Source organism: Hemibagrus wyckioides, linkage group LG07, assembly GCF_019097595.1.
Source record: "Hemibagrus wyckioides isolate EC202008001 linkage group LG07, SWU_Hwy_1.0, whole genome shotgun sequence".
Taxonomy (NCBI): Eukaryota; Metazoa; Chordata; class Actinopteri; order Siluriformes; family Bagridae; genus Hemibagrus; species Hemibagrus wyckioides.
This window is the reverse complement of record NC_080716.1, coordinates 10,229,665-10,301,753: the sequence shown is the minus strand read 5'-3', so window position 1 is coordinate 10,301,753 and position 72,089 is coordinate 10,229,665. Positions and strand designations below refer to the sequence as shown.

Genomic DNA, 72,089 nt, shown 5'->3' with positions numbered 1-72,089 from the left:
AGATGGCATGTGTAATGTGTTCAGCCTTGTATATGGTGGTGATTTTCCGAGCAGTGTGTTTGTATACAGGGTACGATCAGAGTGCTGGGTAACAGCGTGATTGAATGCACATGAAAGTCTGTAGAGGTGTCTGACTGTCAGTAACATAATGAAAGTATTAAAGTTAAGTTATTTTGTGTATTTGTCTATGAAACCAAATCACAACCCATGTTAAGACTTGGTCGGATATTAATCACCACCTTCAGCAAATAATTTATAATAAGACCTCCATTCTATAACTATGCAATGGGGTTCCTGTGTGTGACTGTGAGGATTTGTGTTCATTCAGTCACAAAGGTGTTTGGTGGAGTTGAGGTTAAGGCGCTGTGTAGGACACTCGAGTTCTTCCACTCCAACCTTCACAAACCATGTCTTCATGGAGCTGGCTTTGTGCACCGGAGCATTATCATACTGGAACACATTTTGGCTTCTTAGATCCAGTGAAGGAAAACTGTAACACTTCAGCATACAGAGACATTCTGTACAACTGAACAGTTTGAGCAAGGTAAACATATAGTTGTGATGTTCAAACCTTTAACCATACAGTTTATGTTGTTCTCTATAGTCTTCTTATAGTCCTGGATGTTGTTGTACGCTTGTACAGCAGTTCTGCTCAGTAGCGCACTGTACATGATGGGAATCAATACGTTTCTCATCCTCTGCTAGCTGTGGGAGAACTAGCAGAGACTGACATCCCTGGTTGTTGTCATAGTAACATGAGTTATATTATTCTTTGTGTGTTTGCGACTTATGAATGAATCACATCACGGGATCTATCACAGTGATGGGTCAAATGAATAACATTTATAACAAACGCAAGCATCGGTGTTGATCTGTGATGCTGATGCTCGGGTTAGTGTTGTAAATGGCTCATAAATATTTATCCAAAAGTGATTGGCCGGAAGGAGTTGCATTAATTTTATCTAATGATATATGTGAAAGTACTAACGATTGTTTGGTAATTCATAGGTTTAGATCTGTGCACTCTTTATAACATTATTGTTTCTATAGCAACAACTCATTCATGGGAACTGATGCTCAGATTCTGTACTGAATATTGTTGTTGATCTTTCTGTGTGTGAGGGGTTGCCACAGCGGCCCAACTGGTCCACACAACATTTTATCCGGGCTTGAGACCGGCGCTGCATCCAGGGGCTGGGGTTTGGGCACTGTCTGGGAATCGAAGCCAGGCCTTCTGCATGGTAGTCAAGAGACCTACCACTGAGCCGCCAGTATATATCAATATACCGATTTTTAAAAATGTGGAAAAATAGTGTTGCCATGCTGATTTTTTCTGGATGTAGATGATTAAATATTTATGGAAGGAGTCTCATAATAGTCAGTAATTTCAACCACAGGAGAGGACTTTGTCTTTCTGGTTTTTTTTTTTTTCTGTAAGAGAAAGTCATGGCGAGGAAACAACTGTTTATTGCTGCTATAATGAGAGACACATTTAACAGTAAATGCTTAAAAGTACATCTTTCTTTACGGAAACAAAGAACTGCTGAAAGGAATAAAACTTCAGGACATGACGTTATTGGAAAATAATATACTTTGGGATGGTCATGGTATTAAAACCACCCTTATGTTGATTATTATTAATGGCAGCACTCCAGGTTTGTTTCCTTACCCAACATATGAAATACCATTATACAAACATGCTGCACTTTTCATACAGATTATGGAATAGACATGACATATTTTATCTAATTTAATTAAAGTATAATAATATATAGTTAATATCACAAATCCATTAGATGTGAGAATGAGGTGATATGACACTCACACTCACACACACGTCTGTTCCAGTGCCTGTGTTCCAGAGCCAGTTGTTTTCTCTGTCCATTATGGCTACCTTGCTCTCTTTTAGAGTGCCCCTTGTCCTTTAGTTGTGGGAAATAATTACACCTTAAAATGTTGTATGTAGTAAAGTCTGCTACTCAAACTAGAGGACTACATGTTGTACACTAGAAGGCCAGAAGCTTATTGACACCTGACCTTCACACCCATAAATGCTTGTTGAACACATTTGAGTTCAGATTTAGTCTCCTTTACTGTTCTAATCAGCTCCACTATTCTGGGAATGTTTTTCCACTAGATATTGGAGTGTGATTGTGGAGATTTGTGTTCATTCAGCTACAAGAGCATTAGTGAGATCAGACACTGTTGCTAGGTGAGGAGGTTTGAGGTTCAAGTCAAGGTGTTCAGTGGGGGTTGAGGTGCAGGACACTCCAGTTCTTCCACTCCAATCTTTACAAACCATGTGTTAATTGGAGCTCTCTTTGTGCACAGAAGCACTATCATACTGGAACCGAATTTGGCTTCTTAGTTCAAGCAAAGGGAAACTGTATCACTGTGTGCCTTTGAGGAAGACCCACATATAGGTGTGATGGTGAAGTGTCCACAAACCTTTGACCATGTAGTGTATGTATGTCTGAGACAAATCAGAATCTGTTAATGTGTGATGAGACGTTAGTTTGAAATCTTTGCCATTGCCTCAGGCTGTGCGTTTCTCTCTTCTGAGGCATACTGTAGTGCATACCAAGTCAAATCGTCCTCCCACACTTGACTTTATTCAGTGGATTAGAAAGTGTGTTGCCCACAGAGTACAGTACAGTCTTTAATTAATTAAAGTCCAGTGGTAATTGTACTCATTTGTAACGCTTCACCTTGCTGACCCTCGCAGATCAAGGACATGAAGTTTGGAATAAAATCTTGAACTGACAGATTCCAGATGCTCTACAAGGAAACTCTGGTTGCCATAGAAACGTCACAGCCTCTAAACAAACTTGCTGCATTCAGGGTCCTTCATTCACACTTCAAGGTCATTATGAAAGCATGAGAACACTCCTACCTATATTTCTTTCTCTCCCTCTTTCTGTCTATCTGCCTCTCTTTCATTCTCTCCTCTTTTATATGGACTGGCATTTTTCTCTGTTCCTTCACAACTCTTTGTACTTCCGTTCCGTCTATATGGTGCTCAGCAGCATGGGGTGTGAAAATCTTACCCCCCGAAAAAAAATATTTCTATCATCCTAAAATGTATTTAGAGATCATTATATATGTTGCAAATATATTACATTGCATTCTGCCCAGATTTGAGTAAAAGAAATTCCATTTTCTTTTTAATCACCTTGTTGATTAATAAACACTTAAGGGATAGTGTTAGCTACCCAACTATTTTAAAGTTTGAGAATTACTGGATAATTAATCAGTATACACCAGGTATATATCAGCAAGAAAACATACTGCACTTATAAGTTGACTCCTGGTGATTTTATGGTGTTGGGGTTAGGATTCGTGAGCTCCTTTCCTGCATAAACATCACAATAACTTTGAGGAACTTTGGCGCTTCAGCCTTTAAGTGGTGGTTTCAATGAATAAACTGCTCTTGTACTGCTTCTCATATGTCCATAAAGCAAGTATCAGCTACTTGAATTGATCCTCAGAGGAGGCTGAAGAACACTTAGCTCGACAAGGCTCTTTTCTAACACACGGACCTTTAAAAAATAAAAGCCAAATCAAGTTGCAGTCTGCCCCAGTAATCCCTTACATTAGATGATGAGAGAAACGAGTCCAGGAACAATAAAGCGCACGACAGAAAGATACCAGTCTCTTAGCAACATCATCTTCACGTCATATTGTTTGGGGAGAAAAAAAGTAAGTGGGTTCTAGACGTTTAATAGTCATGTACATTACATAGGTCCATTAGTGGTGTGTTTAGATTAAATCAATACGGCCACATGCATGGGAACGAGGCCATTAGCAGACTTGCTGTTCATTTGCCCCGGTGCAATTTTCTAGTTCGCTAAGCTTTATCTTACTCAGCGTGCAAGATCTCTCTGGGTGCTATTCACAACGGTATTTGTGGTAATTTGCGAGGGTTGAAAAAGAAAGATTTGTATTGTTCACTGAAGTGCTTTTATTCCCCCCTTATTGAGATTTTACTTTGCTCTGTATTATGTGGAACCAATGACTGATGCTTTTCTTTATTAAAGTCCCATCTGCCAGAGCAAAAAAAAAAAAACCTGCCCTGTATCCATGGTTACAGCCAAGCCGGAATATGACCATGTTAAACAGACCCTTCTGTATCCACTAGGTCACTGACAAAGTTGCCATTTAAGGTGTAAAAGTGCTCTGTTGTTTGAGGTGCTGCTCAATTTCCTTTGGAGTCACATAACTGGTATAATTTATGAATGCAGCTACATTTATTATCATACAATGTAAATTCAAAAATGTGTTTTTATTATACAGCATTCTTCTAATCTGGCCATGGGGGTCACAGTCCAGTGATTTCTGTACCGGTCCCAAGCCCAGATAAATAGAGAAGGTTGCATCAGAAAAGGCATCCGGCGAATCATGCGAATCGTTCTTATGGATGTAATAAATGAGGATATAAAGCTGGTGGGTGCAAGTGTTGAGGATGCAGAAGATAGGGATAGGTGGAGAGAGATGATTCGCTGTGGCGACCCCTGAATTGAAAAGCTGAAAGAAGAAGAAGATACAGCATTCTACTCAGATTTGAGTAGATCAGTCTACATCCAGAATATACCTTTAAATTGGCGAGCAAATAAACATATTAGGATGGCGATTTTAGGTGTGTTGAGGTGAGGACTCATGAGCTCCTTTCATGTATAAACCTCACACAACGGCACAAACATCTCTGAAGAAATTTTAGCCACGGTTTCTTTCAATAAACTGCTTTTGTGTTGCTACCTGCATGTCAGTTACTTGATCTGAGCCTCAGAGGAGTCTGAAGAACACCGGACCCGACGAGGCCATATGAAGCTGCGATCTGTCACTGTAATGTGATGTGAGAAGTGAGTGCAGGAACAATAAAGCGCATGAAAAAAACAATAATACCAGTCTCTTAGCAACATGTCATCTTCACATTATATTCACGTCACTTTAAACGTATTGAACATCACATACTCACTCGCGGACGTTTTGAAAGAAGTGAATCATTTCGAGTGCATATCAGTAATGCAGAACATAATGAGTAAGGAATAGAATAATACAGGATGTGTGCTGTTATAAGAAAATAATCAATGATGGTGTCAATGAAGCTGAATATTTTCTAATAGCACCAATTTTTTATACGTTTTTCTCATGTTTTATCTCACAGCAGTTTGCCCTTCACTTACAGTTTTTACTCTAAACTGTTTATAGTTACATAGAGTGTCTGTTTATTATTAGCCTGTGCAAGTTTACACAGAATGAGTACATTAATACAAAACATGTGATATGCATTATAGCCAGAAATTCTGCCAGAGATGCTGTTATGGAAATTAAATCATCACCTTCTGACCAATCAGATTTGAGAATTCAACAGCGCTGAGGCTTATTCTGCTCATCGGATATAATTTTGTTCATTAGATAGTGTACAGTCACTTCATGTGTTTGAAGCCAAGGATGAACAACTGGTGAGCCAGTGACAGGAGCCTGGATGTCTCAGGTCTCTGATCTGTGTGGAGAGTAAAGGCTAGCCCATCTGGTTCGATCCCACAGAAGCACTCTGTAGCACAAATTGCTGAAAAGGTTAATGTTGGCTTTGACGGAAAGGAGTCAGAACACACAGTGCATCACAGATTGCTGCTGACGGGTCAGAATGCCCATGCTGACCTCTGTCCATCACAGAAAGCACCTAGAATAGGAATGTGAGCATCAGAACTGGACCATGGAGGCAATGGAAGAAGGTGGTCTGGTCTGATGAATCATGTGAATGTCCATGTGTGTGTCGCTTATTTGGGGAAGAGAAGGTACCAAAGGTGCACTATGGGAAGAAGGCAAGCTGTCTTCGGCAGTGTGAGGCTCTGGACAATGTTCTGCTGGGAAATCTTTGGCCCTGGCATTCATGTGGACTTTTATTGCTACATACACTACCAGTCAAAAGTGTGGACAACAGTCAGTTGTTATTTTAAGACACGAAGGTCAGGTGTTCTGGAATAGTTCTTGCAAGAACAGTATTGTCAAGTGCATTTGCAAAACCCATCAAGCACCATGAAGAAACTGGCTCACATGAAGACCATCCCAGTAAAGCAAGACCAAAACTTACCTCTGCTGCAGAGGAGAAGTTCATTTAGAGTTACCAGCCTCAGAAATCACCAATTAACAGCACCTCAGATTAGAGCCGTTATGAAGGCTTTACAGAGCATCAGTAGCAGACATATCTCAATATCAACTGTTCAAAGGACATTATTGTGTATTTCGGCCGCCTTCAGCATTGTTTTACAATGTAGAAAGAAATAAACATCAGGATAGACCATGGAATTAGAAGATGTGTCCAAACTTTTGACTGGTAGTGTATACCACCTACAAGTACACACCTTCAGCAGTATTCCCTAATGGTAGTGTCCTCTTTCAGCAGGATAAGCCTTCCACTGTAAACACTGCTCAGGGAACATTTGAAGAACATGACAAAGCATTCAAGGTGTTGACTAGGCATCCAACATCACCATCTTGATGCGATCGAGCATCTGTGGGATGTACTGGACAAAAAGTCGGATTAACATCACAGCTTAAGAGAAATTAAAGGATCTGCTACTAATATATTAGTGCCAGATAATACAGCACACCTTCAAAGGTTTTGTGGAGTCCATGCCTTGATGGGTCAGAGCTGATTGGGCGGCACAAGAGGGACTGACACAATATTGGGCAGCTGGATTTAATCTTACAGCCGATCAGTTTATATCCCTCCTGCATATGCTATAATAATGAACTTTTGCCTTCATGTGATTGAAAACCTTATTGCTTTCAAACACTTCATTTCACAGTCTGATAAATTTTGGGTATCTTTCTAATATCCTGTATTAAAAAATAGACATCATGAAACTAACAGTTCTGAATAGTAAATATCGTTTGGAAAAAATAAGAAGTGACCCTTCATGAACCACTGCACTATCCTTTCCATAACATCTTTTTTAAGTACAAAAACAATCCTACTTGTAATTACTACCTTAATAGCTATATATATAGGTTGGGAAATGGTATTTATCACATTTTCATTAACACATCCCGACAGACTGATATTTCCTAATTGGCATCTGGTTGTAGGAAGTAGCTGTTACACCACTGCGGAAGTGACATGTAGTGTCCTTTGAAACAATGAAACCATGCCTGACACATGTGGCCTTTATCCACCACAAGTCCTGTGGTAACCAGTGACATTTTTGACACTAGCTTGCCAGAGTCACATCATAACATAATCAACAAAGCTGTCAGAAGTGGCAGAGGCATGTCAGTGTTAACATTTCGGATGGTTAATTCTCCGGACAGTTTGATGGACTGGTCTAAGCTGGGAATTAGCAGGACCTTTTAAACAAAAATCTATGCAGCAGTAACAGTAGTACTGTGGCTTAAATAAGTAGACTGTGGGCTTTTGTTCTGGAACATAGAAGCACTTAATTAATGAAAACATGAACGAATAATGAGGTGATATTACCTCAGCAAAAGACAGCAGTGATTCATCATCATTTGTAAGTGTAGGCCTGCTGTTTCTTCCTTTGACTTCCATAATCCTATTTAGCACTGTATTAGAGGTTACACTGTAATTATTGAGTCATCTGCCTTCATTTAATTGACTGTAAATTTTATTATTTTGTATTTGACCCTTTTTCATATAGAGCTATAATAAATAAGGCTACCATTTAAATTCACTCACCAACATTTGAAAAAAAATTAAATAAACGCATAAAAACATTTGAAGCATAATTGATGCTGTTTTGGCTTTTGTATGTTTATGCATGAACATTTCAGAAAACCCAAAATTGTCCCCTAAGAGAATATCTACTGAATACAGAGATTTCAAACACGATTTCTCAGAATGAGACATTATCAAGGTTATAGCTGGAGGAAAGGCTACATTTGTACTCGGTGTAAGAACAAAAAGCCAGTGGATGAACTGACTCTATGATGCTTGCTTATGGAGCTTATTTAGTACTTAATTTACTGAAGCAATAAAAATGCCGAGGTCTGCAGGTAGCAGCTGGATGCATCTGCTTGTACCTACTGGCACCAGAGATAAGCTGTGGTTTAGTGGCAGCTACTTCAACATGTGCCAAGTTTAATGGCAGACCAGGGGGAGAGGCTATTTCTCAAAAGATTTACCATTTTCACCATTTCACTACTGTGCCATGAAGCAACCCTATATCCTACTAAGGTAGATGTGCTTAGTATTAAAAATACAAAATAAAGAGTTACGACTTGGTCCCAAAGAAAATCAACCTAATGGATGCCATTGCTGGAGTGGAGTAGCTGCCACTTTCTGTGCAATTACTAATTCAGATTTTAGGGCATGTATCAGGAAATGCTCTGCAGATATCATTTCATAGAATGCTGCAAGGTTAGTTGACTGATTCACAAAATTGACTGGTTCACAAAATCCCTTGGGCAGAAATCCTGGTCTGAAACATAAGGTCACTCCAGAGTTATCTAGCCACCAAGGCATGCAAGGCAATTATTGCCAGAGCAGGCAATTATCCTGTTGTTTTTAGAGATGCACACTTCAGATTGACATCTTGCACAGGCTTGTAAATAAGAGGACTTAAGGGACTTTAACAGAAGGGTGGATATCCCACATGGGGCTTGTAGAGAATCACAGCAGAGCTTACACCTAAGGTCATACAAGATCCATATACTAGGGCTTCTGGCATTCAGTAAAAACTCTTCATTCACTGAACACAGCAGATCTGCTTAAGAGGGATCTTAAAGGGTGTTCTGAAAGTCATTGAATGCTGTAGTTGAAAAAGGTCTTGCCAGCTATCTTGGGGCCACCAGGAACTAGAAAATAGTTAGTGAAGCCAGTCATAGGTCTTTGCATTCTCTGCCAGCAGGCTGTCTGGCTCTGCCAGGGAGAAGCACAACTGTCAATATGTTTACTTACACTGCCAAAAAGGTCCACCTGTGCCTGGCCAATTTTTCAATCCTGGGCTTCCCCTCTGTGAGGACAACCATGAATGGGTCCACCTGAGGAGAGACGACCTTGTGATTCTTTCATGGCTGATAACTCAGCACTGTCTGAAAGAATGAGCACATGCTAACCTCATAGAATGAGTGAGACCAATCTGAGGACCAGACAGACCTCCTTCTCTGGATTCTCTGAATTCCAGCTTCTCATGTTCCCTGATCTTACATTTACATTTACAAACATGTATGGCAGACGCTTTTATTCACAGTGACGTTCAAGAGTGCTTTGAAGTCTCTATTAATGAACACATTAACAGTTCAATAGGTCACAGACTTAGGATACCATCAATCTGAAAACTGTGGGGTTTTTTTTAAATCAACCTACAACATACAACAATACATAAAACAAACATGGAAAATAACAGCTAATTAAAGTGTTTCAGAAAGAGGTAGGTCTTCATCCAACATTTAAAGATGGTCAGTGACTCAGCTGTACAGACATCTACTGTAGGGGAAGTTCTAGAGAAGAGTCTAGATGTATATCTACCTCGACCCTGAGAGATGGTGGGACCAGTCAAGCAGTTCTCTCAGTGCTAGTAGATGCCCCTGTGGCATCACAGTGCTCCTATAAATAAATTAGAAAGCTTTGTTTCAGAAGCTGAATCAAATACTCTGAGATAGATAGAGAGAGAAACTGACCAGCACGAAGAATAAAAGTGCAGATTACCAAGTGAAAACCTATACAGTGTGAGTTTATAGAGAATGTAGAAAATGGTGCAGAGAGGGACAAAGCGATGCTAATGATGTTAGACGTGTGAATGCAAACTCATTCACACTCGAGGCAATCAAGTGTAGCCAGTCTACCTGCAAGTTTTGTTTAGAAATTGGGAGGAAACTAAAGAGAACTCAGGAACTCAGGATTCAACCATGTACCTTGGAGCACACACCATCCACTTTATTACACTTCACTGTGTTCTGTGCGGTGTAAACTCTAGTTCCTGTTTCTGAAATACTCATATTTGCTACCAACATCTATACCACAGATGATCAAATTCGCAAAAAAAAAATGACACCTTTTCTTAATTCTGATGTTTGATGTGAACGGTAATTGAAGCTCTTGACATGCATCTGCATGATTTTTTGAATTGAACTGCTGATTGGCTAATTAGAGAAGTGCATGAATGTGCTGGTGTATATTCACTGATCTGTTTAATGATTCTGTGAAATAAAATAAAAAAATCCAGGCAATATCAGTGGCATTTATAGTGAAGATAACATTCTGATGCTTTTACAGTATATATAGTTTGTAAGGAGGTATGATTTGGGATGTTACACTTGTACATCCAAACCTAAACAGAAAAAGGACATTTCTAGCATTTTAAAGGGGTTCTTCTTGAAGCCTGTTTACTCGCTCACTTTCATTAACCACTGTATTCTGATCAGGTTCACAGTGAATCCCAGGAACCCTGGGCATGAGATGTGAATACACCCTGGATGGGATACCAGTCCATCACAAAACTCTGAGCAAATATACAGCTCTGGGAAAAAAAAATAAGAGACCACTGCAAAATAATCAGTTTCTTATGTTTTTTTTCTTACAGGTTCATGTATTAGTGAGATGAAGAGTTTTGTTTCATTTTTTGTGAACTGCTGATAATATTTCTCCTAAATTCAAAATATAACTATTGTTATTTAGAGTGTATATTTAAAGGAAATGACAACACATCAAAATAACCCGAGATCATGCAGTATCTGCAGAGCTTTAATAACTCAAATCAAACAAAATGCAAATCATTTGTAAACAAATTGTGTTAATGCTTTGGCTAAATAAATCAGTATTTGGTGGAATAACCCCGATCTGCATGCGTTTTGGCTCCATGCTCTCCACCAGTTTTTCACATTGCTGTTGGGGAACTTTATACCACTCTTTTTGCAAAAAAAAGCAAACAGCTCGGCTTTACTTGATGGTTTGTGACCATCCATCTTCCTCTTGATGATATTCCAGAGGTTTTCAATAGGGTTCAAATATGGAGATTGGGCAGTGGTCTCTTTTTTTTTTTTTCCAGAGCTGTATATTCTCCTATCCATTTGCAGGCATGATTTTGGGAGGTGGGAAGAAGAAACCTACTTATGCACAGCAACTCACAACAACACAGCAACAAACAGAACCTGATCGCAAGATCAAACCAGAGGCAACAATGGAATCTATTCCTGTGGGAGAGAAAAAAAAACTGTTTTATCTGTTTCTCTGTTATGTGAAAAGGACAAACCTATAGATTTAAATGGAAACGTACACTCTCAAAAATAGGGGGTATGTTTCTTAATTAGTGAACTAATACCCTCAAGCTATTTAAAGGGGTTTATTTAATTGGTCCTTGCCAAGATGCATCATATTTATTCATTTTATACATGCTACAGGCATTTAAGATGTGCTGTAGAGGGTAGCACCCTTATGAAAGGTACAGTACTTTTTATTTTGTATGAGTGTAACAGGTTCAGATAAATGTGTCTGGGCATCAAACAGGAAACACTGGGAAGACTCTCTTCAGCATCACGTGTCCCGTTTTTCATTGAGATTTTTTTTTTACGTTTACAACAAATAATAATAATAAAAAAAACCTCATGCTGCAAACACTTCCTGTCCATCACCTCCAAAACTTCGGTGTGTGTCTCTGCGGGCGGTTCGGTCAGTGCGCTGCGCTCTGATGTCATCAGGCGGCCACAGCTGGAGCGCGCGCCTCTATAGCGCCAGTGCGTGTGAAAAACGCATTTCTGTGCGGGAACAAACACTCATCATACTCAGCTTTTGTCGTGTCGGAGACTATCAGCTTTGTTTTTGCACTTATTTAAACGACAATACGGTAAGCTTTTCTCATTGAGGCTTGCACTCTTGCTCTTTACCTAGCCCTGGGCACTAATATCACACAGATTCCTGATTTTTACATAATCCAGCTATCATTTTCTAATATATTTTTGTTTGCTATAATTTCTATTAAGGAAAAATTGCTCCTGTGTGATTATAGACAGTTTAGTGTCGCCGTAGTGTCTCTAGAGGAGATGGATATCAGCGTGATGCAGATTTTTAAAGAGGATCAGTGTCCATCTGCGGGTGTTGAGGAGTGTTTGGTCAACTTGGACACGCTTTCCGAAGCGCCTCTGAACTCCTCAGGGAATGAGAGCTGGCCAAGTGAGGTCGAGACCCTCTCCCCTATTGTGCCTGTCATCACTGCGGTCTACTCCGTGGTGTTCGTCGTTGGTCTGGTGGGAAACTGCCTGGTGATGTATGTCATTATAAGGTAAGTAAAAACATCCTTATGACATCTGATGTCATTCAACTTGTAGCTTTTGGGATGTGATTATGGATGAAGGTGTTTATGTTTTGGTTTTTTTTTTTGTTTGTATGAACTGTAACTGGAATATAGAAGATTGTTTGACTTGTTTGGAATTTTGTTCTTGGAAATATTTGTTGGAGTAAAAGTCTGACCAAAGAACCAAGAACATTATTTGCAAATAGGTGGTCTGGCACCCCCAAGTGGATGTCGAAACTCATTGAGAGATTTAAGAAGAAAAGATAAATCCTCCCTAAAACAGTGAAATAAAAAAAATAAAAAAAATACCAAACTGTCTTTTGCTTTTGAGGTTACACCATGGAGGATGCGTGTTTGGTACATTTATTAATTTGGTATGTATTGTTTACCTGGGAAAGTGGTGTATCTTTAATTAGCTTTTACACTAATGATTTGTTCCTTCAATAACTGCTTCTTCAGTAACCACTATGAAGGATCCAGAGTGTATCCTGGGACCATAGGTATGAAGCAAGAATACACCCTGAATGGGATGCTTGTCTATCACAGGACACACACACACTACAGACAATTTAAGAGATGCCAGACAGCCTATAATGTATGACTTTGTATGGAGGGAAGAAACTGGAGAAACCCTTGGAACACCTAGAGAACATGCAATCTCTACCTATGCAGGGCAGATGATGGAATCACCCCCAAATGATGGAAACATGCCCAACCATGGAGGAGCTAACCACTAAGCCACCTTGGCACAATTATGTACCTTAAATTAATATCTAATGGTTTAAAAGGAAAATATACACACTAACATACTACGTGCACAACATGTCCCCTTGACCCTAGCAACAAGAAAACATGCAGTTTACCATTCAGAGTGTGTTACCACAGACTAAAATGTTGGCCTCCTATCCATTTTACAAGATAAAAACATAGACCTAAGGAAATGACAGATTCATGAGGTAGTATGATCTCAATAGGGCAAAAAAAAATATTCCCTTTAATAACATGCCAGCATTTGGGGTTTTTTTCCCTCTACATAAAATGCCATAGATTTTACATTATGAGAAATATGCAATAAATTGAAACTCAAGTGTAAATGCAAGTGAACACGTGAATCCTGTGGAAAGAAATGACGTGGAAAATGAATCGTGAGAAAATAACACGAACATGAACAAACAATGTAAAATCGCACAAAAATAAATGAATCACTTGTAAAAATCACTTAAGAGAATGAAAAATAACATATCATATACAAGGCATAGAATTATGTAATATCACATGTGAAATGAAATTAGTCATGTGAATAAATAACATAGATTAATCGTGTAATATCACATGATAAAAGAATTGTGTGTAAAATCTATTTATATTTTATTATAAATGAAACCTGGAAAATAACATGTGATCATGATGGAAAGATCACATGAGAAAAAAAGAATCATATGAAAAATAATGTAAAATAAATGAGTTGTGTGTAAAAATGTTAATTATCTGAATCTGAAAGAATGAAAAAAAAACCCAGAAATGAATTAATAAATGAAAAAGTGTGTACAAAAAATGAAAATAATCATTTGTAAAAGCACATGAAAATGAATGAATGGTGAAACATCACAAAAAAAAAGTAAAATAATGAAAATAATGTAAAATCACATGAGAGAAAAAATATTATGTATGACCCCTGATTATTGAAGTTGGTTAAATTTACAGGCAGGAGATTGTAGGGAAGAGACTTCGGAAAATTATACAGTAGCCCTAGGGAAATTTCCGATTAATGAGATATTTCTGTTTGTTTGTGGCATATCCACATTGTTGATGTTTCTTTTATTTAACAACAAAATATTCCTTTAGAAATGCTGATTAATTCTGTTTTTGTAAAGAATTTAGGGCTTGTGTGATTTCCGCTTCTGCAAACAAATCTGAATAAACTAATTAATCACACTGGAATAAATAGATTAAAATGTTTTAATTTTTTGGCTCTTTTTTAATCTTTTGGTAGATACACTAAGATGAAAACAGCCACCAATATCTACATCTTCAACCTGGCAGTAGCTGATGCCCTGGTGACCACCACCATGCCCTTTCAGAGTACAGACTATCTGCTCAACTCATGGCCCTTTGGAGAGGTGGTCTGCAAGGTCTTCATCTCCATTGACTACTACAACATGTTCACCAGCATCTTCACACTCACCATGATGAGCGTGGACCGATATGTGGCCGTGTGTCACCCGGTTAAGGCCCTGGATTTCCGCACACCTGTCAAAGCCAAAATCATCAACATCCTCATCTGGGTTTTGTCCTCGGCTGCTGGCATCCCGGCTATGGTCCTTGGAAGTACTCAGACCAACAATGGTACTTACATCCTCATGTTCTCTACTAAGGCCAATTGATCCATGTCATCTCTTTTAGTTTTATAAACTTATTAATTAAATACTTGCATTTACTTGAAGTTATTTAATACAGTGAATATCAGTAGTTTACACTGAGCAGGTTTTTCTGCAATACATAAAAAATAAAACATTAAGATAAATCATGTCATCAATTCTTCCACCCACATTGTATTAAAATATTTTGAAAAACAGATTGCATTTTTCTGCACACCCTTTTATCATTGGGGATGTGGCTGTGTTCAAAATGAAACAATTTTTCACAACCTTATTTTCAAAGGTTTCATTGCTTTTATTTTCGTTTCCTTTTATATTCGTTGTATATCTTATCTCCATATAAATTATTAGCAATTTATGTATCCAGTTTTTACACACACACACACACACACACACACACATGCAGGTTTGGAATTTTCTTGTTGTTTGCCAAATAATCAACAGACTAAATGTAACAGTAATTAAAGTAACCTACTAATGGTACATTTAGGACAAAACCTAATTTTCTGCCACATTAATTAATGAAAATCATTGAATTCTACTCTTAACAAGTAACAGCTATCAGTCAATGAGTGCAAACGAAACATACACTAACCATGTCATGCACTGAAGGTAGTCATCTACATGATTCAATCGATGCACGTGATTGTCTAGTGTGATTTTGAGTGATAATGAGAAGAAAATTACCCAAACAGCTTGCTCACCCCTTGATGATGCAGGGTTGTCCAATCTAATGAGCCAAGGGCCGGCCCTTTGTGGATAAGATTGGACATCCCTGGATTAATGGCCCGTCTAACACTTGGGCTGTGTTCACAAAAAAGCTTCTTTGTGCAAAGTTTTTAGCTCTGATGTGACCCATATTTAATGAGATTGCACCCATCCTGTCAAACTCCCCTCATGTGCACACTGAGTACTAACTTTGAGATATCAGGTGACTCACCCATTACTTTATAGTGTCACTGTCATCCATTGCTGATGAAGATGACAAGAGAATTCTGATCTGATTGTCCTCATTCATGTGACATGGCCACATATTGTATATGTATTGGATTTAGAACCGCATATTAAGTCTTGTTTGAAAAACAAATCTAAATTTTATATCCGCACAGTGTCACATTAAGGTAGAAAATCTGATTTGTGTCAGCCTGGTAATATGAAGTACTTTTAGACTGTTGCATCACAAGGGAGCTTCATACAGTGAGGGAAAAAATTATTTGATCCCCTGGTGATTTTGTACGTTTGCCCACTGACAAAGAAATGATCAATCTGTAATTTTAATGGTAGAATCCAGAAAAACGCATTTCAGAAAAGTTTGATTTGCATTTTAATGAATGAAATAAGTATTTGATCCCCTATCACTCAGAAAGATTTCTGGCTCCCAGGTGTCTTTTATACAGGTAATGAGTTGAGATTACAGTAGGAGCACTCTCGGGGAGTGCTCATAATCTCAGCTTGTTAACTGTATGAAAGACACCTGTCCACAGAAGGAAGCAATCAATCAGATTCCAAACTTTCCATCATGGCCAAGACCAAAGAACTGTCCATGGATGTCAGGGACAAGATTGTTAACCTACACAAGTCTGGAATGTGCTACAAGGCCATCGCCAAGCAGCTTGGTGAGAAGGTGACAACAGTTGGTGCGATTATTCCCAAACGGAAGAAACACAAAAGGACTGTCAAATCTTCCTCGGTCTGGGGCTCCATGCAAGATCTCACCTCATGGAGTTTCAGTGATCATGATAACGGCGAGGAATCAGCCCAGAATTACACTGGAGGATTTTGTCAATGATCTTAAGGCAGCTGGGACCAAAGTCACCAAGAAAACAATTGGTAACACACTACGCCATGAAAGACTGAAATCCAGTAGCACCCGCAAGGTCCCCCTGCTAAAGAAAGCACATGTACAGGCTCATCTGAAGTTTGCCAGTGAACATCTGAATGATTCAGAGGAGAACTGGGTGAAAGTGTTGTGGTCAAATGAGACCAAAATCCAGCTCTTTAGCATCAACTCAACTCGCCGTGTTTGGAGGAGGAATGCTGCCTATGACCCCAAGTACACCATCCCCAGGTGACAGGACAACTGCACTGCATCAAAAGGACGATGGACGGGACCATGTACCATTAAATCTTGGATGAGAAACTCCTTCCCTCAGCCAGGGCATTGAAAATGGGTCGTGGATGGATATTCCAGCCTGACAATGACCCAAAACACATGGCCAAGCCAACAAGGAGTGGTTCAAAAAGAAGCACATTAAGGTCCTGTAGTGGCCTAGCCAGTCTCCAGACCTTAATCCCATAGAAAATCTGTGGAGGGAGCTGAAGGGTCAGCCACAAAACCTTAATGACTTGGAGAGGATCTGCACAGAGGAGTGGACCCAAATTTCTTGAGATATGAGATGTGTGCAAACCTGGTGGCCAACTACAAGAAATGTCTGACGTCTGTGATTGCCAACAAGGGTTTGCCACCAAGTACTAAGTCATGTTTTGCAAAGGGGTCACATACTTATTTCACTCAATAAAATGCAAATTAATGTATAACATTTTTGAAATGTGTTTTTCTGGATTTTTTTGTTGTTATTCTGTCTCTCACTGTTCAGATAAACCTACCATTAAAATTACAGATTGATCATTTCTTTGTCAGTGGGCAAACATACAAAATCAGCAGGGGATCAAATAATTTTTTTCCTCACTGTAAATGGGTCGTTTTGACCTAAACAGAATATAAAGGCTAAGAGTAATAAAGAAGAGCTAAGCACATCTGACCATTTGATTGAAGAACATTATATTTTTTTACATTATGTTCTTAGATCGTTCCATCTTCCAAACATGATTACAGGGATGTTCTTTTGCAGTAATAGTTTAGTTCTCAAAGATAAGACTTTATGTTCCTTCATTTTTCTTAGGTACTACGGAGTGTGCTCTGCAGTTCCCTGATCCCTATGCCTACTGGGACACACTGATGAAGATCTGTGTATTTGTCTTTGCTTTCGTGGCACCTCTGCTCATCATTAGCGTGTGCTACACACTGATGGTGTTGCGATTGAAGAGCGTTCGTCTGCTATCAGGCTCACGTGAGAAAGACCGTAATCTGCGGCGTATCACGCGTCTTGTTCTAGTGGTGGTGGCTGTGTTTGTCGTGTGCTGGACGCCCATTCACATCTTCATCCTGGTCAAGGCCCTGGTTCCTGACGTGCCTGAGACCACAGCCGTCATGGGAGCATACTTCTTCTGCGTGGCGCTCGGCTACACTAACAGCAGCCTCAACCCCATCCTCTATGCCTTCCTAGATGAGAACTTCAAGCGCTGCTTCCGTGATTTCTGCTGCTTGACTCGAAGCAAGGCAGACGGCGTAGGTGTGACACGAGTCAGGAGCACTCTCCGTGAGCACACGTGCCAGGCAGACGCCAGAGGTGAGGCAGGCCGTGGCAGATCAGTATGACTAGCTGTGGAGCTCTCCTCCTTCCAAGGCATGGAAATATCCAATGACCTTGGATTGACACAGATCACCACCACCTTCTGAGGAGGAGAGAGATGAAGACGTGTCTTAAAGAGCCACATCCTTCGGGAGCACATAAAAGGAACTGTTCCATAGTGCAGTGTCTAAAATCAGCATTTCATTCTACTGATAGTTAGCCATATTCATATTCCTAGAGTCACGCCTGTAGGATTATTAATATATACTAACGGCTTATCTCGATAGTCTTATTACACAGAATGGCTGAAGGTTTCAGAAGAGCTTAAGAGTTTCTGGGAGGATACTGGTGCTGTAGGGATAAAACAGTCACCAGCTTCAGCCAATTTGCCTGCAAAGTGACTTTTATGTGACCATGCACATATCCTGAAGATGTTTTAATTCATGGACTTTGCTGAAACATTAGTTCCTACCCAACACCCACAGCCCTTTATATGCCATATGTCCAATATCCGAATGCTCCTGAGCCAGAGACCAAAGACAGTATCCGATATGAGAGTCATAGGTGATGCTCCATATCTGAGCGTTACACAGCTGAATTCTCTATTTAAGTGCATTATGAAAGAAAATGGAGTTTAATGCAAAGGGAGTTGGATGCAATGGGATTTACTTCATATGCAGGAACGAGAATAAGAACTTTGTGGATGTGTGATCGGGGATGACTTTTATGAAGACTGTGAATGAATCATTTGATACAAACATGGTAGAATTTCACCAGTGAAACATGATCATAACTTTTCATCAGCATCTCACCTGTGTTTGCAGAAAAATAACCCTAACATATTAGACTGCTGATTGCTGCTTTTCACTGCATTTTGTAAATGATCGTGTATATATATATATATATATATATATATATAAAAAAAAAGCTTCTTGCTTCATAGGGATTTTTGCTTAAAAAATCTAATTTGATATTTAGTGATGGCTGGAAATATTTGATATCAAAAGAGGTATCTAGAAACCTCTCGCTGCAAATCTTAGATGTAATCTTTGGACAGAGGGCTCTACAAAATCTAAAAAAACTTGAATCTGTAGTTACGTCATGTATGTTCAATACCATTTGGTGTCTTACTTGAAAGAGTAAGATAATATTTACATATTTCACGGTGAATATTGTTGTCGGTAAAGTTCATCTAAACATATGAAATAATCGTGGTATTTTTTATATTGTCTAAAGCAGCACACTGTAAGTCATTTTTCATATATTGCCATCTTTCTGTGTTCGGTCATCTCTGTCTAATGATCATGCAGTATGGTATATTAATGTAAGTGCTGACTGTAAATGGGTTTGCCTTTAGATAATGATTAGTGACAACATCTGTGACCCTGCAAAATAACCTGCTCTTATGTACTCGTACAATTACAGCATAGTGCATTTTATTTCCCAAAAACACTGTCAGGAGAAATGAAATCGGATTATATTTTTTAAAATAATCTTGTCTTGTCATATATATTTTTTTTTTTGGAGCAGTAGCTTTTTCATTGTACTTATTGTAATGTGATTGTACAGTATGAGATATTGCTATATTATGTATGTATGTAATAAATGCTGCTTTGTTTATTGCTTTGACTTTGTTATTTAAAAAAAAAAGTAAATACAGTAGTCAACTATTCGATCATATGGAGCCATGTCTGAGGGCAGCACAGTGGTGCAAGGGTCTCCTCAGAGGCTCCAGGGTCCTCAGTTTGATCCTGAGCTCCCCATATGTGTGTGGTTTTCTTTTAGTTTCTCTGCCAAATTAAAACGATGTATTATACAGTCACTTTAAATTACACTTAGGTACATTTACATCTCAGGCATTTGGCAGACACCTTTATCCAGAGCAACTTACATTTTATCTCATTTTATACAGCTGAGCAATTGAGGGTTAAGGGCCCAGCAGTGGCAGCTTGGTGGATCTGGGATTTGAACTCACAAGCTTCTAATCAGTAGTCCAACACCTTAACCACTAAGTTACCACATCCACCCACTTAGGTGTAATTATGTGAATGTGTGTGTGTGTGGATGGGGGGTTGCATGCATATAGTACCCTGTGATGGATTGCCTTCACGTAGTGTTTTCCCAGCATTCCCAGTTTGGCTCACCTCAACCCTAACCAGTATAAATTGGTTCCTGAAGATGAAGGAATGAATCTATTCCAGTAGCTGCACTTTTATGTGCCTTGCATGTAACTTAATACTAAATTGAACTAATTATTAAAGTGTACTAAAATTAAAGTGTACTAAAAACACAATATCATTTCTGTTTTTTTTTTAATTATTACGTTTTGTCTAGAGCGGTGCTTCCCAAACTGTGGGCCGCGACCCCCTGGTGGGCCGTAGCGGTATTGCAGGGGGGCCGTAGCTAGTGTAAATCAAAATATTAAAATAATTAAAATATTTTAGAATAGAATATAAAAAGCTTCTGTTACACACTTTGATTCAATATAATTGTAAATAGTATGCAGACCGTATGTAGTGTTAAGGATTTAAATATATTTGTAAAGAATGTTTACATCATCTTATTTTCAGGATATAAAAATATTACATTTTATGGTAGTTCTCATAATTCACATAAAATTCTTATAAACTGGTTAATAAATGTTGATAATTTTGTGCAAAGAGACAATCTGCTTTATTAAATATATCTAATATACAAATATATGTATAAATATATCTTAATACTATTAATCAATATACTGTATTTTTTAAAAAAAAGAGGTTGGGGGGGGGTCGTGGAGCTTTTGCTGTGTATTTGGGGGGCCTTACCCCTCTAAAGTTTGGGAAGCTCTGATCTAGAACAACTCATTTTGTCACTAATATAGAAATGTTAAACTACCACTGCCCTTTTAGGGCACCTGGTAACTAATTGTCTGCATTTACAATTATATGTATTTATATTTATAAGTGTATAAAATATTTATATCTGCATTTATAAATTTACATGGTCTAGCACAAGAGTATAGCTAAAGAATCCCGGAACAATATCAATAAATTAATGCTATTAGATTTGAAACACTCATATAAAAGAAGTGTGTTTAACCCTTTTGACTAGGACACTGGTGTTCCATTCTGCTGGTGGAATAGAAATCTGACATTTTTAAGCAGTATAAACAATTTAATTATTTTGTGGCTGAAAGTCTGATATAAAATGAGTCAGGACTCTGTTGGCTTTTAGTGTGAGATGTTTTTTCCTCTGTTGGATACCCTTACACAGAATATTAGTGGTTGAAGATAACACCTTCAAATTGTAAATGCTTATGAACAAGCACTCGGGGCATCTCAGAGCGCAGAAATGGGTTTGATATCATCATATACTTTAAAGATATAAACATTTGTGTCCCTGGTAGGCCAGATAAATCAAAACAAAAGAGTTACTGATAAAGAGATAGGAATTAAAGCCCTGAGTGTCTATATACATTTGAGCCATTAACCACCACTGTAGAGTGTGACTTGACAAAGAAATTCAATTCTGAATATGAACAAACCCAAACAGTCGCAAATTCCATTTTTTGGCCTTCTTGTAAAGATAAATAAATAAATAAGAAGAAATATTAGAGATAAATAATTTTAATATAGCACCTAATCATGTTCCCAATTGAATGTATTATTTTAACTTATTACAATTGAGTTGCCTCATTTATCAGTTATGAAATCTAAATAATGTGTACATATATATGCTTTGAAGAAAGAAGTGTTACATCTGAACATATTTCTCTCTGACACAGCGTGAAACTGAATTGAATTCTTATTATTTTCACTGCCATGCAATGCTATTCCCTTTAAACTCCAGTATCAGAGCTTAGAACAGCTTGCAATTCACATAAACCAGCAGTGCAGGTGCTCTTTTCTTAATAATGATGTTTTGAAGTAGAAGGCTTGCTTTACATGGTAACATGAGTAGAAGAAATGTGTTGCTTTGAACGTGAATTCATTAAGTGTGATTGAGATAATCAGCAGTGGAGCTGCATTCCTAAAGGTCATCTCTAATGATGTGCAGTGCACACTATAGTGCAGAGTATGAATAGCTGTGGACAGTATATATACAATGGGACTCAAACGTTTTGTTCGTCAGATCTTGAAGCCTTTTCAAACATGATTATTTTTTTCTAAATATACTGTAGGTCAAATGTGATAAAGGTGCTAACAATAATTCCTCACATACGAACATACATGTATGATGAATTTGTCACATGTACCTCTGTACCTGAACTCCCCTGATCTTTAGCCAGTTCACACATCACATGATTTATCCCAGTTCTTATGCTCCGTTCACCTGTATCCAATCACACACAAAAATTATGATTCTGCTATTCATAAATATATAAACAATCCAATTCTTAACCTCCTCCTTCACCCTCCTATCTGACCGCTGCTTACTTTCCTGCCTTCTTTGACTAGAATATATCATTTCTATCTTCCTACCTCAGTTCCTACTTTTCACAGTCACTCTTGCTTTTCTCTTTCTTTAGCACATTCTGCTCATTTTACAGGAGATCCTGCATATTATCTGGTCTACCTGTTCTTTCAGTGAAGTCATGTCCTCACATGGGTTTTCAAACCACTGTCATGCATTTTTGTAATGGATACCAGCAAGATTGAGCAGCTGTACATCCCTCTAGATGCAGCCCCGTCATACCATCTAATAATGTTTGGGTAGTCCTAGACAACCAACTATCCTTCTTGCCTCACAAATGCTAACCTGACATGTTTGTCCTTTACATCACCAGGAGGGTCAGGCCTTCGGTAGAGATTATTGTCACACAACAGCCTTTGTGGGCCACCTAATCCCTACTACTAACCCATAATATACTTACAAGTCATGTTTTTATCCTTCTGAATTTCTTCCCTACCCCTCACCTTTGCTGCATTCTCTCACACTGCCTTTCTTCAGCTGTCAGATTTGCCTACAAAGCCAAAAATAGACAATCACCTACATCTTAAAGCACTTATTAGACTCTGGACAGTGCTGTGCTCTGTCTGAGAATTTAACATGACTCAACTGGATATACAAGGAAGATACAAGGAAGACATGCTTCAAAACTCTTCTCTGTCCTAGCACCCAGGTGGTGGAATGAGCATATTTTGGCTCACTGATGGTCTTCACAATAAAACTAAAGATCTAGCTCTTCCTTAAGCAGTTATATTCACACTGCTATTATTATTATTTTTTTTCGTTTTAATATTTTATGCCTTGTGTATTTTCTTTCAGGTTTGTTCTCACCTACTTGAATATCTTAATGGTATTCTTTAGCCCCTGATCTAGTGAACTAGCACGAGGATATGTTTTTATTGAGCCTTCAAAGCACTTCTTTAATTCACTCTGCATAACAGCCTCTGTTAAATGCTGTAAATGTAAATCCTAAGACCATCAGTGCATCAGTGTCTGGAATTTCACTGAGGATCCAGTGACTAAACAGGGAACACTGAGTATGAGGTAGAGACCTAATAGAATGCCAGTCCATCAATGGGCACCATGCACGAATACACATTCACACTCATTTACACCTAGGGGCAATTTAGAATAGCAAGTCCACCCAGTGATGTGTGGGAGAAAACTGGAGAATCCAGAGGAAACCTATGTAGGCATGAGGAGAACATACACATCCAAGCTCAAATCCGAACCAGGAACACAGAGCTTTTGATGCTACATGCTGCCAATCTCTTCTAACAGACAGAAAATACAATGTGTTAAACTGAACAGAAAGTCTTCAGCATCGTCATGGTAACTTACTTTACATCTGAAGCATCAATTTAGCTCAGTACAACAAACAACAAGCATGAATCATTGTGTTTTCCATAACCACTCCCATTCCAGCACAAGTATTCTTCAGTCTTCGTACATGATTTATATTTATAACAGAATCAGAAGAGTTTTATTCATGTGATTGGATGTCAGCCAGTGAATCCATATCTGCTAAAAAGCAACAGAGAAAAAAAATGCATTTATGATATAACCAATCTGGTCACATTCACAAACCTTGCTGCAAAGCACCATTTTCCCAGGGTAATGATGATGCAGGAGGCAAGCGCAGCTCAAATTGAGCTTTAGTCATCCTTCTTTTGAGTGTCTGTATGCACAGTCATTTTTAAACCAGTGTTCAGACTTCATGTTTCAGCCCTAAAGCTGACATTGCCATGGCATGCTATGATGACTAGAAGCAGCAGTTCATGGTCACTTGGAACAGTTAGAAGGCATTGATTCATCAACATGGCCATAAAGAATACATTTGTTTTGATTGTTTGATTGTCTCTCCCAGCACTTTTCACACCCTCTATTATCTCTTTAAGATCTTCTAGGATTTCTCGGCTGGTCCCACCATCTCTCAGGGTACAAAGAAAGCATGCGTAAAGGCTTTTCTGGCTCCTACAGTAGGTGGTGGAATGAACTGCCTAAGAAACAGCTGGCAGTCTCTGGAAGTCTTTAAATGACAACTAAATACTTCAAAAGTATTAATAGACTGATAGTACTATAAATCTGTGACCTAGTGCACCAATATTTGGCACTTCTACAAATTGCTCATGATCAGTGAATCTGGCAAATAATACAAATGGCAGTTAGTACGTTAACCATGATTTCACATGAGTAGGGAATACAGGTCTCCATTATGGCAAGTTATGTCATTGTTATGTCCTATGTTATGTCAAGGACATCCTTCACTTCATTAGTTATGTAACTTTCATATCTATTGCCTTACATTTGAGTCTGCCATGACAGTTTCCTTCTAAACTAGTGCTGATTTTATCCTAGCCCAAATATCTCTTCGATGATTTATAATGGACAGTGAGTTCTTAAAGACAAAAGGTGTGCATCTGCCTACTTCCAGAGCTTGCTTATCCACCTCAACTTCACTTGCTATTTTGTGCCCCATTGCTGGTTGATTAATTAAAAAAAAAACACTAATGTTGGTCTGCACTAGTACGTGTGATCTTAGGAGTTTCTGAAAAAATGTGCAGAACTAGCTTCATAGCTTTCATTGTGAGTGTGTTAATGCAAGACATTTTAAGTGAGTATAGACACACTCTGGCACTATAGATGATATAATGCAGCCTTCATATAATTTGTGAGCATGGTGGGTAGTACAAATGGAAAAACATTTAACTGGTACATAACTCTGGTGTTTCTTAGCTCCCTGTCTCTAATGGCTGACAGCCATATTAAGAAAATGGAAATCTTGTAGTTTGACAGTTCTCATCAATTATATCAGTAGCATCTATTCAGCAGCATATTATCATCTCTGTGACATCTTAAAGATCCAGAAAATCCAGTATTTGTGAAAAAAATATGATGGACTACTATATTGCCCTTAAAATCAAGCCCAAGAGCTGTTTCACTAACTTACACTTCAGAATCCAGAACCATTCAGATCCAGAAACAGAATTAGACATAAAAAACATAAACCCTGTTCTTAAATTCAAATTCAAATTCAATTCATCACATACGAAATCATACAACATGTAGTGAAATGCTTTTTACGACTGTCCTACATTTGAAGAAAGAAAAGAGTAAAAATTAAAGTATGTGGACATAAAAAGTAAAGGGATATAGTTAAAAATATAGAGAGAAAAATAGGGAAAATTAAATGTAGAAATTAAAGACAAAATAATTGTGAAAAACCAATAGTTATCGGATATGCATATGCAAATATATGTGTATATATATAGATATATATGTATATAAATATAAATAGTAAATATAATATAAAAATTAAAATAAAAAATGTAAATATAAAGTGTAAATATATAAAATATAATATAATATAGTATAGTATGATATACAGTATATATATATATATATATATATATATATATATATATATATATATATATATATATGTAAATAAATATTATATATGTGTAAACTATAATATATAGAAAGATACAATATATACATATATGTAGATGTAAATGGACAAATTTAAATGGTATGACAATAAATAAATACAGTATGTACAGTACAGTGTGCAAATGTAAGATAAATATATACACTTAAACACTTAAATCATTAGATTACCTGTCTCTTACCCTTATCCTCGGTGAATTGTTTCTTACATACAATTTGTTACTGTTAAATTACTCGACTGGGTATCAACCATGAAATCTCTTAGTTATCCCACAAAAATCCAGCAGAATGGGAACTTAATATCTGAAGTTCTTTTATCTGAAGTTCTCCATCTGAAAACATGCAACCCTGAGCAGCCTTTAAAAATCTGAATATGTATTCGATTGGATTAGAATAGATGTTGTTCAAGTAATTCAAGTTCACTTTAAACTACACTACCACTCAAAAGTTTGGACACATCTTCTAATTCCATGGTCTTTCCTGATGTTTATTTCTTTCTACATTGTAAAACAATGCTGAAGGCGGCCGAAATACACAATAATGTCCTTTGAACAGTTGATATTGAGATATGTCTGCTACTGATGCTCTGTAAAGCCTTCATAACGGCTCTAATCTGAGGTGCTGTTAATTGGTGATTTCTGAGGCTGGTAACTCTAAATGAACTTCTCCTCTGCAGCAGAGGTCAGTTTTGGTCTTGCTTTACTGGGATGGTCTTCATGTGAGCCAGTTTCATCATGGTGCTTGATGGGTTTTGCAAATGCACTTGACAATACTGTTCTTGCAAGAACTATTCCAGAACCTGACCTTCGTGTCTTAAAATAACAACTGACTGTTTTTTGTTGTCATTACATATGGATTACTTAAGTCCATGTGTGTTATTTCATAGTTTTGAAATCTCCAGTATTGTTCTAGAATGTACAAAATAAATCCCTAAACAAAAAACACTGAATTAAAAGGTGTGTCCAAACTTTTGACTGGTAGTGTATTACTAATGCACTTTTTAACTATTTAAAATAGACTGCTATGATGATTGATGATGCTGATGATCAACAACAACAAAAATAAATATATAAAAAATAATAAATAACTAAATAAATAATAATAATAATAATAATTATTATTATTATTATTATTATTATTATTATTATTAATAATAATAATAATAATAATAATAATAATAATACTAATACTAATAATAATAATAATAATAATAACTGTTGGTGAGAGTTAGAAAAAAAAAAAACCTCTACCAAGAAGGTGATTTGGTCTATACTTTTTATTCATCTTTATCGAGGTGCCGTGGATTTAAAGCCTCGGACACACACACACACACACACACACACACAGAAATGGATGTACCAGCTTGGGATAGGCATTGCGTATGACCTTATGGATTCGATTCTTTTGAACTATTTGATTCGGCTAGAGCGATCAGCAGAGCTTGCTGTTGATTCATTTAGATGCTTCTGACTCACTCAGAAGAGTCATTCAAGGGAATCATTTTCCGCACGAATCTCCCAGCTTCCAGCTTTGGCCTAAAGCAGGATCAGGTTGTCGGTAACATTAAACAAAAATGAACCGGCTTTTCGGTAGAAGCAGGAACCAGGCGCCTCCCAACCTTTCGGACTGTATCGGAAATGTGAGCCGTTTCTTAAATTGCTGTGTGTCTTGTCGTCTATAGCGGTGTTGTGATGCATCGTGAAAACCCCGGCACTGACGCTTCACTCATGATGGCCGCCGTTTCAGATCGATGCGCGAGCCGAGGTGATGGAGAAGAAGATAGCGAGGATCGACGCGGAGCTCATCAAGTACAAGGACCAGATGAAAAAGATGAGGGATGGCCCAGCCAAGGTACATAAACACCATGGAGTATAAGCTCCCATCAAGAGTGTTAATGCATGCTCATGCACTGGATGCACGCCTTTGGCCTGTACAGCACGTCGGGAATTAATGCTTTTATTAACTGTGTTACAGAATGCAGTGAAACAGAAGGCTATGAGAGTGCTCAAGCAGAAAAGGCTGTGAGTGTTAGAAGTGTCATAATGAAGCATACTGCTTTCATAGTTCTCTAGATCTCTGTTAATGCTCTTTTTGTTTACTGTCACAGTGAGTAGATGTAAGATTTCTGGTACAGGGGAGACTAGTTGACCATAACTAGGTCATAAAAACAAAACACATTTTTATAATCAATTTCTCAAAAAAACAAACAAACAAAAAACTATTTTATAATATATGCAAATGTTAAAGAAAATATACATATTGACCTATTTTTGAGAATATATTTCAAGACAAATAATTAGGTTATGATAGGGAATATTGTGCATATCATGCATGTCAACAGAATTGATCAGTAAAAAGCGTATTGACATAAACGTAACCAAATATATCTTATAGATATAAATTTTAGAAGTTATGTTTTGTTAAAAAATATGAATATTTCCATACGTTCTTTCATATATTTTTGTATGATTTGGTGTGTGTATAAAACAAAATGACATAATAAACTGTTGTATTATTAATGTCTAAAAAATAATATAAATAGCCATTAATTAACTAATGAGGATCGCTGCTTTCTTGCATGGCTGGAGTCCAACACAGCGTGCTGATTTCCACAGCAAATTGCTTTAACACAGCAAATGACATTCATTGCTTGATTACATCGATAAACTGCTAAACCTCACAGTGAGCTATTGAGTTTGGTGTATTGGAGCATGTGTAAATCATCTGTACTGGACTGCGGCTGAGCAAGACACACAGCTGGACACCTGTTGAGTCTATGGTTTATCTGATACGAGTATCCTTCTGTACCTTGTTATGTTAAAGATATGAAAGCCAAAGGGATCAGCTTGCCCAACAGTCCTTTAACATGGAACAGGCCAACTACACCATTCAGTCCTTAAAGGACACTAAAACAACAGTAAGTTCTTTCCAGAGTTTCCTTTGATACATCTAACTCTCCTCTCCAGTCCCTAAGTCTAGTATGATCGATTATCTTGAATAAATCTATTTATCATAGATGTGAAGCAAATCTAATCTCAGTGTGATAAAGATGTAGCTTTTTTACGAAAACAGCATGTGTGATGAGCTTTGTAAATTGTTCTGTTGTAGGTTGAAGCTATGAAGATTGGAGCAAAAGATATGAAAAAAGCCTATAAGCAAGTGAAGATGGATCAGATTGAAGTAAAACACAATTTATACTATTCTGTTACACGTAAATAAAAATCAATGATAGCTTTCACATTATTTCTCAGGTATTTATCTTGTAGTAAGTGCTATGGATTATAGAATGTCACCAAATGTTACATCATAATTATGACTCTGTGTGTGCCCCTTCCAAGTCTATTGGAAAATGAATTCTGCTCATCATAACACTTATCCTTGGCTATTAGGACTTACAGGACCAGCTTGAGGACATGATGGAGGAAGCCAGTGAGGTGCAGGAGGCTTTGAGTCGCAACTATGGTACACCTGACATTGATGAGGATGAACTAGAAGCAGGTAGGTGGTACCTAGGTATACCTGTGAATTAGAAGTTGTTCATTCTGAGGTTACAGCTCACTGCGTTTGGTTTTTTGCTTTAGAGCTGGATGCCCTCGGAGATGAGTTACTGCTGGACGATGACAGCTCCTATCTGGACGAAGCCTCGTCTGCACCCTCCATCCCAGAGGGCGTGCCGAGTGACAGCAAAACAAATAAGGTTACACTTATATCAGTCACATCTGGATGTGTTTCTTCAGTCTTTGTGGCATCCTTTCAGTTTATAGTATGTTTGACTGTAGTAACAGTTTACTTTAGGGTTCTTGTGTATCTGTTAATTTTGTAATATTCACATATGATCACATATGTAGTATACGTTTGATATACAATGACCAGGCATAACATTATGACCACCTGTCTAAAATTGTGTTGGTCCCTCTTTTGCTGCCAAAACAGCCTTGCCCCTTCATGCACTGTGTATTCTGACACCTTTCTATCAGAACCAGCATTAACTTCTTCAGTAATCTGAGCAACAGTAGCTCATCTGTTTGATCAGCTTTCGCTCCCCACGTGCATCAGTGAGACTTGGCCGCCCATGACCCTGTCGCCGGTTCACCACTGTTCCTTCCTTGTACCACTTTTGATAGATACTGACCACTGCAGACTGGGAACACTCCAGAAGAGCTGCAGTTTTGGAGATGCTCTGATCCAGTGGTCTAGCCATCACAATTTGGTCCTTGTCAAACTCGCTCAAATCCTTACGCTTGCCCATTTTTCCTGCTTCTAACCCATCAACTTTGAGGACAAAATGTTCACTTGCTGCCTAATATATCCCACCCACTAACAGGTGCCATGATGAGGAGATCATCAGTGTTATTCACCTGACCTGTCACTGCTCATAATGTTATACCTGATTGGTGTATAAGTATATATATTTGAACTGTACATGTTCAAGTCATCAGTTTATCTGTTTCTCAGGATGGTGTTCTGGTTGATGAGTTTGGATTGCCGCAGATTCCAGCCACATAGACCTGGATGAACGCTGCAGGATCTGTTTCTTTACTGAAGATCGGTTCAGTAATCTTAGTTTCAAGGGTGGTTTGCCAAGGCATGCTTTCCTAATGAGTTAATGAAGCTTTTGCTAATCAAGCATGTGGCCTTGTAATTCTCTGTTTCCATTAATATGCTGTTTAACAGTATATATTTTTTGCACACTGACCTATCTAGTAAATCATCATCATCATCATGATTATCAGCATTCTTATATATATTGTGAAATCAGACAATTACGTCTAATTAGTTAATGAATAAATCACAAACATGTACATAAGAACATACTAGGGTACCTGTGTGTTTATTCATGGTATCAGTGTTCAGCTCTCTCCTGTCTCTTAAAAACACAAACTTTCTAGGTTAGGGCTGAAGAGGGTTCTTTATCAAGGGGTTGTCAGTTCCACTATGCTGTTCAGCTGTCACGAAATTATATGTTGATTCCTTTATTGATTTAGAGAAATATCCCTGCACTCATTCATTCACTTGCAGTGAAATGAAAACCCAGCCACTCCTCCTAGACTGTGAATATAAATAAACAAAATGTAAGATCTATGTTTTAAAAAAGAATGAATCGAAATAATAAGAACAGAAAAAGAGTTAATAGAATGTAATGTGCAATATGTTTGCATGTTACATGTAGTAGCATGATGTGTAATAATGTAACATGTAGTAATGGTACAGAATGTGCAACATTACAGAATTGAAAGTGATGCATTAATGTGCAAACAGTAAAGTGCAGTGTTTCAGTGGAGTAAACAAGTCTTTATGGAGTCCTAAGAGTTTCGTGAGATGGACATATCCGTATTGAGGAGTCTAATGTCCTGAAGGAAGAAGCTCCTCACAAATGTGCTTCTAGAGGAATGGTGAAAAATTTTTTAAACCTTGTGGAATTCCTGTGCATGTAAAGACAGATATCCCAGTATTGGCCTGGCTCACAGTCTCTGCTCTAATTCATCCCAGAGGTGTTCTATCAGGTTGAGGTCAGGACGCTGTAACGTTCCTCCACACCAAACTCACTCATCCATGTCTTTATGGACCTTGCTTTGTGTACTGATGTCCAGTCATGTTGGAACAGGAAGCGGTCATCCCCAAACTGTTCCCATAAAGCATGTCATAAGAGTTCATAAGACATAAGAGTTCCTTTCACTGGAACTAAGCTCCAACACCTGAATACAATGATTTGGCGGGGTGTCCCAAAACTTTTGGCAATACCTACATGCCAGTGAAGATCACATCAGAGTTGTCCACTTGAGGGCAGTGTGAGACAAACGATGACGAGCCGTGCTTTTACGTCACATCCGGCGTCCCTGCCGGTCCGGTGCTAGCGTGTGGAGATGGCGGACAGCACAGTTACAGTGACAGTTGCTCATGGTAAACTAACGGCTTATGTCTTTATATATTTGCTACTTTAAGACAACCACGTTTTAGCTCTCTCCTTATTAAATTAATGGTTAATTACCGAAAGACTGCAGTTACCACGCTAATTACCATGTAACCTTCCTCTTAACTCAAGTAGCCTGCTAGTTTACGACGGGCTTGTGTTTTGTGTTTATATTTTTTTTTTTGCTCGCTGAGAGTTTCCTTTAAAATCATAGATACTATGTGCATTGTGTACTTTATGATCAAAATATAATCATGACATCCGTGTTTTGTTTCTCAGGAAGCTCCAAACACAGCATCACACTAACAGGACAGGATGGAAATGAGCCCATACTTAAAGACCTGTCTGAAGCTCTGGCACAAGCCACTGGAGTACCACAAGCTTGCCAGAAAATCATATTTAAAGGTAATAATCAGTAATAAAAACTTGTGCCTTGTTTGGTTTGCTCTCGCCGTATAAGTTTAACACAAACCTATTAGAGAAGGCTTCTTGAAAGACTGGAAATGAATGGTCTTGCATTATGCTTTCTTGTGCCGTAGGGAAATCCTTGAAGGAAATGGAGGAAAGTATATCCAGCCTCGGAATAAAGCAAGGATGTAAACTTATGATGATTGGAAAAAGGGTAACATCTTTATATATCTTCAGAAAAGCGGTTCTTCGAGAGGTTTATTGATGTAAATGGAGACGTGTATGTTTTTCTTTTACACTTTCACTTGCTAGAATAGTCCAGAGGAGGAGGCTGAACTGAAAAAGCTGAAAGACATTGAGAAGTCTGTGGAGCAAACAGCCAAGAAGCTGGAGAAAGTGCACGGTGAACTGACCGGACTGAAAAATGCATGTATTCGTTATTCTCTTTGGTTGGTCTCTGGATGCGTGTGTGGATTCTCTGTGTTATTATCCTGCGTGTATTTATTTTGCGTTATTATTTTTTAGGGCTTCTTAGCAAAGGATCTTCAGGCTGAAGCTCTTAATAAATTGGACCACCGAGTAAAAGTAGCTGCTGAGCATTTTATGAAGATCCTTGAGGAGATTGATGGCGTGGTAATTTTTCTTATTTAGCTTGCTTTTTTGTTCGTCTGCTTGACAAGTCACTGTAACGGTTTTTGATGTAAATTTTTCTGATCTGGAAATCCTCTCCCAGCTAAACTAGAGCTGCTCTGAAATGCACCTATTGTTTTAAATGCCACTTGCAACACACATTTTAAACAGAAGGTGCAGTGTGTCTTATGATGCTAAACACATTGTAGGGATCCACTGGATATCTTGGTTACAATTATTGACCTGGTATTAAAGCACATTATTACTTGACCAAATATTTGTTTGCTGATATTGATGTAGATAAATGTTAAAAAGAATAAATGATTAGAAGGAAGGAAGAGTGTGTGTCTGGGTGTGTGCAACATTAGCACACTCATTGTAGGTTTGCAGTGATTTAAATGTTGCACTTTTACTTCCTTGTAAAATGTTTATCCATATATCAAACAGGCTTTTACACTAGATAGATAGATAGATAGATAGATAGATAGATAGATAGTGAGTCAGGTTTTCCATGCACATCACTCACACTTATCCATACTATATGACACAAGCCTGGTATTTATGCATCACACTAGGAATATTCAAAACACTTGAATTGTACTTCTGGGAGATAATGCAAATGCACCCTGATGACAGCTAATTAACTATTCTAATACAGGTTTTCTCATTTTATTTGCAGACTGTGCCTGAAAATTTTAGCGACTGTAGGATGAAGAAAAAAGGACTTGTTAAAACTGTACAGGTGCGGCTGAATTTTCATATGAATATATTCATTCAGTAATCAGGTGATTATAGGTCAGTATATCAAATCTAATTTTTAATCCCCCACCCCACCCCCACCCCCCTCACAGGGATTCCTTGCTCAGTGCGACAAGATTGAAGCCAGCATATCGGATCATCTGGCAAAGATTCAGAACAAAAACTTAGCCTTGAATGAATAACAGAAAGTTAACAACAGCGGTCACATTTATATTTGCTCTGTGAGCGATTGAGGAACAATCACACTGAGCTTCAATACTGGAGCAGGTTCAACAGTGTTTATTTATGTATTCGTCCCTTAAAGGGCAGCTTAAATCCTGTTGCAGTGATCTGGAGGTTAAAAGGTGGATATTGATTCGGGAAAATAAATGGGTCTACGTTGTTTCTTTAAGATCAGTGGGTAAGGACTGCACAGGTTGTGTCTTTAAGTAACCATTTTAATGACAAGGTATATAAAATGTTTTGCGTGTATAGGAATAAGGAACATAATTTGGTCAAAAGCTTGCTCCTCAGCAGTGATTGTCTTTTAAAATCAAACGTGGAGTGATGTATAGTGATGTAATATTGTCTGTACTCAAGAAAGCATAGAGCGCAGCAACATACAGTTGCTACTGTATTGGATCCTGAGCAGAGGGTAAATGTTTCAGTTTAATTATCCTAAAAAATCTCTATGCTTTAAGCCATTTTGATGTGGTGTGTGTACGCAACTTGTACTGTGACATAATTTAAGAACGCCATCAACTAATGTACTGCAAATGATGTAACATCAGACATTAATTATGCCAAATCACATCGTCATGTTTGTGTGAATTATTTTGCTGTGGGCAATAAAATGTTTGTTCTTTTATGATGCCTTCAAAATTAATTAACCACTACTAACATTTTCAATATAAGATTTTGAAAACATTTTTAAACTGTAAACCTCCAAAACATTACATTTGTTCTTTATGTAGTTTAATAACTTTTGGTATATTGTAGAATTCATCTGTATCCATAGACACCAAATAATTACATGAATACTGTCACTGTGTCTGTGTAGTTTTCCCTCTGTGTTTTCTCAGTTTCTTCCCAACTCCCAAAACATACATGTAGGCAGACATTATATTCTAAATTGCCTCTACAGGTGTGAATTGTGTGTGTATGTGTGCATTGTGTCCTGTGGTAGAGGTGTTTCATGCGCAGTGTTCTTTGGATATCCACCATGACCAAAGCCTGGAATAATGTGTTCCAGTAAATGAATTAATGATTTCTTTTTTCTTTGCATCATCACGTATTACTAAAACAAAAAGGTTAAATACACTATTTTCCAAAAGTTTTGGGGTGTTGTCATGGTCTCACCCAAATGTGGATGGAGTCTTGTTCCTCTCAATGTTTGTTCCTCATACCATCTATGGGAGTTTTTCCTTGCCACAGTCGCCTCAGTCTTGCTCATTAGGGATGATTTTGTCTAACATCTAGGACTTTTGTACTACGTTTCTTATGTTCTCTAAAGCTGCTTTAAGACAATGTCCATTGGTAAAAGTGCTATACAAATAAAATTGAATTGAATGAATTTAATATGGAGTTGGCCTGCCCTTTGCAGGTATAACAGCTCCTCTGGGAAGGCTTTCCACAAGGTTTAGGAGTGTGTTTATGGAATTTTTTGACCATTCCTCTAGAAGCACATTTGTGAGGTCAGGCACTGATTTTTGGGCTGAGGTCTGGCTCGCAGTCTCCGCTCTAATTCATTCCAAAGGTGTTCTATCAGGATGGGGTCAGGACTCTGTGCAGGCCAGTCAAGTTCCTCCACACCAAACTCACTCATCCATGTCTTTATGGACCTTGCTTTGTGCACTGGTGTACAGTCATGTTGGAACAGGAAGGGGTCATCCCCAAACTGTTCCCACAAAGTTGGTAGCATGAAATTGTCCAGAATGTCTTGGTATGCTGAAGCATTAAGAGTTCCCTTTACCGGAACTAAGGGGCCAAACCCAACTCCTGAATTCAATGATTTGGAGGGGTGTCCCAAAACCTTAGGCAATATAATGTATATGCAATTTACTATTATCAATGTTTAAAAAGAATACATGCAAACATTTTACACATATTTGTTACAGAAGGAACTTGTTAATGATAACTATCCTAACTGAGCAATAAATGTAAAATAAAAAACAACCTGTTGTGTCGAATTGAGCAAGCTATGTCTTCATATTTAGGTTTAAGTTTAATAAACCTAGTAATAAAGGATGCTAGACCACAGGAGCAAAGAGTACTTGTCTAACTACGGAGTAAGCTCTCTCTAGTCTCTAGTCTTTCTTTGGTCAGCTGTTTTTTTGCTTCCTGATGAATGGACAGACTGTAAACAAATGTCTTCAACACAGATACACAAGTTATTAACTTGTGTGTTTCAGGGTGGATAACAATTTAATACATGTTTCATGTGTTAAGGTGAAAGTGGATATGTTATTAAAATAAAAACAAATAAACAAACAAATAAAAAGTGCTTTGTTTAATGTCAAACAAGGACAAAATAATCGACTAGACATACTGTTGTCATTACAGCATCCATGTTTTATTTCCTAATGAATTCCTTAACCAAAACCTATAATATGAGCTGTGTCTTATTCTGACACACAAAACAAATCGAAACGTGTTAGCAAAATGGCTGAAATCTTTGTAAATAATCTTTCGTAGTACATATGTGTGGAGGCCTGTACAATGTGTAAGCTGATTAAAACAGAATATGAGAGAAGGAAATTGTTTGTAATGAATTATTTTTAGTGATTGTTTAATCGTCTCCTCAGACATCTTGAATCTGACGCATGATCTTGTTTATAGCATTTCAGCTAACTGGATTTTATTTAATGAACATTTTTTGCTGGAATGAAATAAAAGGGCCATGTCGTTAGATATGATTTTCACAAATTTACAGTTTGGCCTGATTTATGGTTAATCAGGAGAGGGAGGGTGGAAACGGTCTACCAGGCCCCATTTACCATGGAGAGGATCTGGCAACCTTGTGTGCGTCTAAATTTAACGCTCCGCTGGCCATACAAGGTCGCGCTGCTCTCCGCCGAGTGTCCAGCATTATTTTTGGCCTCTGTGCTCCCGCACTCCGCTCCGCACCGCACCGCACCGCTGCATTGCCCGGATTTTGGCCACTTTCGGAGTCGAGTCGCTTCTATCTCACTTTTTTTCCACCCCACTGCGAAATTTGGAGTTTGGTAAGAAACTGCATTTGATTTCCTTTGCGATGACCGGCTTTCCTGTGTTTTGATTATCCTTAATGACATGGGATTAATATTGTGTAATCTGCTATATATGCTTCCTTTTTTCTGATAGATTTGTCTGAATTTAAGAAATTGGTATTTGTTACTGGCTTTTCTATTCAACTGTAATCCACTTTGTGTTACATTAAATTAGAATATTGTAATAAGCACCACCATAATAGGTGTTGTGGTATACAAAATCTAGTTATAATACTCTCCTAGCTCTCTCTCTCTCTCTCTCTCTCTCTCTCTCTCTCCCATGCATGAATGAAAGAAATCTGATGAAACTTTCTTCAGCAGTGATTAAGTCTACTTCTTTTCCAAACCTCAAGCTGGTGAATGAATTTGTGTACCATTGTTAATCTTTGTGAATCTGTTTCCCAGTAACTCAAGTCAATTTTAACTATGTATCTGACTAAAATGATGTTAACAGACGTTTAAAGTAAGCGCAGCACAATGCACCCAGTCTGAATTGCTCATTTGATGTTGAAAATGTTCATGACTTGACCGAAATGCGATGGAATTGACCCTTAGTTAAACTGCGAGTGCACCTAAAGCAACAAGTCGAGGAGGAAACAGGCCTCCGGGATACTCGGAAAATCAAGCGCAAGTCAAACCAAGATCCAGTCAGGATGTCAGGATCTGTACGAGTGCAGCAACAGGAGCTGCAGCAGCGGAATCTGGAGACTCACTTTGAAAGCAGCTACCACCAAAGCTCGCTGTCGTCCTTTAGCCACCAGTCTTATGCAGCTCACGCGAGCAGCATGGGGTAAGAGGAGCCAGTGGAGACATGTCACTGTGCTCTTCCTGGATGTGTGCTGCTGACTGGTAGACTAGTACCTGGACTAGCACCTACCTCACATTACTGCTGCTTTTTAATCATGGCGCTTTTAACCAGCCTAGAGGCTCACATGCTTATGTAATACATAACATCTCATCATCCTAACTCATCCTTACACGTTGCTCAGGATGAGAATTGTCTTCTAAACCGCATATAAAGATAAGGGACAAAGTTGTTTCCTGTGTGATGCTAGAGTTGTAGCTTAATCAGCGTGGCAAGAAAAGAAGTCAGATAAGACTTTACGTTATCTCTCCGTATGGAGTTTTGTGAAAAATCATATCATTCTATTTCAGGTATGCGTATATTGATTAGCATTATAACTTCAAGTGTAATTCTAGTTTAAGCCCAGCATCAGACCCTAGTGTTAAGTACAAATCAATTCAATTGAGTTTTATTTAATACACATTGTCACGGAATAGAGGAGACAACTTCCTCAGACAACAGGAGGAAAAAACCTTGAGAGAAACCAGACTCAAAAGTGACCCTGTTCTCATTTGAGTAGCACTGGATAGTGGGATTATAAATCATTACCTTTATACAGCTGTATACTATAAAGTTAAGCAGTACCAAGTGTGTTAAAAGGATACTCAGAATGAGCTGCATGTTGTTTATGATTACAGCAGCAGTTCCTAGGTATAATAATACACTATCTACGTGAGATGACTTGGATCTAAACTGTACTTGGAAAGTGCAATCTTTAGGGTATCCATGCCTAATCATTCATCCACAGCATCGGTTTAGATATCTTAACAGTTATACTTTTATCCTTTTTTTTTTAAGTTGCAGGGTTGTGTAAATCTAGAGCTTTTACACTAATGAAGTATTGTGAAAAATATTACATTCTATACAAATATATTACGTGTCATGGTGGATCTCGATCCTGAGATACGTTGATGTCTTTGTTTTGTGTTGTACATCATCTCCTGATTGTACAGGTTTCTGAGATAGAACAAGGCTTAATGTGTGTCGAGAAACCAGTGTTCTTAGTTATATATTGAATGTTTGAAGAGTTCTAAGGGTATAAGAGCATCACAGGCTGAATGTGTAATAACAGTGTTAATAGCAACTGTACTACTGTCAAATCAGACTCTTTTAACAGTTATATAACTGGATTTTTGTTGCTATTAATTTGTTAAATGCTTTGATTAAAATAGTCTTCCAAATAGCTTCCTTTAATAAATAAACCGATTGAATTCTACATGCCGCTCAGGGTTCTCCATGACCCAGCTAGCGGGGGAAATTGAACCTCTCTGCTGCAAAGAAAAAAATAAGCCAAGGTTATTAATGTGTCTCATTGCTATTTGTGGCTCATGAGAGGAAAATGTAGAGGCTCACGATCCCTGTTACTGTAGTGCGACTGTACAGCCACTTTCCCAGTTGATATTGGAAATATGCAATACTGAGAAGGACACTCGGAAACTTTATGCTGCATATTGCCTTGCTTTGATAAAATGTTTTCTCCTTACTGTGATTTAGACGCTGTTCGATAGTGTAAAGAGTAAGGGTACTGTAAACACACAAAGCGTTTTAGTTTTAGAACAAATGTAACAAACGATAACAAACTTCCAGAAAAAAATCATTTTATGGGTACACTTTTAGATCGTTTCATCTTTCGTTACAATATTACATAAAGCTTCTTCATATAAATCCTATCAGCTGCTGTGATAAAACCTTCAATTACAGGGTGCTATAGCAGATGCAGTGATGCTGAGGATAAATACAATATGAATTGCTGTGATCCTTCTCAGTAATAAGGTTAACGCTGAAGGCTGGTGTAGTCCAGAGATAAACTGTGACACCGCAAGGGATGAAGAATGAATCTCCCCAGATAGCAGAGCTTTGTGCACCGCAGGCTCTGTTTGTCAGCACGTCAACAATAGGAAGCCCATAATACCTCTGGCAGGTGAAAATATGTGACAGGACTATTTACATGCCTCCAGGTTTATCTCCTGCTGCTGTCCAATTCAGATGGCTATCTGTTCAACAAGTCTTTATGTTGAGAAGCCCTCGAGATCTTTGGAAATGTTCATGAGTTTAAAATGAGTAGCAACATTATATTTAATAGTAAATCCTTACATTTTACGTCTAGATTTTTCCCCCAAATGTTAGAATTGTTAGAAATATTTAACAAAATCTGATTCACAGTTGAATAAGACAATAATCGTTGTTTAGCCTTTGATTTAAGCTGCCCAAATAGGACAGTGGGCCTCATTTAAAAACTAGATATGAGGAAATTTGTTTGCAATTTTTTTGTTTATTTGTACTTCATGAAAATCCAGTTAGTTAAAAACAAAAATGTATACTATGACAATTTTTCTTGTCCTAGAAACTTCTGAGTATCTGTAAGTTTAATGTGAGCCTTCAAATAATATAAACACCATCAGTTATTGATCTTTTATATACTGTAAGGATTGCATTGTCAAGTTGAAATATTTTTTGTTGTATGTTATATCATGCAATAAAACGTAGTGAAGTTTATTAATGGATTCAAAAGAAAGCAATCCAAAATGTAAGACTTGTGGTCTTGAAGTTGGAGGTGAAAATGACCAAAAACAAAAACAACCATGAAGAACAAGAACCATAAACGATGGATTCACATGACAATCACAACAACAAAATCTTGACAAGAAAACACAAAGAAAGCAGAAGTAAATAGGAGTGCTAACACAGTGTTACATGAAACAGGCATCTAGCCTACAGTAGCTGAAGAGCTGCAGTGTCTAAGCTGGATTACTGGAAGTTTTAGCACATGTTGCATGTTTATTAATAGAGATAGTCATTTAGTTTAGTTTAGAAGTTTAGTAATATGCCCCCGAGCAAGGCCCTTAACCCTCACTTGCTCAGTTGTATAAAATGAGATCAAAATGTAAATAAGGGCATCTGCTAATTGACAGAAATGTAGTAATCATTTTGTTGCTTTTAGCTCACTGGGAGCTTTGACTTTTATTGAGATTTGTGGGCTTAACTTAATGTAAATCAGCTGTCTTGTGAACATAGTAACTCGTGTATGGTTGCGATTTATCGAAATACAATAATCTGGAGGGAAATATACAGCTTTACTAAAAGATAAATCAGACCCAATAACAGCAAAAGAATTTTTTTTACATACTACAATTTAATGGTTAGTCTTAGAGCATACAGCTAGAGCATTGTACAGATTTATAAAGTTAAAACAGATGAAAAATGTTGTCCCTGTGCATCACGTAGTTTGTAGTATTCGTAAATGTTTAACAGTTTTGCTTTTGTATAACTGTAGCTCAGTGTCTAATCACATTGAAGCTTTCACTAACACACTAAACACGATCATCAAGTAACATATTAACATTCTCATTCCATCCAAGCTGCAGGAACTGTAACATTATTCTGTATTATTGAATTGATTGTGTATTTAGTGTTTTAACAATAAATGGAAACGCTGCTGGTTTTGTTTTTATCACACGCTGTGTGGTTTGTGGCCTGATTGTTGTTGGGTTTTGTTTTTTTTTTAGGGTGCAAACTTCAAGTAAAAAGCAGGAGAAGAAGCTGACCTCCATTTCCGGGTTAGCAACCGAGACATGGTTTTCTTAATCAAAACAAGCACAAGAATGACACTTTTTTCTTCTCCACTGCTTGTGGTGTGACCGCTGTTGGTCTGTGTTTAGGGTGCAAACTGCCAAGAAGAAGGAGGAGAAGAAAGTGAGCTCTACCACCAGGTTAGAAACCGAGACATTTTACTGTTCTTTACCGATGCAAGGTTCAGGAATATCGTCTTTGATAGTAAAGAACGCTGCTCTTGTTTATTCTCTGCTGCCTGTACCGTGACCTCGGTTGGATTTTTTTTCATTAGGGTGAAAGTAAGTAAGGGGTCTGCAAGTAAGAAGCAAGAAGAAAAAAAGGCTTTCTACGCCAAGGAGCACAAGTGCGCCTGCCTGGCACTGGACAAAGAGGAGAGCGTCATTGGATACGTGGTTCCTGTTTGTAAAAGCAGGTGGCTTTCATTCTTATTCTTTCCTTTCTTCCTGTTCCAGACACAGAATACTGTACAATGTATTTCATTCGAAGTGTTTTTATTTGTAATCCTTCCATGTCGTCTCCAGGGCCTTTTTTTATAAAGATAATTTGTTAGTTTTGTGATTTATTATACTTCTATAAATACTTAAAAGAAATGCAGAGTCATATCATCGACACTGACATTTATAAACCAGATTCGATATTAATGTAAATTCATATTATCTGGTCCTTCTAACTGATTCACCTCAGGGACTGTTAACATGAAATGATCTGAGCTTGTATTGGCCACCAATAAGCCATTCTCATTCCTTTGATCAGTTATTTAGCCACACAGGATCTGATGGAGAGCCAAGAGGAAGTGAAGGAGGAAGGTCTGGGCTACGTGGTCATGAGGAACCTCTTCTCCAGAGACTCTGAGTACCAGCTGAAACTGGTGAAGAAGAGCCGCAGCATAACCATGAGGGAGTCTGCAGAAAAACTGGCCCTTACCAAGAAGGTCAAACTTCTGTACTTGCTCTTCATAGAACTATAGCCCCTTTAAAAACAATCAAGAGCCTTTATTTTTAAGAATTTACTCAATGAAGGACTTTTATCATGTATGTGTATAGTAGTATGGGAAAAAAACAGGGGATTTTGCTAGGGCTGAAAAAAGAGAAAATAAAAATAAAATTGGGTTTTTCTGCTTGACACCCTATCCAAAAATTATATGGATATTTATTTATTGATCTTTCCTCATGCTATCTAGCTTCAATGATCATGTTATATAAGCAGCCAGTTTAATAAACACTGTGTTCTGCATAAAGATATCCAAATAGTAGCTAGCTACGGGTTATTTCTACATAGTGAATGCCAGGCTTCGATCAGGTTGTTGGATAGCTACATGCCATAGAGAGATTAACATGACAATCACAACATCAACAAAAGCTTGACAAAGAAACCAGAATCAAATAGGGGTTACATGAAGAACGTGGAGTTACATGAAACAGGCGCTACCATGACATCTAGCTTACGGTAGCTGAAGAGCTGCAGTGGCTAAGCTGCATCATTGGAAGTTTTAGCACATGTTTAGTAATCATTTTGTTGCTTTTAGCTCAACATGAGCTTTGCCTTTTATGGAGAGAAAGAACCATAGACCCTTTAAAAACATTTAAGAGCCTTTCTTTTTAATCAAAATGCACAGTAGTTGACTTTATTTCATTAGAAATCAGATCCACACAGTCAACATGTCCACAGTGCGCCACAGTCAGAATAAAACTGTAAATGATTGTTAGTAGATTCATCCATAATGCAAAACATTCCAACTGTCTAGAAAAACAAAACATAATAATCTAATAGTTGATTACTCTGCTCTAGCCCTGTATTTGTACCTTCTGGTGCAATGTAACTCATACTCATACTGTTCATTCGGCTTCTTGTTACAGATTCATGAAAAGCACGAGTTCCAGAGGAAGCTGAACACGGACAATCTGGCTCACCCTCCCGAGTTCATCGTGAAGCCGCGTGGTCAGACTGTGTGGGAGGGAAAGAGTGTGACTCTACACTGCACTGTGGCGGGCTGGCCAAAACCCCGCGTGGCCTGGTGAGGCATTAGGATCTTGTGTTCATCATTTCCCCTGACTGTTTCTTTCTAACTATCGATTTTATAGCTATGTAAACAACATTTATGTCTAAATATGTGAAAGGAAATATCTACAAAAGAATTTTTAAAATAGCTTTTTGTGGAGAAATTGAGCCAAGAATCTCAAGATAAATATTTTAAATAATGTGTGTTTATATGTAGGTCTTTATATAGAGATCACAGCAACAAAAAAAGTTCTTCTTTATTTTAGCAAGTGAAGAATCTTGGGTAAAGGAAACATTATCTGATATTTCTTATTGTATAAATAATATAAGACCACTACGCCTATTGCTAGACATATTTTCTTATTCTGTTGGCAGATTTTGCTTCTTTCTACAAATAAACACTAGACAAAAAGGGAAATTTATCACTTTGATGGTTATGCTGGAGTCAACATGGAACTATATTAACCATCAGCCACAGCATGTGACATGTCCATGTCCAAAATACTAAACCTGTTGTGTGATATGTCTCATTAGCATCCCTCTAGAGGGAAGTCATGTGCTTGAGTGTCTGTTTGTCAAGCTTTTTGTTCTCGTCTTTGTCGTTGTCATTGTTGTTGTCATGGTGGTGTCATGTAGAATTGTGTCACTCATATCATATCGTATCATATCGTATTGTATCGTATCGTATCGTATCATATCATATGTTTTACAGCCTCACCCTCAGTCTTTAGGATTTTTTTTTTCTTGAATTCGTAATGTATGGTTTTGTCTTTCACAGTTTAGGGTTTTTTTGCACTCTATAAAATAAATTCTCTACAGTTGCATCCATCTTCGCCTTCCATATCATGACATCTGCCAATAGAATCAGCCTGGGTTTAGTAACAAAATTTGGTTAAGAAAAAACCCAATAAATAGAAACATCAGTCAGTAGTAAATTTGACAATATTCAAGATATTTTTCCCTTTGTTATACGAGGATTACAACGCACAAGACAGATTAGACCTGATCAACATATGCTATCTGTTTTCTCTCCTCTCTGATCAGGTACAAAAATAATGTGCTGATCGATGCAAAAGCTCACACTGAGAAGTACACTGCAGAAAGCAATTACAACATGCACTCTCTGGAGATTAAAAAGTACGTATCTTGGGTCACTCATCTCTCGTTTATAAACCTTACCTGACTTTTCAGTTGCTTTGACTTTGCTGTGGAATAAATACTTTCTGTGATGGACCACGTGGATGAGTTTATTTGGAGTAAAATTGATCTTGTTATTGCATTACAGCTGTGATTTCAGCGACACGGCCGAATACCGCATCTCAGCTCTCAATGTGAAGGGCGAGAGCTCTGCCTTTGCCTCGGTCATCATTAAAAGTAGGTGCACACGTCTAGAATATTAGGTTGGGTTTATTGCAGCTGTCCCCGAAACAAATATGAGATGAGCACTTCAGGAAAATTAAATTCTCCGTATTATTATCACAAACGACCTACATAGGGCAAGGTGACATGAATGTGCAAGATGTTTTGGTAAACAATGCTGCATCATATTCTGTATATTATATTCTGCACATTATTTCTGATAGAATTTATTTTAAAAATCCTGTTTTTTAAGATATTTATCATAATTTGAATGATGAACGTGAATTGCTCCAAGGTGTGTGTGTGTGTCTTGTGATGGACTGGCATTCCATCCAGAGGATCTTCCTGCCTAGGAATTCTATGGGAAGTCTTTTTGTGTCTTTAAGCAGAACATCGCTCCCTGTATTAGGTTTCTCTTATGCAGTGCAGCTTCTATTATCAGGTTGAAGTCACAAAAAGGATGGCAGTATAAGAATATAAGGCATGCGTGTCATTTAAAATTCGTCAAACATTTCCGATAGTTAGACCTAACAAATTTTGTGTGTGGGTGGGTTTGTCTCTGTGTTTGTGTGTGTATGTGTTTGTGTGTGGGTGTTTGGGTGGGTGTGTCTGTGTGTGTGTGTGTGTGTCTGTTTGTGTGTGTCTATGTGGGTGTGGGAGAGTGTGTCTATGTCTGTCTGTGTGTGTGTCTCTCTGTGTGTGGGTGTGTCTATATGTGTCTGTGTTGTCTGTTTGTGTGTGTGTGTGTGTGTGTGTCTGTGGGTGTGTGTGGGAGTCCTGTGATGGATTGGCATCTCATCTAGAGGTTCTTCCTACTTAGGGTTTCTGTGAGAACCCAGAATTAGTGCCATAGTGCTTAAAATGTATTATTTTTTTTTTATTTAATTTTATTTACTTTACTTTACTTTACTTTACTTTACTTTACTTTACTTTACTTTATTTTATTTTATTTTATTTTATTTTATTTTATTTTATTTTATTTTATTTTATTTTATTTTATTCATGATTAGATTGTTCACTCATTCTTTTTTAAGTGGACTTAGTGTGAAGCAGGCAGACATCTGAGTGAAGTATATTTTGAGTGGAGCAGCCAGCTGACACCTTCACAGCCTATTCTATTTTAGGCCCCTAGCACCCTGCTTTCAGAGGTCACTTGGGTTTCTTTACAGAATAATTTAATGGCATGCTTTGTCATGTTTTAAAATCTTTGGAAGAGCTGTGTATGTTTTATTAGATATCACTCTTGTGTTCTGTAGAATTATAAGCAACTGTGTAAGAGACTGTTGTAGTAAAAATGAAAGACTTGTGTATATTCTGTGCATTAAAGCTGATTGTGGTCTCAGTGCTGTGAGGGAGTGGAGAGCCAAATGGAGATACAGAGGGTTTAAAACAGGAAATGATTCCTGGCCTTCGCATTCTGCTTGCTAGAAGACTAATACTGATTAGACCTCCGTCTCTTTCACAATGGATTAGAGATATAATGCGTTTTTGTTAACTTGGAGAAGATTAGACTTTCATTAAGGGGTTCTCCTAATGCTTTTGGGATAAAGGGAGCTAATATTGTGTTTTGGTGTAGCTGTGGTGATGTTCTGGTTGTTTATCTGTCTATTATGGACACTTGAATGTGAGCTGACAGGAATTTTTTTTATTTCTATATTTAATTTTTTATTTTATTCTTCTTTCCTCCTCTTATTATTATAAATTCTTTTTATTTTACCTTCTATTAAATCTATCTATAATTCTTATTATTCTTTATTAATGTTGAAAAAAAAAGGAAATGATTCCAGTGAATGTAAGATATTTATTATTGCAGAACTGATGTCTGTTTCCGCATCTTTTACAGGATTTAAAGATGGAAAAGTGACTGAAAGACCCCGTAAGTTTCCAGATTTCTATGAAATCTACATTTGATACATTCACACAAACTCTGAACGTTTTATTACACTTACTGGAACGTGGTATAGTGCTTCATCTAAACATATACACCAAACATCTTCCACTTTAAAGGTCTAATTCTTAGCTGTCTTCCTCTGCTAAGATGCTTTCAGTCCTGAGTATGGCGTCACCTTCAGGACCACCATTATCGATAAGTTCACCGTGGCCTTCGGCCGTGAAGGAGAGACCATGAGTTTGGGCTGCACTGTCATCATCTATCCCACTGTGAAGCGCTATCAGCCTGAGGTGCTGTGGTACAGGAATGGTGGGTAGGCACTCGGATTAAGGAAATTAATTCGTTGTACATACATTGAATATATGTAGTTAACTCTTTTTACCAGAACACAAGTGTTCAGAATTTTTTTAGTCAGTATGAACAATGAATAATTTTATCAACTGCAAGTCTGATATAAAATTAGTCAGGGCACTGTTGGCTTTCAGTGTGAGACGTGTGTTTTTTACCTCTGTTGGGAAAACCTTACACAGAATTTTAGTGTTAGAAGATAAAGCCTTTAAACTGTAGATGATTATGAACAAGCACACATCTCACTAAGCAGATATGGGTTTGATGTCACCATTTACTTTAAACCTTTGTGTCAATAAAGTGTTGTTGGATTTTTTTGAACATTTCTATGTAATTCTTGCCCTTAGAAGGTCAGGTAAAAACAGTATGAAAAAACTTATGTAAGTCATATTACAAATTCTTAAAATCCTGTGTGTTAGTATATAGTATATATAGGAATATTGGGCCTCTTTTATTAAAGTTGCATATTAATGTTTTAAAGTTGCATATCAATGTCGTAATGTCTTAAGAAGCTACAATTCCTGCCAGATTTGATAAATATAAATCACCCTTAACTTAAACATATTCACAGCACACTGAGTGACATCCACAAGACTTCATAAAAGTCTTCACATAGAAGAAAATTACAAAATATTGATGAAAATCTGCCTTTTATGTACCTTGGATACTAATTCTTCCAGTAATGCAGCTCAGCCATCGCAGCATGTCAGCTAACACACACAGACCTCTTTCTTTTATGTGTGGCATTTCTTTTGTGTTAATTTATAGTTTCCTTTTAGATTGCTGAGTCATTTATATACAATGGCATGAATGGATTCCACGACATTTCCACTAAGCTCATGTGTAATTGAAAGAATAGGCAGTTTAATCATGTCTGTGAAATCCATGAAGAAAATAAATGATTATACTGAATGACTTAAAAACTGATCAGTCACAAAATTTTTAATTGTTACACACATAACCATACACAGTACGACATGTAGAAGAAATGCACGTTAGTGAAGGTTCACATTAGTGAATCTCCTTATACATAAATATAGGAGATGGTGTAGGATACAAGCATTTTTCTGATCTAAAATGTTTCTCATGAATGCAACATTTCTTGTGGAAATGCTCCTATAAACATATGACTAAGAAACATATAAATGAGGCCCAGTATAGGGAAGTAGGTATGATAACTGAATTAGCAATTACTATATATTGCTAACCACTAATCCTGTACTGCTCTATCGTTATCGGTCAAATCATTTTTAATGTATGTATTTAACTAGGTGTGGTTCTGGAACCATCCAAATGGGTGCAGATGCACTGGAGTGGCCAGCGAGCCACACTCACTCTCATCCACCTCAACAAAGAGGACGAGGGACTTTACACTCTGCGCATCAACACCAAGTCAGGCTTCGACTCTCACTCCGCTTTTGTCTTCGTCCGAGGTGAAGTTTACCGCAGCTCGCTGTTAACCACGACACTTTACTTGTATCATTACAGGTGTTTTATCCACATGCACGTGTGAAGTTAATTGAATACAGTCAAAGGTTTCAGTGTATTGCAACCTAGACTAGAATATTAATAAAGGCCTTTTAGTTTGTGGGTTATTGTTGTTCTGAACCCTGCATTTTAACCTCACACTTGTCATTTAGAAGCAGGGTAAGCACCACTTTTTTACCCAGGGTTATGAAACCCTGTTCTGAGGCAGTGTTAGCAGTGCTTTTGGTGTATTAACCCCACATTGCACTGGCAAACATGTACAGTATGAAACGATGAGGAGTTAAAATATTACAGCATATTACATGCACAGAAATCCTGTGTGCTGTGTAAACAGTGGTTAAAAAGTTTGTGTTTAGTTATTCTTTTGTCCTTTTTGCCATTTTTTTGCCTTTTTGCTTCTCAGGAGACTTAAACCAGCAAACATTTTTCCTTAATGATGATCCAGTCATGGTTGTTGATGCTGCAAACATGCAAATAAGAAGGTTAAGACACGGTTTAGGACTGTAGAGTGTGAAATGTCAGATTATAAACAGTTGGGATTAATTGTTGAACTAGATCAAGTGTGAAAAGCTCTAAAGGAGATCATGTGCTCTGAGTCAGTATCAACACTGTACCAGAATTATATAAAGCCTCATAACTATTTTAAAACACGAAGCAAATGGTGTGTTAACTGGGTGTATAGATATATGTGTGGTGGCCTGCTGAAATCTTCACATCTTCTACTTTATAATGTTTTATAAGCTAAAGTTTTCCTACACTGAAAGATGCACATCTCTCAATCACAAGTAAAGTTCTAGCATTTTAACTCTAGCATTTCAATATTTCATTCCAACTTTCCCCTGAAGTCGCCAACACACTGATATTGATTTCCTTTGAGCCTGTATTCCTAGTCTACAGACGTTTGTTAAACTGGCTTCTTGTCTACATTATGTGATCTTCGCAGATCTCCTAGTAAAGGTTAAAAAAATAAAAAAAAAGATTAGGGAAATGTTTGTTTTCTTAAAGTAAAGTTGTCACTGGATATTTTCCAGACTGCCACACATTTATAATTTTATACACACAGATAAAAATGAATGTGAAGAAGAATAATAAAGTGAAAGGTATTAGATTTTGATAAATTAGGAATGGGGGTGATAGATCTATGAGAAGTCTCTTTAAGCAAGCATGAAACATTTTCAATGTTTAGATTTTTTTTACATTTTTTCAAATATTTTCAATATTTCACAAATTTTATATTAAATATTTTTGCAGTTTGATGAAATACTGATGTATAACTCTGGTTATTATGGGGGCTTTTCATTTCATTTGCAGTGACAGAAACAAACTAACTATTGAATGTGTGTGTTTGTGTGTGTCAGATACTGATGTGGAGGTTGAAGGGGTCCCTGTTGCCCCTCTGGATGTGAGGTGTCATGATGCGAATAAGGATTATGTGGTGGTGACCTGGAAACAGCCAGCGGTTGAGGGCAGCAGCTCCATCCTGGGCTACTTTATTGACAGGTCAGTGCGTGTGCAAATCCAACTGCATGAAGTGAGTCAGACATGTTTCATGAAATGTGTGAGCCCAAATACACGCTTGCCCAGAGAATATTGTGGGAGGATGTGGAGGATGGATAATTTCGGGAAAGTTCTGTCAGAACAATTAATATCAGATCAAATGAAAAATGGATATAACGTATGAATTGGTTTTTTTGTTTTTTTTTGTCTTTCTTTATATGTGAATTTCTAAGTCAACTATACATAAATGTAATAATATGAACTCTTCAGGTCCCAGTGACTAGGAAAAGTAGAGATTATTACCTTTTTTAATGTAACGATTTCTTAGCATTTCCATAATAGAGCACTTTATTATCCCCATGGGAAAATTTTCTGTGAGTATACACCAATCAGCCATAACATTATGATCACTGAGAGGTGAAGTGAATAACACTGATGATCTCCTCATCATGGCACCTGTTAGTGGGTGGGATATATTAGGCAGCAAGTGAACATTTTGTCCTCAAAGTTGATGTGTTAGAAGCAGGAAAAATGGGCAAGTGTAAGGATTTGAGCGAGTTTGACAAGGGCCACATTGTGATGGCTAGACCACTGGATCAGACCATCTCCAAAACTGCAGCTCTTGTGGGGTGTTCCCGGTCTGCAGTGGTCAGTATCCATCAAAAGTGTCTTTTAAGTCATGTAAGTATCCTTTAAGTCCTGTAAGTTGCAACCTACAGGACTTAAAAGACCTGCTGCTGACCTCTTGGTGCCAAATACCACAGCACACCTTCAGAGATCTAGTGGAGTCCATGTCTCGATGGGTCAGGGCTGTTGTGGTAGCAAAAGGGGGACCAACACAATATTAGGCAGGTGGTCATAATGTTATTCCTGATTATATGTGTCAGGACAAAGGGGGGATGTGGTAACTTAGTGGTTAAGGTGTTGGACTACTGATCGGAATGCTGTGAGCTCAAATCCCAGGTCTACCAAGCCACCAGCGCTGGGTCCTTGAGCAAGGCCCTTAACCCTCAATTGCGATTAACATCCCATCAAATTATAGTACATGAACTCTGGTTTACTTGCTCTTCATATAAATCAAAGACCCAGGAGCTCTGATTCCTGCAGTCCTCCCCAAATACAACATTCAGTGGTACAATTAGGATTAGTGAGAAAGTGGAGGTGTGTTTTGGGATTTTAGAGGCTAAATGTCAACAGAGTGTAATCTGGAGGCAGGATTTCAGTATCAGAAGAACTTTTGATAAAATTCTTTTAATGTTTTAACATTCTGTTTGCAGGTGTGAGGTTGGCACTCATCACTGGATCCAGTGTAATGACACTCCAGTAAAATATGCCCGTTTCCCAGTCACCGGGCTCATAGAGGGGCGCACTTACATTTTCCGGGTTAGCGCTCTGAACCTGGCCGGGGTGAGTCGCCCTTCTCGTGTCTCTGACCCTGTAGTTGCCATGGACCCAGCTGACCGGGCCCGTCTCAGAGGTGAGAGATGTTTCGCTACAGTATTGTTTCCTTACAGTATTGCTCAATGCTGTATAGATTGATGTATGGCGTTGTCTTTCTTTTCTTATTACTCTTATATTAGCTGGTGTTTCTGCTCCATGGACCGGTATGATCAAATTTACTGAGGAAGATCCCACAGGTAAGAGCTAATCTGATCACTTGTAATATGTGTGTGTATGCTACAGACATTTGCTTTCTTGCGTTTTTTGGAGATCTACAGTACACATAAAAGCAATTTCAACAAGAATAGAGGTTATTAAGGACATTATTCCTCTCCCCCGTCTCTCTCTCTCTCTCTCTCTCTCTCTCTATCAGTTGGTATAATCCCTGGGTCTCCTACTGATCTGGCGGTGACTGAGGCCACTAAGAGCTACGTGGTGCTCAGCTGGAAGCCTCCTGTACAGAGAGGACATGAAGGAGTTATGTATTATGTGGAGAAGGTGAGCAAATCTATGAAAGGACACAACCAACACTCTCACATCCTGATTATAATATGAATATGACAGATATGAATTCCCTGCATTAATATGAATAATTGAATTAGTTTATCAGAGTCATTTTTACACCTGTATAAAGTCGACATGCATTTTCAATATTCGTTGAATTATTTAACAGTTTTATGTAATGATGATTGGTTGAATCATCACCATACTATATTCTAGGCTTTTTGCACCTTCAACTCTGAAGAAAAATCCACAGATAATTGAAACACATTTATTTTCTGAACATAAAAACTATCCATTTATTAGGCCAGATATTAGACTTATTATTTAAGTGTGTATGATAATATCAAGGCAACGTAATGGACCTAGAACAATCTAGAATTTTTAATTGTTAATGAGTTATTGAGGTGGATGAAGATTTTCTCCACTGTAACAAAATGCAGAGATCACAGACCCACTGTCTCAGCTTCAGGACCCCTTTTTAAGACTAATCCCCAAAAAATTAACTAGCCAAGAGGCTGCTTTCAAATATCTTTTCAAATCCGTTTCCCTCAATAACTTTCACATACGCTGCCTGATATCTGTCGAATCTCTCCAATGTCAGTAAGTGAGTACTTCACACTGACAAGAAACACACTGCCAGAAACCCAATAACTGCTACTTGAAAATTCTTCTGCCGTGAGATTTAACACAACCTTGACCCAGTTCTAACACAGTGACTGGATGTACTGTTTGTTCATTCGCAGTGTATGGTTGGCACAGACACCTGGCAGAGGGTGAACACCGGGATGCCAGCGAAGTCACCTCGCTTTGCCCTTTTTGACTTGGCCGAGGGCAAATCCTACACCTTCCGCGTGCGTTGCTGCAACTCCGCAGGTGTTAGCGAGCCGTCTGAGGAAACCGGAGCCACGACCGTCGGCGACAGACTGGGTAAGAGAACGATTTATCCTTAAAGTCACGGACCTGTGCTGTGCTGAAATCCACATTTAATTATTTATTTATGGTATTGTTCTGTGTGTCATCATGCAACAACTGTTTCTACTGATACAAAAGTTCACTAACAGAAACGCTTTCATTTAATCATCCAAAACCTAATGCAAAATTTTATTCAACTGATGCTTTTTATATATGTTATTTATATGCTTAATCCTTAAATAAAATGTAAATATATATTTATATTCTATTAGCTTTGTTTACCTTGATTGAGAATTCATGTTATAACATGTTCATGCTGCTTATACTTATAATATTAATTACTATTGCATCTCATCTACTAATGTTAATTGTTATGATCTTAATTAACAAACCCTTTACTTGTAAACAGTCTTTGGTAGTGGGCTAAGATAGTGGACTTTTAGACCCAAATGTTGTTTAGTTCTTCTTTATCTGTCCTCACTCTCCATTCCAACTCTTTCAGACCTGCCCTCAGCACCAGGCCATGTCGTGCCCATCAGGAACACAGCCTCCTCTGTTGTGGTGACCTGGGGAGCTTCTAAAGAGGTCAAAGAACTTGTGCGCTACTATGTGGAAGTCAGCGTCGTGGGCAGCAATGTGTGGGTGCCATGCAACAACAAGCCGGTCAAAGACACCAGGTAGATCTGCTCTTTTAAATATCGTCTCGCATATTTATTACAATTAAATCCATGAATCTAGTGTGAATCTTTGAGCTGGAACTTTGACTTGTAGGTTTGTTTGTCACGGGCTGAACACGGGAGACAACTGTGTGTTCAGAGTGAAGGCCGTGAACGCTGCTGGCTATAGCACTTATTCCAGCGAGTCTGAATCCTGCCTTGTAAAAGCAGCCATTGGTGAGTTCCAGTTTAGTCCAAGTAGAACAGCAAAGGAGAGGAAAACAAGACTTTAAAGGTTAATGTAGGTGTCCACTTGCACATTTTGCTACCCCGTGCTCTCTTTCTGCTTGCCGTCATTTGTTAACTCGGATTCGGTTCTGGTGAATCAAAAGGCTTTCCATTTGTTCATTCGACAATGGACATTGTCACAAAGCAGTATGAATTTAGGATATAAATTTAAATTCTCCCTAATAAGCAAGCCAGAGGCAATGACAGTAAGGAAAAACTCCATGAGACGAAATGAGGAAGAAACCGTGAGAGGAATCAAACTCAAAAGGGAAGCCAACCCCATCTGGGTGACACCAGAGAGTGTGATTATAAATCATTTTCCTTCTGTAAGAGTGTACAACATGGTCAAATGGGAAATTCATTCTAGTTTTCACATGAAGTCTATCTTCTTGAAGCTATCAGGTCTTCACTGATGTAGACTTGAGTGCAGAACTGCACGTCTATCCATTAAAATAAATAGATTGAGATGTGCAAAGTTGCAAGTGGACATGTATAAACAGTATTAAAAGAAAATGTGACTTTTGTTCTTATATTTTCACACAACTGCAGTTTTGGTTTTGACTATATGCACACAGCAGTATTTTTCCTCTACATAATGCAACACGCCATGTCTTTGAGCTTTCATTTCCTCCAGTTTTCACCACCGCTGCACTTTTCATCTTCCCATCTATCACCCTGTGGATACCCTGTGGAACCTCTATCAGTTAAACTCACAGTGTCTTTTTTTTTTTTTTAAAGACGTATTTGGACACAGCCAAATGATGCTGTTCACACTCATACTGAAGTGGACTTGCTGCATGTGCAATGCTTTTGAATAACATATATCTCTAATATCTCACCCTATTATTCACTACTAAAACCTAACCTCATTAAACTCTAGGATCCAAGCAGCCATGTAGTGTTTTCTTACTAACCTGAGCGTGGAGTGTTGGACATTCTTGAAGCGTGTCACTCTGCAATGCAGTATGTCCATGCTGTGTGTCTCTTGCTGTGTTTCGTAAATGACTTTAGGGCATGCGGTGTGTTGAACTTGAGGATTGAGGGTCCAGAGCCTTCCCAGAGTCATGGCGGTGGGGTGGGAGAGCACAGTGAGTAGAAGCATGATATGAATAACTGCTACGTAGAAAGCAGAGCAGATTGGTACTGAATGTATCAGAAAGTGTTCTCTCCTATTAACTTTTTAATCCATATTGAAATGCACAACAGGTGATGTGTGATGAGTGGCTTTTTATAGGTCCTTTAATAAAATATGATCTGCACAGAATGTTTCAGTGTACCATAATAAGGTTTTACAAGGTATTATCAGTACACTTTAGATTTTCTAGGTTTCTACTTGCTAGACACTTGTAGTGATGTATCTTAGCTGAATAAATCAGAAATATGCAATAGATACATGATTGATGGCATCAACTTTGTTAACTGTATAATAATGTACTGATTTTACCGTGTAAAATGTGTTGTCTAGGACCAACAGCATCATTTTGGGTTTCCTTATGTACACATTATTCACACATTTGCACAACACAGGATGGATAATTTTGTGTGAATTTAGCCTCGACACCTGGGACATTGTCCTATAACGAATGCTTAATTCTGCTGATTTAGAGTAGAAGATTAACCTGAGTTGTTTCCCATGCAGAGGTACCGTCTCCTCCTTCTGCTCTCACGATGGTGGAAGGTGTTCGTGACACCATGGTGTTGAACTGGCAGGCTCCTGCTAAAACCGGAGGAGCCGATGTCAGGGGCTACTACCTGGACTACAGGACCGTTAAGGGCAGTGTCGTGAGCAAGTGGCACGAGATCAACACCAAGGCTATTACTGGAACTAGCTATAAGGTAAACTGTACAGCAACCCTATTTCATTTAGATTTCACTCGGGATTAACACTTAAGAACGAGTACACCCCAGTATTAAAGATTTATTTAATGTAAAATAAATCAAGTAGATACATTCATTATTAGATTCTAAAAAGCAAGTTCAATCAGCATGCACATGTTTTGTTAAGACCAGAGTAGGAAGCTTGTATATTTGCCAACAGCCTTTCAGAGATATTGAATGTATGCGTATTGTAGAGATATTGTACAGCCAACAAAGTGGCTGCTAATAAGCATTTAAATGACATTTTGAATATGTACTTTTGAGAAGAAAAGTCATACTTGGCCCCAGTGTGATTGTTAGTGTGAATAGAAGGGAACAAGGAGTTTTCCAGCGTTTGGGTTCTACTGGGATCGATCCACCGCCCACATTACTTGTGCAAAAAGATTGTTGTTGTTGTTGTGTGTGTGTGTGTGTGTGTGTGTGTGTGTGTGTGTGTGTGTCTGCCTTTGTTGGCCTGCAGGGGGTCCCACAGGCTTGCTCATGGATTAGAGCTGTAACGAGCACTACATCGCCAGACAACTTGTATCAATATTAAATATTATTAATAATAAAAAATCAAGAATGCATTTTTAAAAATGAATCTGTTTGGAAGAACATTGTACAAGCAAGCCAGATTTACCTGTTAAATACATTAAATACTACTACTTCAACTACTACTACTACTACTACTACTACTAATAGTAATAATATTGCTAATTACTAATAGTTTTTCAAAACTTTTATGAGTAAATGAATCATTTTTACCTTGTTAAGGTTTCTGTTAGAACAGGGGGTGTGTACTTCTTCTCTCTGACAAATTTAATCACCAATCTGGATAATCCACTAAATATAGAGAAATATTTAATACGGTTGTAGCCTATGAGTCAATACAGTCTGAATTAGAACTGTTTAAAAAAGAGTAAAGCTCAGAAAGGAATAGGAGTAGGAGGCTCTCAGGCACAGAGAGGCAAGAAGTGGATGTGCAGAGTGGAAAAAAGGAAATAAATTTGCTAAAAAGAGACCAGTGTGTGTCTGTGTGTGTGTGTTGTGCTAGGGTCATTTCATGCTAGTGGTATATGCAGGCCCCTGAGCCCGGAGGAAATCCTGTAGGAATGCAAGATTTTATATTTTATATTTATATATTTTGTGAATAAATGATGGTGAGCTTGTGGGTCATGGTTTCACAGAGCCCCCGTGTGGGGTTCAGCTTGAGAGCATGTTTGGAGTGGTGGTGGTGGTGGCAAATAGTGTGTCAGAGCCCCAAAAGGATCAAAAACAGCCGTGGTGTATACTCTCACACTTTACACACAGATATGCCTGAAATCGTTTAGTTGATTCAGAATATTGAAACTTCTCCCCGTTTTCTTTTGAAGTGTTGAATCTTTCTCTTGCTATGTGACGTTTCTAAGCCGGAACAAAACATAATCATGCTGACTTAAAAACGACTTTTAAATGACTTTCCTACTCTCCCTGTGTTCAGGTGGAGAACCTGAAGGAGAACATATTGTACCAGTTCCAGGTTCGTGCAGTTAACCAGGCTGGTATTAGTGAGTCCTGCATCACCAGTGTTGCCTTTGAGTGTAAGGAGTGGACTGTCGCTTTGCCAGGTAAATTAGTCATCCGAAGCAGACTCATACAACTTTCCTGTGCAATGATGCTTGATGAATTCAACACGTTGCCGTATAGGTCATCGTTTCCTCGCTTCTGTAACGCTGGGTGTTAATCAAATGATTCACTGACTGTCTTTAATAAGCTTGTGATGGTTTATAGCTAGTATGAGTCAATTAGCATTAACGGCATGATCTATTCTCGATTTCAGTGCGTATAGTTTGTGTCTGTATGTTAATAGTACTTCGTTTCGGTGTGAGTGAAGGATGTGATAATTGCACTGTGCAATGTCAAAAAATGGTCTTTAGGTGGCTCCCTTTACAAACTTATAGAGTGCACTTGCTGTCACTGTTCTTAGAAGTACTCACTGTTCTTTATTCATTTTTTTAATTATCTTTTAGTGATACAGATTTAGCACATACTGTAAATCACCCTTGTTATGTTTTTTGTTGGGGTAACACAGGCCCTCCTCATGGACTTCACATGCTGGAGGTGAGAAAGGATTCACTGGTGCTGCTTTGGGAGCCACCCAAGTTCAACGGACGCAGCCCCATCACCGGCTACTATGTGGACATCAAGGAGGAAGGTGGCAAATGGAGAGGTGTTCAGGAGAGGTCTACCAAGAATACATACCTGCAGGTTAGGTTGTAAAGAATCATAATGAAGAATTTATGTGTGGTGGCCTGGGAAAGCCGTTCACATGTTTACGGTCAGATTGTGACATGTATGTGTTTGCATTATGCAGGTCTGAAACTGATCTGAAATATGTTTCTCAATCAGAAGTATTTGTTGCGATTCCACTGAAAGATGCTCAGCTCCTTTTACCTAACATACTTATAGGAAAACTACTAAATTCGATAGAATTGTAACGTGAAATGAATTCGCTGCATCTGATTACCAGCATCTTCCGCATCAGTTCTCTGTGTGATCGCCTGAGGTAGTAGTCACTCACAGCATTTCATATTCACAAACATTATCGCCGTCTCTTCACTCGTCTGAGCTCTGTTTGGTAGGGAAATATTCACTGATTAATTCAGTAAGTTTCAGTAAATGAATGTATTTTGTTTGGTTTGAACTTTTTAGAACTTTGTGTAAGTGCTCTTCTCAGTTTTGGCCATGTGATGGCGCAGGAACATCACGGACAATCAGGGAGTCTGGATACAAACAACATGTTTACAATCCAACGTCCGGAAACGTTCCAGAAATATAAATAATATAAAGAACATTGTGAGGAAATTGTGGTTGTGGAGATCTTTAGGTAGTCTTTTACCGCTTATGATCTGTGCAGGTAGGCAGACAAGCTAAAAAAATCCTTTACCATAAATAAAAATGTCCTTTGGTCAAATTCATTTATGCTTTCTAAAATGTAGCTGTCTCTTCCCAGATCAACACACATAAAGCTAATGAATCTGTACCACATTAGAGACCACCTCAGCTCCTGCATGGAGTATTAAATAACTGTTGCATGGACTGTTATGACGTGTGTTATTAATACTATAAACCTTTCTGTGACCCAGATATCTGGCCTGAAGGAAGGTGCCTCCTACACACTGCGTGTCCATGCTAAGAACATCGCAGGTGTTGGTGGACCCTCCGAAGCTACAGCCCCTGTCATCGCGCAGACTCGCCCTGGTAAATAACACAACTGAATAAACCAATCTGTCTCTTTCATCACATTTCCCATGACTGATTCTAAAAATGCCATTTTCGTGACTCCTCAGGCACTAAAGAGATTGTGGTCGACGTGGACGACGACGGCGTGATCTCGCTGATCTTCGAGTGCTCCGAGATGACTGAAAGTTCTCAGTTCGTGTGGTCGAGGAACTACGAGGCTTTCACGAAATCCTCCCGTCTCACCATCGAAACTGTCAAGGGAAAGTGAGTTTCCGCCTTACTTATTAACATTTTTTTCACACCTTGCGGTGTTTAGCTGGCTGCTTGTTCTCGAGAAGATCTATAGTCCCTTTGTTCTTTGGAGAAAGGTTTGGTCACATGGCACATGGTCATTTATGCAGTGGACAATGGACATTTAGCAGTTCGTTTCGGCCGTCGGACAATGCTGCGTGGGCGCGAGTGTGAGGATGAATAGTGGCAGGCTGTCTGGAAGCCAGAGGAGACGTGTGTCACCTTTGTTTTGCCAGATGTGCTGTGAAAGCCGAGGCAGGATGAAAGTGGGAGGCAAAGTGGGTAAAGAAAAAAGGTGGAGAAATGGAAATAAAAAGACAAATTAATTGGTGTCTCTTAACCTTTGAAGAAAAGAAAAAGGCTAATTAGTGTTACTGAAATTTTTACAAGCTTTCAGATTCTTTGGAAAGCATCTTGTGCAATTAAAGACAATATAACAGAGTCTTTCTCCTACTCATCACAGCTGATATCTCCTCAGATCTCGAGTCATCTTTAATGATCCTTCACTGGAGGACCTGGGCATCTACTCTTGTGTTGTCACCAACACTGATGGCGTTTCTGCCAGCTACACACTGACAGAGGAGGGTGAGTCACTCTCTCCAACTCTCCGGCTAATGACGGTGATATTCTATCTTCTGTCTTTGGACACAAAGACACATAATATTTTCCAGAAGCTGGTGCGTCATGTCTTCTTTTAAACCTTAACAAGTCAAGGACATGCATGCAGATAGCAGAGGCTTGTATGTAACTCGCTTGATAAAGCAGCGCAGTTTTCATTTAAAAGAAGATTCGATCCAAGAATTCCTTACGCCCTCAGTATGCAGTATGTCATGTGCACAATAACGGAATGCGCTTTTCAAATGTTCTATAGGTCTGAGGCGCTTGTTGGACATCAGCCATGACCACAAGTTCCCCAGTAAGTACAGAACAATAACAAAAACATCAACGTTGGTGTGTAGCTCGACGCACTTCCACTCAGATTATATGACTATTATACGTTTTTATGTTATTTTACAGAAATACTTACCATTGTGTTTTCTTTGCAGTTATTCCTTTCACAACCGAAATGTCTGTTGAGCTACAGGAGAAAGGACGTGTGCGTGTCTGGGCACAGGTTGCTAAGTTTACCTCCAAATGCCAAGTGGAGTATGTTTTCAATGATAACATCATTACTCAAGGAAAGGTATAACAACTAAAAATGTTATTTTTATTTTTATTTTATTTTTTTCTGTCACATACTGATACATATTCCTTTTCCCACAGAAATACACCATGCATTTTGACACCAAAACCGGCATCATCGAGCTGTTCATGGACTCCTTGGAAATCACTGATGAAGGAACCTTCACGTTTAACCTCGTTGATGGCAAAGCGACCGGACGCACCAGTCTGGTGCTCATTGGAGCAGGTATAGTAAACTTGTCCCTGTAATTTTACAGCATATTACTTCACAACCTCTGTCGCTACTACCGTGTGTTTATACTGCTGTAGTGCAGTATGTCCTGTAGAGGGCAGGAAAAGATCATGTGAAATCGTGCAGGAGTATCATTAGTGGCTTTGCAGGACATCCATTAGCATACACAGCATTCCCTTAACTGCTGATTGAACTTTATCAGGCTTTACTGATTGATCACGGTGCTCCATTATTGGGTGCCACTGTATCAGATTTAGCTCCGAGTCCATTATCGGCTAAACGGTAATGACTGTTCTTGCATTGTCTGTCCTATGTAGAGATACCACAGCTTTGTGCGAGCTCTTCCAGGTAAATTAGTGGTATTTAAAGGTCAGTGGTGGTATTATAAATCAGGAGTAGTGCATCTGGTCCTAATTTCAAGTCCAGGTTTTTTCTGCTATGAGGTCTGAATTACAATTCAACAGCTCCAGGATTTCACATTTTGTAATAACGTAAAATACAGATTCAAGCAAACTCCACTGTGTTTTTCTGTGGATTTGGGCACGTCATGTGACATCATCATAACGAGCATTCAGCAAAGCCCTCTTCGATTCGTGGGCGTCGAACATGAGTACAGCTATCACTGAAACTGTGTGAAAGTAATTTCATTGGCAGGAGTTTAAAAGAAGAATCCTGTGCTTAGCAATTCAAGTAGTTTTATGGGGGAAAAAACTCAGCCCAAAAAACTCAAGCTGCATCACAAATTTGGAAAAAAGTCTGATCATAGTGTGATGCAAACAACCCTCACATGTTACATTTTTTATCGTTCCAAATTTCGATATTCTGAGTGCTGATAACTGCAGTAATGTTTCTGTTTTATGTATCTCATGCCCAAGTAAATTTATCAAATTTTAAAATCTGGTTAGTTCATCTATTAGTGAAAAAGGACGGTATTTCATTCCCTGAGATTGTGATAATCCCATCAATGTCCCAATCATCTACAGCTGGTTGTCCAAGAGAGTGAATCTGGCCATGCTCTCAGGCCGGGAAGGATGGGATGCTCTGTTTCCGTGTCAGTCACAGAAACTCTAGACAGGCATGTGGTTGCTTGTAGTGGTTTTCGTCAGGGTCATTGCATGGTATCTAACTTGTAGAATAAATGTGACAAATGAATACCAAAATCCAAATATTTTGTTTTTTACAAAACAGAGTTTGCCGAGCTTCAGAAGAAGTCTGAGTTTGAGCGAGCCGAGTGGGTCAGGAGACAAGGTATGCCACACCTCATTTCAATGCTGAAGAAATTTTTAACCATCAACCTTTTCAACAATGTCACCCTGTCGATTCTCACATCCAGGCCCTCACTTTGTGGAATACCTCAGTTACGAGGTCACTCAAGAATGTAACGTGTACCTGAAATGCAGGGTGAGGTTGTGCAAGATATAATGAATCTTTCTCACTCTCTTGGGTCAGTTGGATTAATATTTTATCTCTGCTTCTTCCCCGCCCCTCCAAAACCACCCCACCCCACCCCTCTTTTCTTACTCTCTTCAGGTAGGAAATATCAAACCTGAAACGGGGATAAGCTGGTATAAGGACGGAATTGAGATTGCAGAGGATGACGAAGACGCTCATAAAATTGGCATTGCAGGAGGCGTGCTGTCCTTCAACATTGGCAAGGTCAGGCAGCCTCAGGGCATTGTGGGGAAAAATGTAGGGTGAGCTTTGCTGGCAGCTACGCTACAGGCTTCAGCTTGTTAAGACCTACTCTTTTCACGACACAGACCCATTAATAATGGGACGTTTTTATTTTCATTTTATATGCAACTCTCTATGACGTATTTATTGCACTTTATGGCCGCATGCAATAAGAACAATGACCGTTCCTGAAATCAGCTTCTGACGGCACACAAATAGCATAATAAACTGTCCTTTGTGTCACATCACAATTCCGGGAACGGATGATCATTTAGGTTCCCATTCATTTCTTGTAAACAGTGAACGATGCCAGAAACGATTAACGTTAGTGCATGTGGGTCTGTGGAGGTGAGCCTCCCACGCCACGCTTCCAGGCTGCTATTGGCATTAACTTCGATATCTGTCTAATTTACAGCTCGTTATAAAGAACGAAAGAGAAGTGAAAAAGAAACCTGCCGCTGAAGGAAGCCCAAAGAAGCCCAAAGTCTGCAACTTTTTCCTTTATAAGTTATCGCCGAGTTTCATGTGGTGTTATGTGGTTTTATCTTTGTCGCTGTCGTCTCCCTTTTCTATGGCGTCCCTGTTTGCCTGCAGCATCCATCGCAGGAGAAAAGCTTGCCTTTTCGGATTTTTGTGACTGTTTAGTTTTGTTGTTTGTATCCGAACCTTTTTCATATCTGCTCTATGATATGGCCCTTGCAAGATTCTTTCTTTCTCTGACTCCTTTTATAATTTTCCAAACAGCTCACAAAGAAGGACGCAGGTGTGTATCAGGTGGAACTGTGGGACGAGAGAGGAAAGGATAAGACTACGCTGGATCTGACAGAAGCAGGTAGAAGCCGTTTTTTACTCCTACCATTATTCTTATATGTAGGATATGTGGGAGTTTCTGAAATGCTCTATCCAGTCTAATATTCTAAGATATATCGATTTGATTCTTCCCTGAAGGTTATAAGGCCGTGTTGAATGAAATGTTCAGAGTTATAGGTGAGTATTTTTTATTCTTTTTCTCCCATTTTGTAATCCTTTCACACCATCCTGGAACTGTTCCCTGATGTTAATGTGACAAATGAAAGGATAAACCTGATTAAATGGGTGTTAAAGGAGTACTGTGTGATACAACAGAGCAATTCATTTCCCACCATGCTTTGTAGCATGTTTAAAAATGCTGAGCAGGCCCAGTTGAGGTCGATTTTTGGATCAAAATGGCAAAAGGACTTTGAAGTGACTTTGAAGCAGGCTTTATTATTGGGGCTCAATAATCAGGCTCAAAGACTGGCTGTGTTTCAGTCAGAACAGAGGCTAAACTGATGTCTGAATTTAGGTGTGTGGGAAAGGTGTCAGTAAATAAGGTTGGGAATTGTAGTTGAAAGTGCACGTTAAACGACTGTCATATTCATGCCATATGTAAGAACAAATCAAAGTGACTGAGCGCTTCATGTTGGTTTTTCCTTTAATTTGTCACCCATCTGTAATGTGTTAATAATTCTCTCTTCTTCTTTTTTTTCACAGCGCACTCGTCTACCGAATTGAAGGTTCAAAGCACCGAGCATGGAATCATCCTCTACTCGTCTGTCGTGTATCACACAGATGAGCTCCCTGTTGGCTGGTTTCACAAGTAGGCTTTTTTTTCATTCTCACTCATCCTCTCTCTGGGTCTTTTGTATATGAAAAAGTTAGTGCTAGAATGATCCCAGTGACAGTGCTTGAGTTTGTTGTGAATTTCCATATGAAGTGCTGATGGTTCATATAACATGCAGCTTGACACTAAGAGATAAGAGAATTCACATCACAGCAGTTTGTCTCAAGACCACTGATGTTAAAATGGAAATGCATTCATCTTCAGTTACCACTTAGTTTCCCGCTGATCAGGGTTATACTATATCCGCATATCCTATACTGGGAATAGTGGAAACGAGGCAGTAAATGGAATGTCAGTCTACGCACATTCACACACCTAGCCAGGAAATTTAGTATCACCAGACCATCTACCAACGTGTTTTGGGAAACCAAAGAACCAGAAGGAAACCCACGTGAACCCACACAGAATCTCCACACAGTTCAGGATCAAACTGAGGACCCTGGAGGTGTGAGGAGGTTGTGCTACATAATGCAGGAGATATTTAAATAAATGCCCAGAATATGAAATGCCAACCTCACTGAGGTCATCTGAAATATAAAAGAGAAATTTGCCTCTAGACAGCCTTTATCTCCACTGCACTAGATCCACAAATGTGCAGTCAGGAGTGCCTTTTGAGAGCACAGCACTTTGAGGGAACAAAAGGCCAGAGAAAGTCTTTCTCTCAGAGTGAATTTGCTAAAGCGGTTTGTGTCGCGCATTACAATCCACTACATTAAATGCAAAGCACACAATAAAGTTTCTGCATTGCAATTCACATCCCTATATGCTGCCAGCTTTGTTTCCCTGTACGTCAGCACGTAGAGTGGAGCTGTAGCACTTTTTTCATTTGTATGAGTTTGATCGGGTGCCTCGACAGTGTCCTCTGACTCATACTCATTTGTGACCATTCAGAGATGGCAAGATTTCATACTCAGAGAGAGTGAAATGTGGAGTCACAGAAGAGCAGCTGTGGCTGAAAATCAACGAACCCACAGACAAGGACAAGGGCAAGTATGCCATCGACATCTTCGCCGTCGAAGGCAGCGTCAGGAGAGTTCTTGACCTCACCGGCCAAGGTACAGGCCTCAGGTGTTTCAAGCATTCTGTAGCTATATTGCTGTCTCAGTGTGATTGAACTGTCAGTTTTGGACTGGAGTTTATTATATGTCTACATTTATTACGATAAATATTCTCTTGAATGATAAAACCGTTTAATGATTTCTATTCTATTCTACTCTATTCTATTCAAGTATGGGAGGAAGCCTATACAGAGTTCCAGAGGCTGAAGTAAGTACTTAAACTATGATATAATAAATGTTCTGTATCCTTTAAGATATCATTCACAAAAGATGTACACTTATATAAATTGTTGTATGCAAACAAACAACAAGGGGAAAAAACCCTCCTACTAAAGTCTTAAAATAGAAAATAACATCTGAGTACATCCTTATGACGTTATTGGCTCAGGCTTTTTCTGACACTGCTGTATGGAAGCAGACCATATCACCTTAACAGGCTCTGAAGCTATTTAAAGCCTTCACTAACAGTGTGCTTATCCATTTCCTTCCTCAGGGCTGCAGCTATTGCAGAGAGAAGTAAGTGATTGTCTCTGCTGTCATAGTTGTATTCTTTCCTGCAGACAGCTTGTTTCTGAAAGCATGTGGATGCTATTTCAAGCCATCTTCTTTACCTACTTGTGTAGGATGCGTATATAGAAGCGATGCAGGAAGAGATGCGTCTCCTTTCTAAAATGTCTTGGGAATGTTTAGAGCCTATAGTCTGGGCTATGAACTCACTTCTTGTTTTTGATAATATAATGACATCGAAGGTCAGGAGGAAGAAATACCTTCACACTGAATTACCAAGAGGTTTACTGACTGCTTAATGTTTTTCCTCACAGACCGAGCACGTGTGATTGGAGGCCTGCCAGATGTGGTCACTATCCAGGAGGGCAAGGTAATATATCCCCAATTACCCAGGATTACCCAGAAAACCAAACCTCATTATCAAATCTCGTTATTACATTGTACCTCATCCTAAATTTGTTTTATAAGACTATTACAGCAGCAAAAGAATTTGATGTCATTTGTACAGCAAATCTGATTGGTCAGAAGGTGTGATTAGTTTTCTATCAAAGCAGCACTGACAATAGTAAAAGCTATAACTCAAATCACAGGTGTATATTGGAGCACATGGGCTAATACATTACTGTTTCTATAGTAACAGCTTATTTTCAGGGACTGGTATGATGGATGCACCATATAATATAAGGCTATTACAATATAAGACTATTAAATGGATATTGCCAAGTTACTGCAATAAAAGAGAAATAACACTTTGGAATGCATTGTTATTGGAAAATAATCCATTTCAGCATGGAATTAGGATTACGCCACTCTGCTATTGATTCTTTTTCATACTATATGCTGTATTATGGTATGTGATATTGGTATTCTTATTCTTTTCCTGTTCAGTCTTTGAACCTCACCGGCAACGTGTGGGGCGATCCTCTGCCTGAAGTCAGCTGGCTGAAGAATGAAAAACAGCTGGTTCCTGACGATCACATCACGCTCAAGCTTGAGCACGGCAAGTTTGCCAGCATCAGCATCGCATCAGTCAATTCGACCGACTCAGGAAAGTACGCCCTGCTGGTGAAGAACAAGTACGGCACAGAGGCTGGCGAGTTCACCGTCAGCGTCTACATACCAGAGGATGAAGCTGAGAAGAAAGAGTAGAGAAATACAGAAGCTGAAGGGAAGAGAGGGGCCGTGATATGACCAGTGTGCATTCTAAAGCATTTTACTCCAAAGCATGCACAACTTCAGTATGTCATAAGCACACAGACACGGTAAAGCTGCTGGCCAATTAGTACTCATAATAAACATCTGATATATCAGTCATAATAAACAAATCAATGGTGCTCAGTGGTAATTTAAACTAGCACCAGATCTGAAACACTCAGCACATTCAGTCAGCTTTAATAAACCACTTGCTCTGTTTTTCTTATAAACCCTTTTTAAAAGGTGAACATGGTTTGAAATAAAATGCTTTAAATGTCACCATATTCATACATAAAACGAGCACGTGCCTTTACTGTTTTAAAATGTTACCCGTTTGTATTATTAGTGTCTATGTTATTTCCTGTTTTAACAATTGTTACCTACAGGTCATCCCTCTATGACTGAGAAAAATCTTGAGAAACAGCTCAGCTAGAAGACGTAACTCTCTTTGCTTAAATGTACTCATTATAATAGTACTGAAAAGGAAACTTCTGGAGATGATAAAATAAGCACATTGTAGTAGAAGTATAATGTCTTCTAAGGAGCTCTTTAGCAGGATTTTAAGTTACACTAGTGTTATATGGATGTGCTTCAGTTCTATGGCAGTCTATATGAAGCAAAAGGCTTTTAAGGTTATAGGCTGTCTGTTTATATCTGTTTGCAGTATTGATGGTCTAATGTCACTCTGGATATGTCTTAACGACTGAAAACAAAACATAGTGTAATGTGACGACCACAAATAAAGCCTTGAAACGCAAAATAAAAATGTATTTTATTGTTCCCGAAGGCTCATAACTATTTTAGACCTTGTCTTACTATATACACGATACATTTCAACGAAACTCATGTCAACTATTATGTTAGTAAATGTACGTTATGTGTAGCTGAGTATATAGGAAGTGAATGTGAGTTAACTTAGAGAAATGTCCTTGCTACTGTGAGTTTTACTTTTACTTTACGGTTATTGCACATTTAAAAGAATCAGATATGAAGGCTGCAGTCAAAACCCTAACAGAATGTAGCGTGCAATAATAGCACACTTCGTTGTAACATGATAACGCTACTTGTGTAACAGAACACACACTGGTGTAACATACACTGTTGTTACACTGTTGTAAATGACATACTTTGTTGTATTAGAACACACTCTACTATAAAGAATTAACAGTTGTAACACTGTATTAATAAATAACAGCAGGTTGTAACAGAATAAAGCAGTGTCACAGCAAAATGACACACTCTGTTTTAACAGAACACATTGATCAAACAAAATAACAGTGTTGTTTTAATGAATAACACTGTTATAACAGAATCACTGTTGTAACACAGTAACACATTTGTAACAGACTATCACTGCTGTAAGTATTATGAGTTATGGCACATGATAACACTTATGTGACATAACACCGTATAACAGAAAAATGCTGCTCATAACAGAATACCTTTCTGTAGTAACATAATAACACTCTTTTGTAACAGAATAACACTCTGCTGTAACAGAATAACACTCTTTTGTAACAGAATAACACTCTGCTGTAACAGAATAACACTCTTTTGTAACAGAATAACACTCTGCTGTGACAGAATAACACACTGCTGTGACAGAATAACACTCTGCTGTAACAGAATAACACTGCTGTAACAGAATAACACTCTGCTGTGACAGAATAACACTCTGCTGTAACAGAATAACACACTGCTGTGACAGAATAACACTCTGCTGTAACAGAATAACACTCTGCTGTAACAGAATAACACTCTGCTGTAACAGAATAACACTCTGCTGTGACAGAATAACACACTGCTGTGACAGAATAACACACTGCTGTGACAGAATAACACTCTGCTGTAACAGAATAACACTCTGCTGTGACAGAATAACACTCTGCTATAACAGAATAACACACTGCTGTGACAGAATAACACTCTGCTGTAACAGAATAACACACTGCTGTAACAGAATAACACTCTGCTGTAACAGAATAACACTGTTGTAACAAAATAATACTCTGCTATAACAGAATAACACTGCTGTAACAGAATAACACTCTGTTGTAACAAAATAATACTCTGCTGTAACAGTATAACACTCTGTTGTAACAAAATAATACTCTGCTGTAACAGTATAACACTCTGTTGTAACAAAATAATACTCTGCTGTAACAGAATAACACTCTGCTGTAACAAAATAATACTCTGCTGTAACAGTATAACACTCTGTTGTAACAAAATAATACTCTGCTGTAACAGTATAACACTCTGTTGTAACAAAATAATACTCTGCTGTAACAGAATAACACTGCTGTAACAGAATAACACTGCTGTAACAAAATAATACTCTGCTGTAACAGAATAACACTGCTGTAACAGAATAACACTCTGCTGTGACAGAATAATACTCTGCTGTAACAGAATAACACTGCTGTAACAGAATAACACTGCTGTAACAGAATAATACTCTGCTGTAACAGAATAACACTGCTGTAACAGAATAACACTGCTGTAACAGAATAACACTGCTGTAACAGAATAACACTCTGCTGTAACAAAATAATACTCTGCTGTAACAGAATAACACTGCTGTAACAGAATAACACTCTGCTGTGACAGAATAGCACTCTGCTGTAACAGAATAACACTGCTGTAACAGAATAACACTCTGCTGTGACAGAATAGCACTCTGCTGTAACAGTATAACACTCTGTTGTAACAAAATAATACTCTGCTGTAACAGAATAACACTGCTGTAACAGAATAACACTGCTGTGACAGAATAGCACTCTGCTGTAACAGAATAACACTCTGCTGTAACAAAATAATACTCTGCTGTAACAGAATAACACTGCTGTAACAGAATAACACTGCTGTGACAGAATAGCACTCTGCTGTAACAGAATAACACTCTGCTGTAACAGAATAACACTCTGCTGTAACAGAATAACACTCTGCTGTAACAGAATAGCACTCTGCTGTAACAGAATAACACTCTGCTGTAACAGAATAACAGGTAACAGAATTACACTCTGCTGTAACAGAATAACACTCTGCTGTAACAGAATAACAGGTAACAGAATTACACTCTGCTGTAACAGAATAACACTCAGCTGTGACAGAATAACACTGCTGTAACAGAATAACATTCTGCTGTAACAGAATAACACTCAGCTGTAACAGAAGAACACGGCTGTGACAGAATAACACTCTGCTGTAACAGAATAACACTGCTGTAACAGAATAACACTCTGCTGTGACAGAATAACACTCTGCTGTAACAGAATAACACACTGCTGTGACAGAATAACACTCTGCTGTAACAGAATAACACTCTGCTGTAACAGAATAACACTCTGCTGTAACAGAATAACACTCTGCTGTGACAGAATAACACTCTGCTGTGACAGAATAACACACTGCTGTGACAGAATAACACTCTGCTGTAACAGAATAACACTCTGCTGTGACAGAATAACACTCTGCTATAACAGAATAACACACTGCTGTGACAGAATAACACTCTGCTGTAACAGAATAACACACTGCTGTAACAGAATAACACTCTGCTGTAACAGAATAACACTGTTGTAACAAAATAATACTCTGCTATAACAGAATAACACTGCTGTAACAGAATAACACTCTGTTGTAACAAAATAATACTCTGCTGTAACAGTATAACACTCTGTTGTAACAAAATAATACTCTGCTGTAACAGTATAACACTCTGTTGTAACAAAATAATACTCTGCTGTAACAGAATAACACTCTGCTGTAACAAAATAATACTCTGCTGTAACAGTATAACACTCTGTTGTAACAAAATAATACTCTGCTGTAACAGTATAACACTCTGTTGTAACAAAATAATACTCTGCTGTAACAGAATAACACTGCTGTAACAGAATAACACTGCTGTAACAAAATAATACTCTGCTGTAACAGAATAACACTGCTGTAACAGAATAACACTCTGCTGTGACAGAATAATACTCTGCTGTAACAGAATAACACTGCTGTAACAGAATAACACTGCTGTAACAGAATAATACTCTGCTGTAACAGAATAACACTGCTGTAACAGAATAACACTGCTGTAACAGAATAACACTCTGCTGTAACAAAATAATACTCTGCTGTAACAGAATAACACTGCTGTAACAGAATAACACTCTGCTGTGACAGAATAGCACTCTGCTGTAACAGAATAACACTGCTGTAACAGAATAACACTCTGCTGTGACAGAATAGCACTCTGCTGTAACAGTATAACACTCTGTTGTAACAAAATAATACTCTGCTGTAACAGAATAACACTGCTGTAACAGAATAACACTGCTGTGACAGAATAGCACTCTGCTGTAACAGAATAACACTCTGCTGTAACAAAATAATACTCTGCTGTAACAGAATAACACTGCTGTAACAGAATAACACTGCTGTGACAGAATAGCACTCTGCTGTAACAGAATAACACTCTGCTGTAACAGAATAACACTCTGCTGTAACAGAATAACACTCTGCTGTAACAGAATAGCACTCTGCTGTAACAGAATAACACTCTGCTGTAACAGAATAACAGGTAACAGAATTACACTCTGCTGTAACAGAATAACACTCTGCTGTAACAGAATAACAGGTAACAGAATTACACTCTGCTGTAACAGAATAACACTCAGCTGTGACAGAATAACACTGCTGTAACAGAATAACATTCTGCTGTAACAGAATAACACTCAGCTGTAACAGAAGAACACGGCTGTGACAGAATAACACTCTGCTGTAACAGAATAACACTCAGCTGTGACAGAATAACACTGCTGTAACAGAATAACACTGCTATAACAATAACACTCTGCTGTAACAGAATAACACTGCTATAACAATAACACTCTGCTGTAACAGAATTACACTCAGCTGTAACAGAATAACACTGCTGTGACAGAATAGCACTCTGCTGTAACAGAATAACACTCTGCTGTAACAGAATAACACTCTGCTGTAACAGAATAACACTCTGCTGTAACAGAATAGCACTCTGCTGTAACAGAATAACACTCTGCTGTAACAGAATAACAGGTAACAGAATTACACTCTGCTGTAACAGAATAACACTCTGCTGTAACAGAATAACAGGTAACAGAATTACACTCTGCTGTAACAGAATAACACTCAGCTGTGACAGAATAACACTGCTGTAACAGAATAACATTCTGCTGTAACAGAATAACACTCAGCTGTAACAGAAGAACACGGCTGTGACAGAATAACACTCTGCTGTAACAGAATAACACTCAGCTGTGACAGAATAACACTCTGCTGTAACAGAATTACACTCAGCTGTAACAGAATAACACTGCTGTGACAGAATAGCACTCTGCTGTAACAGAATAACACTCTGCTGTAACAGAATAATACTCTGCTGTAACAGAATAACACTCTGCTGTAACAGAATAACACTCTGCTGTAACAGAATAACACTGCTGTGACAGAATAGCACTCTGCTGTAACAGAATAACACTCTGCTGTAACAGAATAATACTCTGCTGTAACAGAATAACACTCTGCTGTAACAGAATA

At 38.3% G+C, this 72,089-nt stretch overlaps 4 protein-coding genes across 5 annotated transcripts; all 4 read left to right on the top strand.

Annotated features, from left to right (window-relative positions):
- The first annotated feature begins 10,713 nt into the window (after positions 1–10,713).
- Positions 10,714–19,594, top strand: oprk1 (opioid receptor, kappa 1). Its single transcript, XM_058394080.1, has 4 exons — positions 10,714–11,804; positions 11,941–12,239; positions 14,245–14,597; positions 17,533–19,594. Exons 1-4 carry the CDS (start codon positions 11,649–11,651, stop codon positions 18,066–18,068), a joined length of 1,344 nt encoding a protein of 447 aa, XP_058250063.1. The 5' UTR covers positions 10,714–11,648; the 3' UTR covers positions 18,069–19,594.
- Positions 19,595–27,401: 7,807 nt separating this feature from the next.
- chmp5a (charged multivesicular body protein 5a) lies at positions 27,402–31,327 on the top strand. The gene is made up of 8 exons (XM_058395987.1): positions 27,402–27,562; positions 27,670–27,774; positions 27,898–27,944; positions 28,747–28,840; positions 29,032–29,103; positions 29,313–29,421; positions 29,505–29,620; positions 30,379–31,327. The coding sequence occupies exons 1-8, from the start codon at positions 27,497–27,499 to the stop codon at positions 30,427–30,429; spliced, it is 660 nt and encodes a 219-aa protein (XP_058251970.1). The 5' UTR covers positions 27,402–27,496; the 3' UTR covers positions 30,430–31,327.
- Positions 31,328–31,643: 316 nt separating this feature from the next.
- On the top strand, positions 31,644–34,478 carry bag1 (BCL2 associated athanogene 1). Its single transcript, XM_058395988.1, has 7 exons — positions 31,644–31,824; positions 32,114–32,239; positions 32,374–32,456; positions 32,555–32,668; positions 32,768–32,875; positions 33,552–33,614; positions 33,724–34,478. Exons 1-7 carry the CDS (start codon positions 31,788–31,790, stop codon positions 33,811–33,813), a joined length of 621 nt encoding a protein of 206 aa, XP_058251971.1. The 5' UTR covers positions 31,644–31,787; the 3' UTR covers positions 33,814–34,478.
- A 2,222-nt stretch (positions 34,479–36,700) lies between these two features.
- myom1a (myomesin 1a (skelemin)) lies at positions 36,701–67,295 on the top strand. 2 transcript variants are annotated; one of them, XM_058395769.1, is made up of 40 exons: positions 36,701–36,834; positions 37,414–37,648; positions 41,209–41,259; positions 41,362–41,412; positions 41,547–41,687; positions 42,029–42,206; positions 43,132–43,289; positions 44,318–44,410; positions 44,559–44,647; positions 46,476–46,508; positions 46,671–46,832; positions 48,143–48,304; positions 49,718–49,859; positions 51,134–51,333; positions 51,437–51,493; positions 51,670–51,794; positions 52,544–52,727; positions 53,215–53,389; positions 53,484–53,605; positions 55,296–55,492; positions 56,994–57,120; positions 57,585–57,760; positions 58,639–58,753; positions 58,843–58,999; positions 59,505–59,611; positions 59,898–59,942; positions 60,073–60,209; positions 60,290–60,434; positions 61,629–61,688; positions 61,774–61,841; positions 61,971–62,096; positions 62,530–62,598; positions 62,859–62,946; positions 63,063–63,101; positions 63,627–63,732; positions 64,648–64,811; positions 64,986–65,022; positions 65,308–65,330; positions 65,636–65,691; positions 66,210–67,295. In XM_058395769.1, the coding sequence occupies exons 2-40, from the start codon at positions 37,512–37,514 to the stop codon at positions 66,468–66,470; spliced, it is 4,563 nt and encodes a 1,520-aa protein (XP_058251752.1). In that variant the 5' UTR covers positions 36,701–36,834; positions 37,414–37,511; the 3' UTR covers positions 66,471–67,295. The 2 variants fall into 2 exon arrangements, with proteins under 2 accessions (XP_058251752.1, XP_058251753.1); XM_058395770.1 differs by lacking the exon at positions 62,530–62,598.
- The last annotated feature ends 4,794 nt before the right edge of the window (positions 67,296–72,089 follow it).

Coding starts and splice junctions, on each gene's coding strand:
- oprk1 (XM_058394080.1), top strand. CDS start 11,649: ATGTCATCAGGCGGCCACAGCTGGAGCGCGCGCCTCTATAGCGCCAGT. Junction 11,805..11,940: donor CTTATTTAAACGACAATACG/GTAAGCTTTTCT, acceptor ATTTCTATTAAG/GAAAAATTGCTCCTGTGTGA. Junction 12,240..14,244: donor GTGATGTATGTCATTATAAG/GTAAGTAAAAAC, acceptor ATCTTTTGGTAG/ATACACTAAGATGAAAACAG.
- myom1a (XM_058395769.1), top strand. CDS start 37,512: ATGTCAGGATCTGTACGAGTGCAGCAACAGGAGCTGCAGCAGCGGAAT. Junction 53,390..53,483: donor AAGCCGGTCAAAGACACCAG/GTAGATCTGCTC, acceptor TTTGACTTGTAG/GTTTGTTTGTCACGGGCTGA. Junction 57,761..58,638: donor CCAAGAATACATACCTGCAG/GTTAGGTTGTAA, acceptor TCTGTGACCCAG/ATATCTGGCCTGAAGGAAGG.
- chmp5a (XM_058395987.1), top strand. CDS start 27,497: ATGAACCGGCTTTTCGGTAGAAGCAGGAACCAGGCGCCTCCCAACCTT. Junction 29,104..29,312: donor TGAAGATGGATCAGATTGAA/GTAAAACACAAT, acceptor CTTGGCTATTAG/GACTTACAGGACCAGCTTGA. Junction 29,422..29,504: donor TGAGGATGAACTAGAAGCAG/GTAGGTGGTACC, acceptor TTTTTGCTTTAG/AGCTGGATGCCCTCGGAGAT.
- bag1 (XM_058395988.1), top strand. CDS start 31,788: ATGGCGGACAGCACAGTTACAGTGACAGTTGCTCATG. Junction 32,457..32,554: donor TTATGATGATTGGAAAAAGG/GTAACATCTTTA, acceptor TTCACTTGCTAG/AATAGTCCAGAGGAGGAGGC. Junction 32,876..33,551: donor TTGAGGAGATTGATGGCGTG/GTAATTTTTCTT, acceptor TTTTATTTGCAG/ACTGTGCCTGAAAATTTTAG.